Source organism: Ruditapes philippinarum, unplaced genomic scaffold (genome assembly GCF_026571515.1).
Source record: "Ruditapes philippinarum isolate M1 unplaced genomic scaffold, ASM2657151v2 ctg7876_1_1_1_1, whole genome shotgun sequence".
NCBI lineage: Eukaryota > Metazoa > Mollusca > Bivalvia > Venerida > Veneridae > Ruditapes > Ruditapes philippinarum.
The window spans coordinates 15,436-79,487 of record NW_026861709.1 but is presented as its reverse complement, the minus strand read 5'-3'; the positions used below and the strand labels follow the sequence as shown (position 1 = coordinate 79,487).

At 33.4% G+C, this 64,052-nt stretch overlaps 1 protein-coding gene across 6 annotated transcripts; it reads right to left on the bottom strand.

Moving 5' to 3' along the window:
• Positions 1-3,406: 3,406 nt before the first annotated feature.
• On the bottom strand, positions 3,407-58,601 carry LOC132716565 (sodium- and chloride-dependent glycine transporter 2-like). Of its 6 annotated transcripts, XM_060699866.1 has the most exons (14): positions 58,489-58,601; positions 54,434-54,570; positions 20,892-21,023; positions 16,513-16,855; positions 15,688-15,820; positions 15,111-15,245; positions 9,161-9,264; positions 8,270-8,394; positions 7,899-8,011; positions 7,110-7,241; positions 6,515-6,614; positions 5,812-5,912; positions 5,347-5,514; positions 3,407-4,083 (listed from the first exon to the last, which is right to left on the bottom strand). In XM_060699866.1, exons 2-14 carry the CDS (start codon positions 54,567-54,569, stop codon positions 3,862-3,864), a joined length of 1,944 nt encoding a protein of 647 aa, XP_060555849.1. In that variant the 5' UTR covers position 54,570; positions 58,489-58,601; the 3' UTR covers positions 3,407-3,861. The 6 variants fall into 6 exon arrangements, with proteins under 6 accessions (XP_060555849.1, XP_060555850.1, XP_060555851.1 ...); XM_060699867.1 differs by lacking the exons at positions 54,434-54,570; positions 58,489-58,601 and adding an exon at positions 46,022-46,058; XM_060699868.1 differs by lacking the exons at positions 54,434-54,570; positions 58,489-58,601 and adding an exon at positions 38,115-38,137.
• Positions 58,602-64,052: the final 5,451 nt, after the last annotated feature.

Genomic DNA, 64,052 nt, shown 5'->3' with positions numbered 1-64,052 from the left:
AAAATTCCACAGCCTTTTTTGTTGTTCTTAACGGAAAATTAGGCCCGTTTCTAGCCTCAGGGAAGCAATTAAGCTGACCAAAACCCATGGTGATAGACCTTTCTAGTAGTTCTTAATGGGAAATCAACAATCTGGAAACAAAGTGATCCCTCAGAAGCATTAATCACAACAAAATTACATGACAATTGCAGACTCGGTATAATTGAGTCTGTACATTAAGGATAAAGAATGAGTGCAAACCCGGTTGCAGCATCAGGGATACAGTCAAGCCTACCAAACCCACGATGGTGTGCCTTTTTAGTTCTTCATATCGGAAATTAAAACCCGGTTTAAGCCTCAGGGAATTCAGCCAAGATGACCACTCCACGGTTATAGGCCTTTCTTGTAGTTCTTAACGGAAACTCCAAATCAAGCTTTAGCCTCGGGGAATACAGTCAAGCTGACAAAACTCACGTGATAGACCTTTCTAGTAGTTCTTGACATAAAAGCCTAGCCTCAGGGAATACAGTTAAGCTGACAAATTCCACGGTGATAGACCTTTCTACATGTATTAGTTCTTAACGGAAATTCTACCCCCGATCTTGCCCCAGGGAATACAGTCAAGCTCACCAAATCCACGGTAAAACACCTTTCTAGTAATTCTTGACTTCAAATCAAGCCCGATTCTAGTCTCAGTGAATAAAGTAAAACCTAGGGCTATAGGCCTTTTAGAGGGTTCTAATCGCACTTAAACTCAAGGTGTTAGTCTCAGGGAATGCAGTTAACCTTACAAAACCCATGGTGATTGACCTTTTTGAGAGCTGTTGTGGCAAGTAAACCCACAGTGAAAGCCTGAAGTAAAGCCATGATAATAGGCCTTCCTTCTAGAGGAAATGCAGTAAAGCTAACACAGCCCACGGTGATATGCCTTTTTAGAGAGCTCTTATGACAAATAAGCCCATGGTGATAGCCCGACGAAATGCAGAAAAGCTCCACAACACATCCTTTTACACCATATTTTCCGAAATGAAAAAAAAAAAAAATTAAAAACTTTTATAAAATATATCGTAGCACATATAGGCTGTTACGTTGGTGATATACAATAAAAAGTTTGAAATCTTTACTGCTAGATGTGGGATGTTCAGACTCATCATGTGCATGATCAAACTGCCATACATATGCTCGAAACACGGAGTTTTAGTCGAGACGACGATTTAATTGGCACCCAAACCACCGCTCGGTTCTATAAAATTGATGGGATATCAGCTGCGTTTCCCTAAATTGATGTTGTTTTTTTTTACAATTATTGTGAAGAAAAACAGAGTTTAGTTAATATTTTCTTAATTTTTTATGCTCCCCGAAAATTTCGGGGGAGCATATAGTCGGCGCCCTGTCCGTCTGTCCGTCCGTCCGTCTGTCCGTCCGTTGTCTTGTCCGGAGCATAACTTGAAAACCCTTGGAGATAATTTATTGAAACTTCATACAGTGGTAGAGGGCATCAAGGGGGAGTGCAGTGTCAAAGAACCATAACTCTATTTTGCCCGGTTTTTGAATTATCTCCCCTTATAGAAAAATCTTGTCCGGGGCATTACTCTAAAACTATAAGAGATATCAACATGAAACTTTGTAGGTAAATAGATCTCAATGGGTAGATGTGCAGTGCATAAGAACAATAACTCTTTTCATCCTAATTTTGGAGTTATTGCCCTTTGTTAATTTTAATACTTTGAACTTTGTCCGGAACATAACTTGAAAACCCTTGGAGATAATTTATTGAAACTTCATACAGTGGTAGAGGGCATCAAGGGGGAGTGCAGTGTCAAAGAACCATAACTCTATTTTGCCCGGTTTTTGAATTATCTCCCCTTATAGAAAAATATTGTCCGGGGCATAACTCTAAAACTATAAGAGATATCAACATGAAACTTTGTAGGTAAATAGATCTCAATGGGTAGATGTGCAGTGCATAAGAAAAATAACTCTTTTCATCCTAATTTTGGAGTTATTGCCCTTTGTTAATTTTAATACTTTGAACTTTGTCCGGAACATAACTTGAAAACCCTTGGAGATAATTTGTTGAAACTTCATACAGTGGTAGAGGGCATCGAGGGGGAGTGCAGTGTCAAAGAACCATAACTCTATTGTGCCCGGTTTTTGAATTATTTCCCCTTATAGAAAAGTCTTGTCCGGGGCATAACTCTAAATCTATAAGAGATATCAACATGAAACTTTGTAGGTGAATAGATCTCAATGCGTAGATGTGCAGTGCATGAGAACAATAACTCTTTTTGTCCTAACTTTGGAGTTATTGCCCTTTGTTTATTTTAATACTTTGAACTTGAACTTTGTCCGGAACATAACTTAAAAACCCTTGGAGATAATTTGTTGAAACTTCATACAGTGGTAGAGGACAACGAGGGGGAGTGCAGTGTTAAAGAACCATAACTCTATTTTGCCTGGTTTTTGAATTATCTCCCCTTATAGAAAAATCTTGTCCGGGGCATAACTCTAAAACTATAAGAGATATCAACATGAAACATTGTAGGTAGATAGATCTCATTGAGTAGAGGTGCAGTGCAAAAGAACCATAACTCTGTTAAGCCTTATTTTTTAATAATCTCCCCTTTTAGAAAAATCTTGTCCAGGACATAGCTGTAAAACTATAAGAGATATCAACATGAAACTTTGTAGGTAGATAAATCTCAATGGGTAGATGTGCAGTGCACAAGAATCATAACTCTACCTTGCCTAATTCTGGAGTTATTGCCAAGTTTGTTTATTTTTACTTTTTGAATTGTCCAGGACATAACTCGGAAATCATAAGAGATATCATCGAGAAACTTTGTAGGTTGATAGATCACATTGATTAGAAGTGCAGTGCAAAGAACTGTAACTCTCCCTTGCCTTGTTTTGGAATTATTGCACTTTGAACTATTCCACGGACATAACTCTGAAACTACAAGAGGTTTACTTTCCTGTGCCCAAAACCTATTCGGGGAGCATCACCCGGCTCAGACCGGGCTCTTGTTTTTTAATGGAACGGGAATCACAGTTTTGTTTCTGTTAGAATTCAAGTAAATATTTAAGATTAGTACATGGCCCCCTAAGCACTTTGTTGAAATAATACAAGTACATGCATTCTGGTAATTCAAGTGCAAATATAAATCATCAGACCTTATTTTCTCAGTATTAACAAAATGTACTATGTTTCATTCTTAATTGACCAAGTAGTCATACATGATCATTTAACTGTGTTTTGGATTGGGTTTTGACATTATATAATTACATTCAACTCGTTAAATAAATTTGGTAATAAAACTACACTCATTCAATATATTCTATGCATGTGTACACAATATAAAATGGCTGTTCAAATGAAGATTTTCCGATTTACCGGTGCCATATGCTATATAATCATATAAGAATCTGACATTCGTTGACATTTTATTTAGATTTACAAAACCTTGTCACGGAATATGTGTTAAGCCTGCAGATGACACTTTCCTAGATTTTCATATACATTTGTCTCAATTTTAATGAAAATTTAGCACAATTCCATCGAGAGAAAAAAAAATGATTACGAAAATCAAATCGTAGACTGTATTTATTGAATGTGTCCATTAATGACTTTAGAAAGTGCAAGATCTGTAATGCCCCGAAGAATTGGCTTAAGCAATATTCAATTTCCAGTATTAAGCAGTATTCAGTTTCAAACACCAAAAGTAAACGAGTCAGTGATTTCGATTGACCAGAAGAAGTAAACCACTCAGTCTGCTGAAATGAATACTTATGTAAGATCTTACATATATCCCAAACAAACGGACATCTTGAGCGTTCAAATCGGTCATCTTGTTCAACACTTGAGCATTTAAATTATTATTTCTAAATCTGTACTCGCTCTCCATTTTTGTGCAAAACTTTAAGTTCCTGATTCAAAATATTACACATAGCAGAATTTGATGGATAGTCTCCAAAGAAATTAAAATATAATAAGTCCCTGAATGTTCTTTCGTTGTATTTAAATTTCTTTTCGTGAAATTCTTCTTCTTTGTCCACGTCACAAGGTCCCCATGTATCTAACGGCTTCATGTAGTGTTTCATTTTCTACAATTAGAAAGTATAATAAGTTGACAAATATTTTATTTTTAACTAGATAACTACATGTTTAAACAGGATCAAATGATTTTTCATACAAGACTTGAATTTTCTGACACGATCTGTTTAAGGAAATGACAAGCTATTATAAGTAAATTGTCCCGATTGGCCAATCTAGACCTTTTTTATTTTACCCTAGTCAGCAATTATACGATGATACGATGGTGAAAAATGGCACGATGGTGAATCGCAATGGAACGAAGTTGAATTAATAATAGCACGATTGTGAATTCACGATGTTACGATGATGTAATGCGATCGTGCGATATTGAAAACAGAGTATTTATTACATCACGTTTTAACCGTCGTACCATCACGGCATCATACTGTCGCAAGTTCGTGATCGGGTCCTCATACAATCGCGTTTTCACAATCGTGCATCGCGGGCTACGGAACATGGTTCTTAAAACTGCAACTTACCAAAAAATCGTACTTAACGTATTCAAAGCATACACATGAACAATATCCTATTTGTGCGATTTAATCTTTCAATTTTAAAGGAAATCAAATTATACAAAACTGCGCCTGAAATACACTATTTAAAATAACAAAAGACTATTCGAAATAAAGCTTGCCTTCTGTCATTAAAATAAAAGCATCATACTCTTTTAAGGTCGATTTTTATTTTTCAATTCAAAGATCTATATTATAAATATTCACAGCCACTGCCAAAAGAGTACTGAAGTATCATGCACTTTTGACTTTTTATATGCCCTTGTGCGTATGAAAGGTCTGTTATATATAAATAACTCTCGCCTAGCGCAAGGCTAGCGGATATTGTGAAAATAAATTATTACTCTTTCATTCCGGACCATAAACACATCATTGTTCTTTAAAATTAAAACCGGGATAACAAACATAGTCCTAACAAACGGAATGCTATAGAAATTCTGTTATACTCCGTTTTCGTTATACAGTTTCACCAAACAGTAAAAATTGGATCTATGGCACTATCATAATTTGTTTGTTTCATTTTACGCCTTTTCCAAAGAGTATTTCAATCATATAGGCGGGTAGTTTCCTAACCATCGTTCCTTGAGAGTAACAGCGGTACGACTACCTTCCTCCGCAATAAAATACCAAACCATCTCCCGGGGATCGAACCCACGCCAGAGAGGTTACTGGATTAGAATTCATCGACTCTAACCCCTCGACCACGGAAGCGGTTACAACATAATTATACAACATATACGGAAATGAATTCAGGTTTACCTTTACTATTGATGAACCCGGTTTTCTGAGTATATAAAGTGCTTGTGTCAATATAGGCATCATGATTAAGGCTACGATTAGCCAGCCAAGAATGCGTGCAGCTGTCGGGTACGAGTAGGAACCATATTTTGGAGGAATATATTCTACAATACTTGTACAAAATATAACCTGAAAAATATTACAATGTAAGAATAAATTATGTGAAAGAGATTACCGCAATAATTATTGGAGATATAAATTATGTGAAAGAGATAACCGCAATAATTATTGGAGATAAAAATTATGTGAAAGAGATTACCGCAATAATTATTGGAGATATAAATTATGTGAAAGAGATTACCGCAATAATTATTGGAGATATAAATTATGTGAAAGAGATTACCGCAATAATTATTGGAGATAAAAATATGTGAAAGATATTACCGCAATAATTATTGGAGATACAAATATTGTAAAAGATATTACCGCAATAATTATTGGAGATACAAATGCTGTTCCAACTCTCAGCAAAGCTGGTATGGGTCTTCCAATCATCATGATCACATCAGAGTTGAAACGGTCCATACCTAGAAATATATGTAATCTTAGGTTTTCTTTTCAATTTGCCAAGGAAAAAATACAAAAGAAAAATATCGTTTAAATATAAAAATTGCAGATTATGTAATAATGCACTTGCAATAAAAACTTTATGTAAACCACACTCAGTCAAAGCTGTATACAAACTACTACCATGTGAAGGAGGATTTGAATCCTTCCAGGGGCTTCGTATATATTCACTAAAATAGCTACGGAGCTAGCCTTTAAAATGACGGTGACCCTTCTTATGAAATAATGCCCAATGTATGGGGCGGTCTCTAAAAGTGTAAGTTTGGTGCATGGGTGAGTGCGCGTGGGTGTATTGGGGGATGTCTGTGACCTACATCTGTAAAATTGAACAGTTGCATTACAATTAACAACAACATTTGAACTAAAACAGTAAAAAATGTTCTTTAAGCTTTTGTTACAGGAATATCGCAAATGCACTTTTCTTTCGTGCATTAGCATCTGCAAAAGCCCATCGGACTTACTAAATCTATCGCTCTGCAATCTGGGGCTATAAATGCGACTTTCTGCTTCTGCAGAGCTCATTAACCCGCTATTGTATACAAGTAAAAACTTTCAACATTACCGTATATCCAGGCTACCACAACTACTTCAATGAATGCAACAATTGGTCCAACCCAAGCGCCACCATACCAGTCATTCCAGAGAAATATATACGCCCCAGCCTGTATTATAACAACTACGTCTTCGGTATACAGCAGTACAAAATTTATCAAAATCTATACAAAACCAGTTTCCAACTTCTTACTCGCATTTACATAAAGGAGAAAAAAATTCTTTCATTAAGATTTTGTGTATTGCTTTCGCTTTGTTTGAAGCATGGGCACAAGAACATCTTGGTAGATAAGTTAGGGCCTCAGTGAGTTGCTGACTTCAAATCAATGGCCTCTCAACTGATCTCCTTGAGTTTAAATCCCACTTGGGACTATTTATTCTTTCATGTTTGAGGGGGCTATTCATTTAGCTTACGTGCACGGGTGAGTGCGCGTGGATGTGTTTGGGATATCTGTGACCTACATCTGTAAAACTGAACAGTTGATTTTGTATATATTGATATTAAAATCCCATAAAGTTCGAACGAATCCATTATTTATACAAAACAGAGTGAATCCATTACTCAAATTTGGGTTACGCTTTATTTAAAATTGTAATAAGCTTACCCCATTACAAAGCAGTAGAGACACGAGAAATAAAACGAGGCTAACTCCAATCAATACGTAAAGTCGACTTCCGGCCCTGGCACGAGGATAGAGATCTCCAATCAGCTGCATTATCATGTCCAGTGGAATAAGCTAAAATATAAACCACATATAACCTATACCACATATATAACCCATAGATTAATTATGGGATCACGTCATTGCATGTCCGGATATAAAATACCACGTTGTAACAAATACGTGTACTGTGAGTGACAGCAATGAAATTCAATCAACCTTGCTTATTTAGAATTGCTATGCCTTACTTAAAATGACATTATGCCCACACAAGGGTATATGGTAAGTAAACAGGTGAAAGTCAGAACAAGTTTACATTTTGTCAGAATTCCTTGCATGATCACATGGCCCCCAAGAAATATTTAACTAAATATCTATCAGAATTTACCTAAAACGGTCAATTTATAAAAAGAGTGGGGCAGTCTTTTTATATTTAATAAAGGGTATATTTTCTATCCAAAACGTTTTGCAATATCGACTGTTGGTCAATCACCATTATCACAGTCAATCTTTCGAAATATGTTGTCAATTTAATTAAACTTTATAATGAAAATATGAGCATAATGTCACTTTAAAGCCTTACTTTGGTCATATTCATTAGCAAGATACCAAACGGAGTTTCTTCCTGATTGATTAATTGACTTTTTCTTAATAATTAGTTTCAAAATTGAAGTATGCATCAAGTTAGTCTTTTTATATAACATGATTAAAGAATATGTGTCAAAAACTTACTTGCGAATCAACACCAGTTAACAATATTGATATTAAGAATAAAGATGTCCATAATTGCGGAAGCGGAAATGACGTTAAAGCTGTAATATACGCAACCATCCCTGTCGCCATTCCTGAAAGGTTGTCAGATTTTAGATTGAACATCACTAAATACCTTTCTTCCATATTTCAACACAGAACGAACTTTAGTGATAAAATTTAGGTGATAGAGGTATACTTTCTTGCAACAAAAACAGCAGAAGACATTTTTATATGGATTATTTGTCAATGTATTTTCATTTCACTTACTGGTTTTAAAATTCATCCTTCAATTAAATAATTCAAAGCTAGAAAATGTCATTTTTGAATTTTCAAATGAAGAATATACGTACCAGCATTGATGACTTTTGTGACATGAACCCCATAAGTGTGTGCCATATTTCCGAGGACACAGAAACATACCATACCACTGAAAACTGCCATCAGCATATCTATTATTGGTAAAACGATTGCAGTCCTGAAATATATTAAAACTTTTCCTCACAATGGGGAAAATCTAAATAATTAAAATAATGAAAATCACAATCTCTACTTTTAAGAATTAAAATTAATTTATAGTCCTTTAGACGATACAATATTTCCATCGTAAGTCTGACTTTTTTCAGGGTTGATAATTAATCTCGATTTCTTATGTTATAAATGTTTTTGAATAGTATTTTTTATTAACTGTTTCAACAACAATTTTGTTGACCTCTTTAATTGGTAATATATTTATTTCCACATTTTCTTTTACAATTATTTCAATGTAAGGTCCGTGATCGTAAAGGTGTATTCTTTAATCATCTATCCATGTCCTTTTTAGGCAATCTTCACCACAAAGCTATAAAGGCATCTTTAGTATTTTTGTTAAAAGTTATTTTATATAATTTTCTACTTTTAACCTTTGACTTACTCAAAATTGTCTATGGATTTCTACTACATTTCTATATAAGGCGAAGCTCTTTTGCCCTACGCAGATTACGCATGCGCGGGAACATACTACTTTCCATCATTTTTTATATAAACGGACCGCGTCGTAAAAAGGTCTATACAGACAAAAAAGTACAACGATTAGTGGGTCCTTTGGCATCAGCATTAAGCAGTTATTAATGTTCAACAATAAAAGTATTTGGAAATCAATGAAAACTATGACAAAGAATGGGGTGAAGCAGTGTGAATAAGTATGCCATATTTCCGAGGACACAGATACACCCTTTATTTATTATGTAAATACATGTAGATACCTTAAACAGTTATCTTTAAAATCTGCATGAGAGCCTAATAAAAGATTAGCTCCCCAACCGAATGCCAAAGTGTAAAATGCCATGAGAGTAGCTTCAATCCACACCTGAAATACACAAAAAAGAGAATATTATAGTGCTGTAATAAAAACATTGAAAAACACTAATATACATGTAATATAACAACGCTGTACTAGAAACTGATATACACATATAATAATATAATATCGTGTTTTAAAAGAAAACTGAAATGCATAATAAAATACATCAGTCCGATGATAACAACCTTATTTACACAAAATCCGTTGAAATACGCAATATAATAAATTATGATAGTGTTATTATAAAAAATACAAATTTGAAATTACAGTAATACTATAAAAACATTAAATGCACATGATAATTAATAGGCTTGTAAAAAAAACTGAAATATGCATGAATAGTGTACATTTTTTAAGACGCTTGCGAAAAGAAATATTTCGTAACATCCAGACAAGTTGTTAACATAAATTATCATAGGCATACATACAGTTTTAACATAAAATGGCTCTGTGATTTAACGAGCATTTTTATGGGCAGTAAGATATACATATAGCTTAATACCATTAAAATATCAAAATAATAAAATACGCAGCGACCACCGCACGAAAATGTATCATTCAAATGTAAAACAAAGGCATCTTGGCATCTTAGTGAAATAGATATTTCTCAAACACAAAACTTTTTAAAATAAACCATAAGCTTGATAGTTCCTTTCAGGTAAAAAAACTGTAAATTTTAAGTTTAATACTAATGCAAATGAAGTTCAACACTTATACATGTACAATGAAAGTCAGCACTGATTCTATGAAGGTTAACACTGATACAATAAAAGGCAACACTGATATTACATGTATTATGAACGTCAATACTGATAAATTAAGGTAAAAATAAGAGAACAAAAGGTCAACATTGATACAATGAAGGTCAATACTGATACAATGAAGGTCAGTACTGACACAATTAAGGAAAGAAGAAGAAGGTCAACATTGATACAATGAACGTCAATACTGATACAATGAAGGTCAATACTGAAATAATGAAGGTAAATACTGATACAATGAAGGTCAATACTGATACAATGAAGGTCAACATTGATACAATGAACGTCAATAATGATAAAATGAAGTTCAATATTGATACAAGGAAGGTCAATACTGAAACAATGAAGGTCAATACTGATACAAAATGAAGGTCAATACTGATACAATGAAGGTAAATACTGGTACAATGAAGGTCAATGCTGATAAAAATTACGTTAACACTGATAAAAAAATATTATAGTGGTTCAATGAAGGTCAACACTGACCATTGAAGTCGATACTGATACAAGGTAGGTAAATATTGACAAAACACGCAGGTCAATATTGATATTTTAATGAAAATCAATACTAATAAAATGTATATGAATATTACTCGATACACTTTTTTTTATAAAACTAGGTTACTAGTACCTCTTAGTTTATTAAATTATCCAAGGTCGATAAGGTATTCCAACATAAATAGATAAATGTTAAACATTATCTGTCGACGAAGAAAAGAGGTGATTTTTTTTTAGTATAGATATAGAGAAAGAATGCATCAGCCACTTTTTACAATACCTAGCATTACTCGTGGGAATACCCGCGACGCTTGGGGGAGTGATTTATTACCAAGTCCGAAACACCTTAGATATCACGGTATAATACTTCTTTTTGTTCGTTTTCCTGGTAAGAAATTTTGAGTTCTTCTAGAGATCTAGTGATTTAAACCGAGAAACAAAAACAGCCGACCAAATGTTTATTATTATTATTATTGTTTAATTATTATTATTATTATTATCATTATTATTATTATTATTATTATTATTATGATTATTATGATTATTATTATTATTATTATTATTATTATTATTATTATTTAAAAGAGAGAATGACTAGGCAAAGTGTTAAAGTGGAGATAAATGATTGTCAAACCTTTACTTTATTGTAAAATACGTTGGAAAAAAAAACAGAAAAATCATAAGTCTACGCTTCTCCAAAGTTAAGTTATTTTGATAGCATTTTTAATTAAAAAACAATGATGATGATGGTAATGATGATGATGATGACGTCGGCGATGATGCCGAAGATGATGGTGAAGATGATGATGATGATTATGATGACGAAGACGACGCTGTTAATGATGATAATGATGAATAATAATTGTTTTCTGTCATATTCATTCACAAAAATCTTTTCATTTACATAGTTCTGATGCTACCCTCTCATGTGTAACACTTTCTACACCGTAGATATAAAGCGACATTCCGACAATCAAGAATGCGATAAAGAAAGACAGATATATTTTCCGGTGTTGAATTTGACTCGCTTGGAATTATCCTGTTTTTTCCATCAAGTCTGGAATATAATCCTGACCTCATTATGTAAAGACGAATGATAAAGTACATTGTAAGAACAGCTTACAAACGATAAAGTGCATTTTACGAACATTTTTCTAATGATGAATTACATTTATCGAACATTTTACAAACGATAAAGTACATTTTACAAACATTTTACTAATGACGAACTACGTTTAACGAACATTTTACAAACGATAAAGTACATTTTACGAACATTTTACAAAGGATGAACTACATTTAACGAACATTTTACAAACGATAAAGTACATTTTACGAACATTTTACAAATGCTCATTTACTTTTCGCGAACAGTTTGTAGTGATGAACTGCATTTTATGAACATTTCAGGAACGATGAAATTCATCTTTAAGCATTTTGTGAATGATGAACTTGAATTTAAGAAGTTTTTTTTCGAATAATGAACAACATTTTCAGAACATTAAACAATTGTTTAGCTACATTTAAATTTAACGAACATTTAACATTTTACAAACTAAAATTAAAGGACATGTAAAGAAAACTAAAGTTACATTTTACGAACGTTAAACGAACATTTTACAAATATATAACAAAACGACGATTTTACGAGTTATAAGCTACATTTTTCGGGTCACTTTAAGAATGTTGCACTACATTTTTCAACTGACAATCTACATTTTTTCGAATGCTAAACTACATTTTCCGAGTAATGGAATAATGAATTACGTTTAACGACCATTTTATGTGTCAATCATAATTTTTAAGAGCTCTTTACGTATAATGAGCTATATTTTCGCATTAGAAGAACGGCCATTTTATGAATGATTATCTACATTTTACAAAGCTATTTTTTACGAACATTTTACGAGTTATGAATCTAATTTTTCAACTGACAAAATACATTTTAAATGCATTTCACGAGCATTTTCTGAATGATGAACTAAATTTTACGAATGATAAACTACATTTTACGAACATTTTTATAATGATAAACAACATTTACGAACATTTTTGTAATGGTCAGCAACATTTAATGAACATTTTTATAATGATAAACTACATTTTACGAACATTTTTAGAATTATAAACTACATTTTACGAACATTTTTATAATGGTAAACTACATTTTAAGAACATTTTTAAGATGATAAACTTCATTTTAGAACATTTTTAGGATGATAAAGTACATTTTTAGAACCATTTTAGGATGATAAACTACATTTTTAGAACATTTTTATAATGATAAACAACATTTTACGAACTTTTTTAGAATGATAAAGTACATTTTAAGAACATTTTTAGGATGTAAAACTACATTTATAGGAGATTTTAAGGATGATAAACTACATTTTTAAAACATTTTGAGGATGATAAACTACATTTTTAGAACATTTTTATAATGATAAACTACATTTTACGAACTTTTTTATAATGGTAAACTACATTTTACGAACATTTTTAGAATTATAAACTACATTTTACGAACATTTTTATAATGGTAAACTACATTTTAAGAACATTTTTAGGATGATAAACTACATTTTTAAAACAATTTTAGGATGATAAACTACATTTTTAGAACATTTTTAGGATGATAAACTACATTTTTAAAACATTTTAAGGATGATAAACTACATTTTTAGAACATTTTTAGGATGATAAACTACATTTTACGAACTTTTTTATAATGGTAAAATACATTTTAAGAACATTTTTAGGATAATAAACTACATTTTTAGAACATTTTTTGGATGATAAACTATTTTTAAAGAACATTTTTAGTTAAACTACATTTCTAGAACACTTTTATAATGGTAAACTACATTTTTAGAAAAATTTCAGGATGAAAAACTACATTTTACGAACATTTTATAATGGTAAACTACATTTTAAGAACATTTTTAGGATGATAAACTACATTTTAAGAACATTTTTAGGATGAAAACAACATTTTACGAACTTTTTTATAATGGTAAACTACATTTTACGAACATTTTTAGAATGGTAAACTACATTTTACGAACATTTTTAGAATGATAAACTACATTTTACGAACTTTTTTATAATGAAAAATTACATTTTTAGAACATTTATATAATGATAAACTACATTTTACGAACATTTTTATAATGGTAAACTACATTTTACGAACATTTTTATAATGGTAAACTACATTTTACGAACATTTTTATAATGATAAACTACATTTTACGAACATTTTTATAATGATAAACTACATTTTACGAACATTTTTATAATGGTAAACTACATTTTACGAACATTTTTATAATGATAAACTACATTTTACGAACATTTTTAGAATGATAAACTACATTTTACGAACTTTTTTATAATGGTAAACTACATTTTACGAGCATTTTTATAATGGTAAACTACATTTTATGAACATTTTTAGAATGATAAAGTACATTTAACGAACATTTTTATAATTATAAACTACATTTTTAGAACATTTTTATAATGGTAAACTACATTTTAAGAACATTTTTAGGATGATAAACTACATTTACGAACATTTTTATAATGATAAAATACATTTAGCTAACATTTTTAGAATGATAAACTTCATTTTACGAACATTATTAGGATGAAAAACAACATTTTACGAACTTTTTTATAATGATAAACTACATTTTACGAACATTTTTAGAATGATAAACTACATTTTACGAACATTTTCATAATGGTAAACTATATTTTACGAACATTTTTATAATGGTAAACTACTTTTTACGAGCATTTTTAGAATGATGAACTACATTTTGCAACTAATAAACTATATTTCTGAATAGTAAACTACATTTTACAAACATTTTACCAATGTTGAACTACTACATTATAAAAATGATGCATTACATTTTACCATTATTATACGAATTAAATACCGTTTATGACCGTTATATCTGAAATTCTATATTATTAAGACATAGAAGTAGGTCGTAAGTGACATGTTGACACACTACTTGCCTAAGTTATGATATTTATTTTTTCTCGTCTCTCTCTTTTTTATTTTCTGATTAGACTTTATGTGACACAGTAAAGGTAATCTAGCTTTAGTGGGGTAAAAACTTTTTAAGAGCGCAGCTTGTATCTATGGAAGCTCTGGAGGGACATTTTCTGTTAATGAGTAGAACCGCGGATTTTAAGTAACATAATCTGAACGCTTCTTTACAAGAAATACAGTAATACAAAAATTTTAAGAAAAGTAAAAACATTCAAGATCCAAGTTATATTTTACATGCTAAATGCGGTTTAAGACTTATTTTGCAGTATTTTATTACTATAGTTGTACTGCGTTACTTGCGCAGTCAGGGCTAATTTTGCATATGTTGACACCTTTTTAGTAATTTTCTTGGATTGTAAGTGCCGATTGCAATATGTAAATTACTTTTGTTTGTTTTAACAATATTTTACTTTTAAACACATTTTTAAATTTTCATGAAAATTAACATGAAACTGGAGGCGTGCTGCTCTAAAGCGCAAATATATATAATCTATCCTGAAAACAATAACAAATTTCGACCAAGTTACCCTAGCTTTCAGTATTTTGTCGAATTCGGGATAGAAGAAATAGTAGATACCATCCGCTGAACCTGGCAACATCAGAGACCGGATAAATATAGCAACTGTCATTATAAAGGGTACCGTAGCCGTCACATAAATGACCTGAAATAAATAGAAACGTCCCATGTTTTATCACAATTAAATTGTCACATACATGTAGTTCATTTGATAATATTTTGTTATCAAACATATTCTGCATTTGCAATGAGAAATCAGATAGTTAAAAATAATTTCTTGTAAAAATGCAGCGTGACAGATTTCTTAAAAGAAGAGCGATGGTGTCTGCCATCTGATTTGACTGGTTTCCTTTGTTTTCCAGCACTGAAATAATAGCACGATTTTCGCGTCATCTCATTTGGAAAAAGACTGGTAGTCACTAGTAACCATGTAATCTCACAGTGGTCTCACATTGGAAATGAATTAGTTTCCATCCATGCTTTTTACGATTAAATCTCTTGATTCATATAGTAGTAGATGCGTATTGTTTTTATATGCATGAAGGGTCAATGGCCTAGTGGCCAAGCGTGGGAAAATAGCTACCTACTTTTTCAATAGATTTGATACTTTTCCAGCTACCTAGAAGAATCACAAGTCGGAACAGGAACATGTACAGGAAATATCGCAAAATCACGGGCGAGAAATCAGAAACACCTGACGACAGCTGTAGAACTTGGTACCTGCAGTTAATTTACACGAAAACCAATTACATTTCAATTAAAAGTGATCTTTCATTTACATAAAATAATCAAACTGTAAAGATGAAAAAGACAAATTTATACATTCTGTATGGTACAAGCATAAGCAGACGACCATCCGGGGTTGATATAAAATGACTGTGTTCAATAAAAGTGTCATACCATGATAACATTTTTTTTTCTGCTGTAATTATAGATACTATTACTTTTTAATTATAACAATAATAATGGTAAAAAATAATAACTTACTGTAGGATCTAAATGACAAAGGCATTAGAAACGGACAAACATGTATATTAAATTCAGTAATCGTCACTTATTGTATAAATGGCCTTTAGGTAATAAACCTTTGCTCTTGTGTAGAGCTAATAATTTTGTTAGATTTTAGGTAAATGTAGTGTAGCTGTGTAAAGGTGTTTTCATTAGCTAGAGCTACAAAGAATCAGTAACTCACGTGTTTCTGGAATATGTCTCATGGCCGCAGTAGTCAAAATATTTTGCTAATGGAATGATACGCATGTTTTAAATAAGCAAAACGGGGGAAAAGTACAAATACCGCTCTTCGAGGACATTTATTATCATTTAGACCCACATTTTGAGGACATTGTTAGAATAAATGAGAGCAGAATTTAATTGACAAGGCGAGAGAAAGAGAGACGGATAAAAACACTTACTGCCAAAATTCCTCAGCAGCCGACATCGGTGTCCCTGAAATACTTGTAGCAACTACTGAAACATTTGTAGTCACGTTTGTATAAGCTGTTGAAACATCTGTACTGTTACTATAAATACTTATATTGGAGAAGGTTGTCGACAACGATGTGTCTGATCCATTCGTCTCGGTGTTTACCAAAGCCGTATTGTCCTTACAAAATGGCGTATTCCATTCGTTGTTACAATGACTCCAGGGTATAGGCTCTCGGACGGCAAATACGATGAACTCAATAATCCAGCAACGGAAAATACTTGAGCCAATCATGTACAGTCCGTATGCTACGCTCACCGCCACACCAACACCTGTGTACACACAAAAATTCAAATTGGATAATTATAAAGTATATACCCGAATCAAATTTAATAACTTTAATAAAATTTTTAAGATAAACTTAAAGGTAAAAACTGCAAACACATTAATCGAATAATTTATCTGCTCTTCAACTGACTGGTTGAGGAATGAACCACGTGCTCCGTCTTTAAATTATAGAGGTGAATATCTGCCAAAAGTATATGTTTCTTGGTGACAAGTTTATATCACAATTTTACTTATACATGTATGTTGCAGGTCTCGACACTAACTTTTTCAGCAGGTGGTATGCCGGACCACTGGATCCAAAATTTAGGTGGTCCTTTCTGAACAAAGGTGGTCCATCTTTTTTTTACTCATTTGTTTTTTAAGGAAACTCCAGATTTAGAAGAACTACACTTAAAATTGGTGACAGAGACATATTTATTATTAGATTTATAACAACTGAAGAAAACATGTATAATTTCTATCTCAATTTTAGATCAGATAGTAAGTCATTGTAATCCTATTTAGTATTTATTATCTCAGTGAAAAATACATGACAGTACTCATACTTCGGTTAAGTGACTTCTTCCGCAACTCAAGTTAATGAATAGTGAAACCATTTGTGTATGACTAATTTCCTTACTGTTATTCAAATACTCATTGGTGTTTCCTGGTACATCTGATAAGAATAATTATTGCTTTTTATATATTAACATTTTTAATTAAACTATTAAGTTATTATTTTCTTGTCTTTGAAACAATGAAATATTATTGATAAACAGAAAAATTCCTTCATTATAATTGAGCTTATCTTCCTCACAGATTTATTATACATGCTTGTTTGTTGAAATTTATTTATTTTTGACAAAGTATTTATAACCTTTTAAAGTACTTTAAATAAGAAAAAATGGATCTCTGATTGTTTAAAAAAGTAGCCAAAGATTACTAGATATTTATTTTTTCCTTTGCCTTTGTTTGCACCATTATTCATGTGTTTATCGGATATCCCAGAGTGATACAATGTTATAAATTCAATGCAATACAAGAGACATTTGAATGAATTTTATACTTTAATTATTAAAATAATTTTCTACTTTTTTAACTACACTGTTAGCGAGTTAATAAAAGGTTATGGATGTCTTAAGATCTTTTTGAACTTATGAGATGAATGAACATATACCTGTTCATCGGAGAAATGGTTTAAAACGACAATTATAGAACACGTTTTTCGACCAAATAACCATTCTCCTAGATGAGCCCTGCACCATTTAGAAAATTCAAGTGGTCTAACGGACCAGTTGCCTGTAAAATTAGGTGGTCCTTGAAAAAATCAGGTGGTCTCGGACCAATGGACCACCGCTAATGTCGAGGCCTGTGTTGATTGTAATCTTATTCATACATATTATATTTTCTTTTATCTATGTATATTGATATACATATAAGAATGCAAAATTTCAAATGCAGGCATGTCAATATAAGGAATAGTAATGAAGATTGTTACTGCAAAAATTGTATCATTGCTTTTGATTTAAGTCTTGTGCAAAATGACAATTGTGTATTAAGAGGATTTTTTTTCGTTTAAGTGAAATATGGAATATATTTATACGAAACATGATAAAATGCCACATATTTTCACGAGCCGGGACCGGATAGTTCAGTCGGTACAGCCGCGATACGGTTTTCCGAGGGGGCCAGGTTCGAGTCCGGTTAGGCTGCACATTTCTCTCACCCTGTGACTTATAAACTTGATAGATCCTTACTTTGACCTTTGATTTGAATAACAATAAATTTACCCAGAAACATTGACATGTGCTCTTTTGTTAACAAATATGTTATGGTGAAATTCTTATTTTATCCACTAATCTGGGATCCATGCATAACGAACACGGCTTATTTTATTTTACTCTAAAGTCTATAGTAGTTATGATGGCGCGCGTAACGATATAATTTCGTGTTTAGTCTTTCATGCATAAAGTTCTTGTTCTTAAGTCCGTTCTTTATATAGTATTTATTTTAATATTTATTTGTATGTGTTTTTCACTAAACTTCGTGCCTTTGTTCCGTTTAATGGTACTTTTATATGTAGTTGTTGTGAAGGATTTTGTTACTCTGTTGTCTATCAGTGTTTATTATTCCATATTACCGGTATTTTATTTTATTGTCTATTTGTTATTTGCTGTTATTTTACCCATTTGCATTTTCCGCGAGTTCTTCTCATTTGTCGTGAATTGTTTGCTAGTTTTAGTGCCAATGTTTTCATTCAGCACCTTGCTATTTGTCCTGTGAGAAGATGTTGGACATTCCGTAACGTCTCTTTTATCTGTCTTTGTGTGGATTAGCGAGTATCTGTTCGATACCAACCTCTTGATTTGTACAAGTTTTTTTCTGTGTGTATTGCTTGTATATATTGTTATGTCTCTTATTTTCTCTTCCATTGTTGGACGTAGTCATTCTTTGTTTTCTGTTTTAGTTTACAGTAATTCGTTGTTGTCTGGTAACACTTTCCGCCTACCAATTAAGTCTTTTTTGTTTTTTGTAGCGTAGTTTGTGCTGTTATGTATGTTAGGACTGTTATACATGTATGTTCTTTCAAGTTCTTTACTCCGTTACGTCTTTGTATGTTTGCTGTGTGTATTTGTTAACATGTTCCGTAGCTTTTTTGTATGTTCCGTTTATTCCTTTTCTGTATGTATTTTTTAACATATTCCTTTAATTCTTCGATATCGGTCTGCTGTGTTATCGGTCCTTGTTTCACTTCTGTTATCGGCCCTAGTTGCCTGTTCACTTTCCATTCCCTTGTATTGCCGATGTCCCTGTGTCTGGTTCCATTAAGTCCCATTACTTTGTTCCGTTTCTTGCCATGCAAGTATATGTTTTTATTTTCCGTTTCCATCCGTTTTTGTAGAACGTTTGCTGTCTGTTGTGTCATGTCTCTTCTTCTTTTCCGTTCGTTGTTTTGAATTGAATTCTGGTCAGTTGAGTCTGTATCTGTTTGCTTTTGACCGATTCGTCTCTATTTGTATGTTTTGTCAGTCTCTAGAATTCCATATGTTCTGGTTTTGTCAGTCTTGTAGTCATTTCATTCTTTTACTGAAGTAGCGGGGGATCGAACTCACGACCCCTTGATTGGTAGGCTGATAGTGTTACCACTGCACCATAGCGCCCGCTCTGAATAATAGCTGTTTTTGAAAAACCTATATACACTATTACTTCAATGGCGAACAATAAAAATGTATTGCAATTAAATTTTAACACCTCTATTTAGGTAGCCAACCCACGTGACATTTTACGTCGAGGAGAAAATTTCTCGATTTAAGAAATATCTGTATAGATGACTTTGTTTACTTTAAGACACCTTGGAAATTTAGTTGGGGGTACAGATAATCCGAAAGTATATCAGATGGTGTAATAACCTTCTTGTAGAATTTTTAATAAAACTGAGACTGAATTCCGAAATTTTCAAGAGCTGCTATGGTAATGCAAGCACACGTATCAATTTCAGACATTCAATGCAAATAAACGGGTTAATTTGCATAACAAAATGTTTTAAGTTCCATTTGAAGCTTTTCATTGAATCCAATTTGATGATAAAAGAAAATGATATGATCGTTTACACTGCAATATAGATTAAAAAAATGTGCAATGAAGCAATATCATGTATTCGCAATTTGCAATGTTTTAATTTTATTTAATAAGGAGCAATGTGCAATAATATAGGAGTATACACACAGTTTGAAATATTCACAGTACAGTAAGCAAATCAATGAATAAGAATACAATCAACATACATGGATTTGTAACATTCAGATATAAACATGTCATCAAGATACATATAATTATGACGAACATTCCTCGTCATATTTTAGTCACGGTCGTTTTAACATTAAATTTTATATATTTTAGCACTAGCAAACATTCTGCATTGTCAAGCGATGTCACAAAGACCATCATATACATATGCATACAAGCCTTTGTGTCGGATGGGGGTAAACTTTATTCAAACTTGCACATACATTAATTTAGTGTATTAACAATATTGCTCACCTCTGAATAAAGGACTTATGTCCCAAAGTTGATATGCTCCCCTCCCAGAAAATTTTGAGATCGAGTATTCCAAGAAATACATCGGAATTCCGCAGACGACAATCATAATGACAAATGGTATTAGGAAAGCTCCTGAAAATATAAAACGTAGTAATACATAATCATTTAAAGTGTCCCTTCTAAACAGAATTTGGTTATATAGGTAAAACCAGCCCGGAAATGTTCAGATTAGTGGTTGTCTGGTTGGTTGAGTTTTGGCTTGTCCGACTGATTATTCTTTTGATTAGTGCAGTGCATTGGTTGGTTGGTTGGATTGATGCATGGATGGATGCATGCATGGATGAATGCAGGCATGGATGGATGCTTTGTGAGTGGTTAGCTGGCTGGCTGTCCCTTTTCTTCATATTTTAAATACATATAAATAAGTTGTACTGTAGGAATCTGGAAACAAAGTGATCCCTTTGGAAGCATTAATCACAGCAAAATTACAAGAGAATTGCAGACTCGGTTTGTTTGAGTCTGTACATGAGGGATAATGAATAAGTGCAACATCCCTTACGCCCCTTAGCACCGGCTCGACCGGTACTCACTGCTCAACACTTAATAGTGCTGGCACCAATGATCCCGAGGGACCAGAAAAGTATAACAACACTTAAATAAATTGCTTCAAATAAATTTAAAACGTACACTTTTACTACAAAGTATATGAATGAGCCTAATAAAGACCAATACAATCTCACAATATTAGGAGTTCTTTATGCACATAAGCACTAAGCTTTCCTCAATGGCGGAGCAATCACATTTTGTATATTTATTTCACTTCATTATCTTCAAAGTCTTTTAATTCGTATGTATAAATTTTTTAATGTATGTTACTAGTATGCTTCCATTACCTATTATTATTTCAATGGAAGCTCCTTTCTTGCAAGCGGCTTATTTAACAAGAATGACAAAGAATGTTGGCACGTAAAGTCGTCATGGAAACATTATGTCTGTTAGTATTTGTCACAGGTTCATTATGCACATGGCACCGCTTCAACACACTTTCCGACATAAATGTATTACAAAGTCATAAATAACCGTTCCTATAATTAACCATCACAACAAACATTATTATAATTTGCATACTGACAAAGTTGAGTGGCAGTTCAATTTGTAATGAAGAACTAATACATGAAGTAGTAAGACTTCAATTAAACTAAAGGGCAATAATCACATTTTCTGCACACGTGTTTAATGATGACTTGTTTGCTGAAAGTAAAACGTTATCAAGAAAATATGTCATATGATGTGCGCTTTGACAACTAATCTGCGATTCCCCCCACCTAAATTTACTCCTGTTCGTCCTCATTTTGCTTCCAGTAAACCTTTGTCTGTAAACAATCAACGGATAACAAACTAACTTAATACACCGGTTAACTTTATTGAACCTAACTGTCCTCAGACTCCTGAAAAGTTGTTATCATTTTTCATTTAAAATTCGATACTTTTTTGACATTAGAACATCAAAGCATGTGATAAAATACCGCACCACAGAACCGGCGTCAATGACAACATTTATGGGTCGTTTCACTCGTTTCCTTTTTCTCAAACAGAAACCTGAGAACACCATTCAGTGAGTATGCTCCAGGAAAGTAGTTCTATTTAGTTTAAATAATTACTACGCATACATGTATTATGTTTAATATCTAAAATGCTCAATTTAAAACTGTTATATTTAAGGAACATTAAAGGAATACTTGCGTACAAAAAGAAATCAACCATCATTTGTAACATTAATTTTTGGAGATGAGATGACAATAATAAGATGTTCTTATACACGACCTTTCATTATCCGTAACATTTATCGTTATCATTATCGCCTTTCCCTCTTGTCGTCTCGTCGCTAACGAAACGCACCAAACGGCGTGTTGTCGCACTGCCGTCTTGTCGCTAGCGAAGCACGCCAAACGGCGCGTTGTCGTGCGGCGCGTTGTCGCCTGTCGCAAATCCTTTGATTTGAGCCGAGCGACAATGTGACATCGCGACAACACGCCGCATGACAACGCATCGTTTGGCGTGCATCGTTAGTGACAGGACGACAGACGAAAGTCCGACAACGCGCCGTTTGGCGCTTTGTCGTGCTGTCGTTAGCGACCACACGACGCACAAAAGTGTTCCAAATCAGCCACAATACGAAAGTCTTATTACTACACTTTTCAGACATTTATCATTGATTTAAAAGGAAAAAAGCAAATATTTTACGCAATGAGGTGAGCTGACCATAAAGTGACATTTAGGCTGTCCATCTGAAGTTCAGTACTTTGAATTTGTCAAAAACATTATATCTATAAGAAGTAAACAATACCTCCGCCGTTCCTTTTGAGCAAGAATGGAAATCTCCAAATATCCGACATTCCAAGAGAATATCCGAGTAATGTCAAATAAGTGCTAAATGTAGACGAAAATTTATTTTCTGAATTTACCGCCATTTTTTTCCTTTCATCCTCCGGAGATGAAAACGTATCTTCTGGCATGTTTGTTTTTTCTTTAAGAGTCATTTGAATATATTTGATTTGTTATCTCATATAGCCAACCTTATTTAAGGCGACACTCGCGTATTCAATTGACAAAATTTATACAAAACATTATAAAATATAGCTCTAGAAATATTTCTAACATTTCCAATCTGACCACAACGAGTATTATTATTATATACAGCTCATTAATATAGGTTTAGTAGGACATACCTTATAAAAAGAAACAGATAAAAGTCACGACCTTTGTAAAAAATAGTAAAATTATACAATTGTCTCCCTAACTCGTTCATTTACATGAGTTATTCGGTCACTGATGATTCCGCAATCTGTCTGTATGACACCTGTCCACGCAGTTATTCACTTTTTATTGCTAAAGATGAACGTTTTATTTAATAATTTGTTTGTAAGAAAAAAAAAGATGAAAAAATAACTCACGGCGATAGAATTGCGTACACATCGCTTAAATTAATAAATTAATATCGAAATCTGTAAAATCTCACTGATCATAGTATAAAGTAATTACAATAATTAATAACAATGATGTTCAACAGTAAGATGTTGCGGAAAATTCGGATGCACTTTCTATATACGATGCTACGCATTAACAGGTATACACATTAACACGCATCATAATTTAGGATCACGCTTCAATAAGCTAAAAACTATCTCATTTCACAATAGTTAACTGAAAATTCACAATTGACAAATTGTATTTATTGACAAAATTTACACGACTTTAAAGCATAACCCCACCACCCCCGTCCCCCCGCCCCTCCCCCCTCCCCCAAAAAAGAGGTATACCATCCGGATTTAGATATGTGATCATTTTAATTGGTAAAACCATCACATCTTTATTTTTTTACCCTAGAAATATTAATAAAACTGCAAATTTATTTTAATTCAAAAAAATTAAACAGAAAATTATAATCTGACCAGACAAATACAAAGTAAAAAAATATACTGTAAACTAATTAAAAAAAAAACAACTTTGCCCTGAGTAGGGTTTGAACACACGCCCCATGGAAAATTTTGTTTTTTCACTGAAATTGAATACTTTTGAGAAAGGCAGATGTGCATAAGACATTTAGTACCTTAAAAATATATTATCATACAAACGATAGATGTAACTATTGTCGATTCGCGTTTCTGTTTGTACCTTTTTGCACTAAATATATTTATGTCAGTTTTGTAGTAGAACAAAAATACTTACCTGTCAAAGAATAACTGATAGCGCGTTACAATGGTTACAAGCTTTGCGTATTATACGTTCTCTTTTTGACATTAATTGCAAAGATTTCGCTGAAATGTTACAAACAAACTCATGCGCAGATCCCGAGGTTTTACTATTTTGTCAGAAAATATAACATCGAGTTTCGGATATTGAGTTAGTATATATTTAGAAATTTCCCCTTAAATGATAAATGATTTTGTCCAGTATCAATGAGATGGACAAGTCTTTTTAAAGTATTTAGCATATTCAGGGATAAAGAAAGACTTAACTATGAAGTGTGTATACTTGCATGGGGCTATGAAACGTATTTTTACACGTAGTATTACGTCAAGCATGACGTCAATAAACAAAATGACGTATGGTGAATTACTTCTCCGTTGAAATTAGTTTTACAATTAGCAATAGATTGATTTCAATAAAAATATTAGAATTATAGATATACTTTTCTTACATTACATTAATAATTATATAATATTTCATAAGCTTTTTAAGTACACGTTGTCTCTCATGCATATTGTTAAATCTGATTAAATCACGCACCTGAACCCGATCAAAATCTATTTCATAAATACGCAGAATATCAAAGCTTTGTTATTTTATGAGATTCATCTGCTTTCTTTTTCACCATCTGTTTAAAGCATTCAGGTCATGATTGTTTTTTCTATGGGGTCATATATTTTACAAATTCTAGATAATCAAGGAAGAAAAAGTGGAGAAGTATATCTTCATCTCAACATGGTGCCCAGGTAGGATATGATAAATAAAACGATGATTTGTTTGGCATTCAAGCAAATACTAGGCTACTGATGACAGTGCGCTTAAGAACGTACATTCTAGGAGAAACATTAATTTTTGGAATGCTTAGGAAGTGCACGTGTTTTGTCTCACTGAAATTGTCCCAATACACAAATTGGTTGACTTGAGTACCTTTCGTACCACTCCAATGCACTTAATTTAGACATTTTTCTAGGTGAAAATTTTGCTGTTTTATTAAAGGATCAAAGATAAATAATTAATGACCTATAGATTCAATTGTTGCTTTATTTTGGCCATCAATTTGTTAAGAGTGAAACAAATGACTGACTGACTGACTGACTGACGGACGGACGGACGGACTGATAGTTGGATTGATGGATCGACGGATTATTTACAAGCTGATCATTGGCCTATTGATTGATTAATTAATTAATAATTTGCTTATTAATGGCTTAATTGATTGCATTTAAGTGATTTGCTACATGGCTTGTTGTTTGCTTGATATATTATGTTATTGACATTGCTGATAAATAAGTTATGTACATTAGGTTTTTGATTAGTTAATTATGTTATTGTATGTTCAAAAGTTGATTGATTGATTGATTGATTGATTGATTGATTGTTGATTGATTATGTTAGTGATATGTTCAACGGCCGGTTGATAGATTAATTAATTAATTAATTATATTATTGATATGCTTATTGGCTTTTTATTGGTTAATTATGTTATTGAAAGGCTCAATGACTGATTGATTGATTGATTGAATATTTTATTGAAATGCTCATCGATTGACTGATTGATTGTTTGGTTAATTGATTGATTGTGTTTTTTGTATGCTCAATGGCTGCTTGATTGATTGATTGAATATGTTATTGAAATGCTCATCGATTGACTGATTGATTGATTGATTGGTTGGTTGGTTGATATATTGATTGACTGTGTTATCTGTATGCTCAATGGCTTATTGATTGATTAATAATGTCATCTCCTTGTTTATACAGCTCAAAATCATTTTTTATTCCTGTAAAGATTACTATTACCACGGAGTTTCTATGAACTTTCATATCCATATGTTTTGTACCGTAATATAATAATATATAATACTGCATGTGTTTAAAAGTTCAAACTGATGTTTAAAGTACCAGTTGGTTGAATTCTTTAAAGTACAAGGTTGTCATATTTTTATTAATAACGCAGACGCAGACACAAAAAGTCATGTTGCAGGTTATTGCGAAGAGATATTGAGTTGTACGGTATACTCTAAATATTCAATCTGAGAAAAAACACATTTGTATATTAATCAACATTAATTTATCAATATTTTGACATGCTATATGTGTCAATGTAAACGTTTGTAGTCTTATGTTATATAACCCAGACTGATATGTAAGTAATATATGGCAAACAACAGTTTATCAATGGGCATATAACCCGCAAAAATGTTTAACAGCGAACACATGATATTGTGCAAACGATTTTCTGAACCTAAATTAGATAAATATATATATGCTTATAAAGTATCCGTTGAATAAGCAAACTCTCCCCTCCCCATTGCTAATGCAGATTTGAAAAAAAATGTTTCACCCCCCGTATTATCTAGTACCACAAACATTTCAAGGTACCACAAAGCAGTTTTCGGGAGTCGGGGTATATCGAGTACACTTTCAAGGTAACCACCAAGGGGGGGGGCAGGGGGGCTGGGGGGCAACAAGTAGTACCCGAGAAGACAATAACCCCAAACAAACACATTATAAATTCATCTGTAAACTAAACAAGAGGGCCATGATGGCCCTAGATCGCTCACCTGACTTATCAAACTCATCCAAAACAATTACCTAGACAAGCATTCTGACCAAGTCTCATGACAGGTGAGTCAAAAATGTGACCACTACAGTATTAAAACAAGGATTATCCATATTTGAGCAGTGCGCCCTAGTTTTTTACCCTGGTGACACATATTCAAACTTGACCTAGAAATCATCAAAAACAAACTTTCAGACCAATTTCCAGGATACTTGGATCAAAACAGTAGCAACTAGAGTGTTAACAAGATTTATCTATTTTTAGCTCCGGTGACCTAGTTTCACATGCGATTTCGAACTTATCCAAGCAATTACCTAGACAAGCATCCTGACCAAGTTTGATGATAACTGAGTCGAAAATGTGACCACTAGAATGTTAACAAGGTTTTTTCCATATTTGGGCGGTGTGACCTAGTTTTTCATCCAACATGACCCATGTTCGATCTTGACTTAGAAATCATCAAAACAAACTTTCAGACCAATTAACAGAAAATTTGGATCACAACAGTAGCCACTAGAGTGTTAACAAGGTTTTTCTATTTTTAGCTCCGGTGACCTACTTTTTCGTCCGAGATGACCCATGTTCAAACTCATCCGAGCTGTCACCTAGACAAACATCTTGACAAAGTTTGATGATGACTGATGCAAAAATGTGACCACTAGAGTGTTAACAAGGTTTTTCTATTTCTAGCTCCGGTGACCTACTTTTTCATCCAAGATGACCCATGTTCAAACTCATCCGAGCTATCACCTAGACAAGCATCTTGACCAAGTTTGATGATGATTGATGCAAAAATGTGACCGCTAGAATGTTTACAAGGTTTTTCTATTTTTAGCTCAGGTGACCTACTTTTTCATCCGAGATGACCCATGTTCGAACTCATCTAAGCTATCAACTAGATAAGCATCCTGACCAAGTTTGATGACGATTGATGCAAAAATGTGACCGCTAGAGTCTTAACAAGGTTTTTCTATTTATAGCTCCGGTGACCTAGTTTTTCATCCGAGATGACCCATATTCGAACTCATCCGAGCTATTATCTAAACAAGCATCCTGACAAAGTTTGATGATGATTGGTTCAAAAATGTGACCACTAGAGTGTTCACAAGGTTTTTCTATTTTTAGCTCCTGTGACCTAGTTTTTCATCAGAGATGACCCATGTTCGAACTCATCCAAGCAATTGACTAGACAAGCAATCTGACCAAGTTTGATGAAGATTGGTTCAAAAATGTGACCACTAGAGTGTTCACAAGGTTTTTCTATTTATAGCTCCTGTGACCTAGTTTTTCATCCGAGATGAGCCATGTTCGAACTCATCCGAGCTTTCAACTAGATAAGCATCCTGACCAAGTTTGATGATGATTGAGGCAAAAATGCGACCGCTAGAGTGTTCACAAGCAATTGTGGACGTACGACGGACGACGGACGGACGGACGACGGACATTCACCGATCCTAAAAGCTCACCCTGAGCAAGCTCAGGTGAGCTAAAAACTAAAAAATATATTGTCAGGGGAAAATATGTATATATATCTACCTCCTCCATTTCTATAGAGTAGAAATGGAAATCTCCAGAAGTCTGCTATACCTATAGAATAGCCGAGTAATGTCAAGTATGTGCTACATGTAGAACTAAATTTATTGTCATTTTCTACAAGTTTCCTCACATTTTTATCTTTAGATGAATTCTCAAACTTTTCCGACATAGCAACCTTTGTTTCTATCATTTAATACAAAATATAGAATATATTATATTTAAAAGTCCGTTTTCTGTCACTAAGTCCACACACTACAGTTGCATTGCTAAAGAAGGTTTAATAACTACTTCAATAAATGTTTCACACACCTTTACACGGGCTTTACATATGTACATGTACTTTCTATGTCAGATGGCGAGGCTACGGGAGATCAGAAATCTCGTGCAATCTCGTGCTTTCCCTAACCTGACAGTAATTTATTTCAGATAATTAGTAGAACAAGAGACTGTCTTGAAAAAATGTACAAGAAAATAACATGAAATTCATTTCGCATACTGAAATGTGGCAGAGATATCGCTAGGTTTTCTTCTAGAATATTTACATAACCATGCTTTAACACAAACATCTCCCGTAAATTAACAGAAATATATGTATAAATAAGAGTTGGTAAAAAAAGAACTACCTAAAATAATATCAAAATATGATGCATGAATTAAACAAAACTTTGAAAATACACAAGAAAAAAATATATATCCGCGCCAAACACATCACGGGGAACGTAAGCATGCTTCCTGAAGGAGGTTTAAAGAGTTGTTTAAAAGAGGAAATAAAAGTAACAAAGATAAAATAAAATTAAAACCGGGGAGGTGAGGGGGGACAAGGGGTTTGGTAAAAAATCAGAAATTTGACAATGCCCTGTAGATGCTAAACTTTTTAAGAAAAAAAACAACATGTACACTGGTTGTAATTATTTCCTCTTAGTATATGGGATTCAAGTTTAATATTTTAAGTAAGGGAAAATATTTCAGATGCTAAAACGCCTTTCTCTATGTTCGGTCATGATTGTTAATAAGAGGTCATAGACAAAAACACTTAAATACCCTTTCTATACACATTTTAACAATTTAGACTAATAGAAGAACATGTTATGAAATGAAATTATTTTGGAAACATCTCTCATGTACATGACAGATAGAGTTAGATAATAAGAAATGCCTTGTAATTATTTAAAGAAAAACCTCTCAAGTACAACATAATGCATACATATATACCCTTATTAATGTACATTGTTTGATTAGCAAGTTGATTGTTTATCCGAAATTTTGTTTCAATGCCTCCATGCACAAGAAACCTACACAAAGAAAACTGAGAAGAAAAAAACCTGGATCATTGTTTACTCATTATTTATTTTCTCTTTTGTGATTATATCTGCGAGTTTTCATCAACTTTGACAGGTACGAAGATAACACAAGAAATAAATCAAATATCATAGGTACAATTTTACAGGATACCTGGACTGAATGAATGATGGTTTCACGGTACTACATTCGTTATTTGAATTGTTCTAGTAAGTGGGTCAGGACTAATTAATACACCGCCAATTTTCCCCAGACATAAACTCGATCAATACAATTAAAACTGACAGTAATAGCTAGATAATGAATAAAATATGTTAGATACAAAATATAAGAAGTGTCTACTGCTTATGAAATAACCTTATATCAAGATATTTTTATTAGTTATAAAGATTTTTGACTTGTTATATGACCCTATTTAAGCGATTGTCTTGAAATATAACCCGAGCCGCAAACAACCCTTTATATACGGCCACATGACCTGTCAGAAATATCTTTAACGAATTTATAATTCAGCAAACTTCCATTTTTTAGAGAAAAAAAGAGGTTTATTCATAAATTAACAGCAGTCGACTCGTGTATATAAAATTATATAATCATTAATTGACAGCAGTCGTATAAATAAAACTATATATATGTAAATTAAGCGTCACATTTATCCAATGAGAAATGACGTTACAAACGTGCACGTGCAGTATTATCAAAGACTCCTATCCTTGTTAGTATATTAAAGTATGCATCTGTATATCATATTTCACAGAACAATATGTGAAAAAGTAGATAGTAACGTCTTAGCAATGTGAGAGAGAAGCGATTAGTGAGTACTGTGCACTGTGTGAGTAGTGCGTGAGAAGTTTTCGGTAGGTTAAGTTCACTGTCTGAGAAGTAATCAATACGCTGTGTTCACTGTTTGTGAATAGTGATCAGTGAGTAATAATCATTGCGATGGTGGTGATTATTGAGTAATGACCACTTATTGAGCAGTGATCAGAAAGAAATGTTCATTATGTAAAATGTGATCATTGAGTATTGTACACAGTATTTGATTAGTTATCATTTAGAAAGGCCCATAATGAGAGAAGTGATCATTGAGTTATGTTCACAATGTGAGTTGTTATCATTGAGTAATATCCACTGTATTAGAGTAGTGATAATTGAGTAATGTTTCCTGTATTTGACTAGTTATCATTGAGTAATGTTCACTATGTGAGTAAAGGTCATTGAGTAATATTTACTGTATTTGAGTAGTTATCATTGAGTAATGTTCAGTATGTGAGTAATGATCATTGAGTAATGTTTCCTGTATTTGACAAGTTATCATTGAGTAATGTTCACTATGTCAATTATGAACATTAAGTAATGTTTACAGTATTTGAGAAGTTATCATTGAGTAATGTTTACTATATGAATAATGATCATTGAGTAATGTTTGCTGTATTTGACAAGTTATCATTGAGTAATGTTCACTATGTCAATTATGAACATTAAGTAATGTTTACAGTATTTGAGAAGTTATCATTGAGTAATGTTTACTATATGAATAATGATCATTGAGTAATGTTTGCTGTATTTGACAAGTTATCATTGAGTAATGTTCACTATGTCAATTATGAACATTAAGTAATGTTTACAGTATTTGAGAAGTTATCATTGAGTAATGTTCACTATGTGAGTTTTGATCATTGAGTAATGTTTCCTGTTCCAACAATGACCTTTACTCACATAGTGAACATTACTCAATGATAACTAGTCAAATACAGGAAACATTACTCAATTATCACTACTCTAATACAGTGGATATTACTCAATGATAACAACTCACATTGTGAACATAACTCAATGATCACTTCTCTCATTATGGGCCTTTCTAAATGATAACTAATGATGAACAAGTTATCATTTAGTAATGTTCACTAGTGAGTAATGATCATTGAGTAATGTTTACTGTATTTGAGAAGTTATCATTCAGTAATGCTCACTATGTGAGTAATTTTAAATGCGTTATGTTTACTGTATTTGACTATTAATTATCATTGCGTTATGTTCACTATGTGTGTAATGTTCATTGAGTTATATTCAATGTGTGAGTAGAGATCAGAGAGTAATGTTAAAGAAGTTTTCAGTAAGAATAGTTCACTGTTGGAGTAGTGTTCAGTAATATATGTTCACTGCGTGACAAGAGTTCATTCAATTCTTTATGACTATTTACAGTATACTTCAGCGCTTATCGAGAAGTATTTATTGTGTTAGTATAATTGACTCTGTGAGATTATTCGTATAGTAAGTAATGATCAGTAAGGGAGTATCTTATTGAGTATTGTGTACTGTGTGAGAAGTGTTCATAAAGAAATGTTTTGAGTAGTTATTTGTAATTACTGTACAAATTGATGAACATATGAGTAGAGTGCAGTGTATGATTAGTAAGTAGTAAGTCATGTTTTCAGTGAGTATTTCTCTTTTTTCGGGCAATATCTACTTTGCTAGTCTGAGTGCGTAGGTTTGACTGCAAGTAGTTTCACTAACTAACGGTGAGTCGTTTTATAGTGAGTTTTTTTTTTCAGTTTGCAAATTAAATTTAATGTGAGAGTAGTGCACAATGTGTGAGTAGTTATCAATGTGAGAGTGGTAATCAATGTGAGAAAAGTGATCAGTATGTGAATAGTGATCAGTGTGTGAGTACTTATCAGTATGTGAAAAGTGATCAATATGTGAGTAGTGATCAGCATGTGAATAGTCCACTTGTGCACCATTTTGAACATTGTTAAGGCGCGCAGTATTCAGGTCGCAAAAGGAGTCATTTAGACTGGTTTCCGCACGTGGGTTGCGCGCCATTCCACTTTTGCACATAACGCAAACAAATTAAAGGGTATATAAGCTTATATTTTTGTTGGGGTTCTTTGAGTTGAGTTGTTGTAGTTTATGTGTTTAATTGGCTTTTAGACTCTTGCAAGTGTATAATTATGATGCATAGTTTTATTTTCTTTTAATTGATTTAAATATCATGCTTTCACTTGGACTTAATCTATACAAGCATATTCTAAATGAAAGACATTTCCAGCGAAACCGTGTTTAAATAGATTTCTGGGTAATTTTCATTGAAAGGCCTCCCGTTACAATTTCAAACTGCTACATGTATGAAACTATGAAAAATACTTCAATACCGATGAAACTTGGCACAAATGTTAACTGGACCATAGCCTCTGTAACAGCATGCTCGATCTTATATTTCCTGTTACCATGGCAACGCAGGACGTCTCAAAATTGCCTAAAATCACTACTTTGCATTATATTTTTCCCCATCTAAACTGATTTCAAAGTGCTGCAACTTCTCAATGGATTGAGTAATTTGCTCTATCTCTTGCTTCGATGCCCTTTGATGCTTTGCATCAATGCTTTTCTTGTTATATCATGATATACCATTTGCCGCGAAATAGCAAAGGACATTTTGAAAGTAAAGTCAATGAATTGTTGTATTTTGACTTATTAACATATGGATTTTTATATTTCTTACCATGATAAGTTGTTGATATTTGTAGAAAATGAGTATTATTATAGGTAAAAAGAAAATGTACATGCTTCGATATATTTATCATCTTATGTTATTGACTACAATAGTGACGCAAACAGACACTGTTGCACTACAGTCATGTCACATTACATTTACAAGTCTTGTAAGTCTTGTTTGTATTCAATGGAATTACTTTCCTTACCAGTTAGGCATCAGTAAAAGCATTTTTTTTTAAATTAAATATCTGGCCCCTCTCTTATGGACACATCGTCGGATACCCACGATTGATAAACATATCATAACATGCAATCAACCGTGGGTAAAATGAATCGATTTGCGTCGATATACAGCAACAGGTGCGTAAAATATCTACCAATGACACCGCGATTAACAAATCTATATTCTTCAACAGCGGAGGTAAAAAACAATAAGAAACAAAATGGCAGCGCCCACGGTTATAAACTGTTGTACGTGTCTTGCTAAAATCAACGGCAAAAACTATCGCCAAATCAGTTCTTCTGCAAACAGAAAGGAAAACATCACACTTTAAAAGTAAATTATCTATACTTTCTTGCTGGAAATCGTTTAATTTTTCGATGTTGAACTTTAAACGTCGTCTATGGCTGTCGCAATATTGTCTGTAATACCGAACGTCGTACAGAACGAGCGTTTTGATTGGTTTTAATCGCCCCATGAAATCGTGAGGCAGCCAATGAAATAGCTGCCTTTGACACACTTCTAATCGACTGAATATCGGGCTGATAAATGTTAATGGTTCGGCCGTGGGTATCAACGATGTTATGGAAAGAACATGAATACGATAAGTATTATGATGCCAAAATTGATTTACAAAACATTCCGAAAAATGTACAAGAGTACTTAATCTGAATATAACATGACCTGTGCGTAGGAATGATTTGCTTAAGGCCCACCAAAAATAAATAAATAAATAAATAAAAATAATAAAAAGATAAAAACAAATATGAAAAAAATAAGGAGGTTTACCATCCAGAATTAGAAATGTGGTCATTTGAATTGGTAAATTCGTCATTTTTACACTCAGTATTTACACTAGAAATATTAATAAAACTGCAAATTTATCTAAATTCATAAAAATTGAAACAGAAAAAAACAACAAAATCTGACCAGACAAATACAAAGTGAAAATATATAAACTAATTACAAAAACAACTTTGCTTTCAGAACCCACGACTCCTGAAAAATTTGTTTTCCCACTGAAATTGAATGCTTTTCAGACAGGCGGTTCTACTTAAGGCATTTAATTCCTTATAATTTAGTCTTTAAAGAAAAGGAAACTTTTGTCATACAAACGATAAATGTAACTTTGTCGATTCGCGTTTCTGTCTTGTACCATTTTGCACTAAATATATTTATGTCAGTTTTGTAGTAGAATAAAACTTTCTACCTGTCAAAGAATAACTGATAGTGCGTTACAATGGTTACAAGCTTTGCGTTCTATACGTTCTCTTTTTTGACATAAATTGCAAAGATTTCTTTGTAATGTTACCAGCAAACTCATGCGCTGATCCCGAGGTTTGACTATTTTGTCATAAAATATAACACCCAGGTCCGGATATTGAGTCAGTACATATATCCATAATTTTCCCTGAAAGGATAAATAATTATGTCCAGATTGAATGAGGTGGACAAGTCCATTTAAAGTAATAAGCATATTAAGGGGTAAAGAAAGACTAAACGCCAAAGCTATGAAAGGTATTTTACACGTAGTATTACGTCACACGTGGCGTCAATAAACCAAATGACGTAATAGGGTGAATTACTTCTGCATTGAAATTAGTTTTACAATTAGCAATATATTCTTTTTAATAAACATATTAGAATAGAAAAATTGTTCTCACAATAATATATAGTATTTCCTAAGCTTTCTAATTAATCTCTCAGCCATATTATATTGCCTTCTGATTAAATAACGCATCTGAACCCGGCCGTGCAATAAACCATTATACCATTATGCACTCAGAATCAAAATCTATTTCATAAATACGCAGATTATCAACGCTTTGTTATATTATGAGATTCTGCTTTATTGTTCACCATCTGTTTAAATCATTCAGGTCATGATTGCTTTTTCTATGGGGTCATATATTTTACACATTCTAGATAATCAAGGTAGAAAAAGTGGAGAAGTATATCTTGATCTCATCATGGTGCCCAGGTAGGATATGATAAATACAACGATGGTTTGTTTGGCATTCAAGCAAATACTAGGCTACTGATGACAGTGCGCTTAAGAACATACATTCTAGGAGAAACATTAATTTTTGGAATGCTTAGGAAGTGCACGTGTTTTGTCTCACTGTTCTTGTCCCATTATACAAATTGGTTGACTTCAGTATCTTTGGTACCACTCCAATGCCTTTAATCTTGACATTTTTTCTAGGTGAAAAAAAATTAAACAGTTTTGCTGTCTTATTAAAGAATCAAAGATAAATAATTAATGATTTATTGATTCAATTGTTGCTTTATTTTGTCCATCGATTTGTCAAGAGTGAAAACAGTTGATTGACTGACGGACGGACGGACGGACGGATGGTTGGATTGATAGATTGACGGATTATTTACAAGCTGATCATTGGCATATAGATTAATAAAATAATTAATTAATGATTTGCTTATTGATGGCTTAATTGATTGTATTAGTGATTTGCTACTTGGCTTGTTGTTTGCTTGATATGTTATGTTATTGACATTGCTGATAAATAAGTTATGTACATTAGGTTTTTGATTAGTTAAATATGTTATTGTATGTTCAAAAGTTGATTGATTGATTGTTGATTGATTATGTTATTGATATGTTCAACGGCTGGTTGATATATTAATTAATTAATTATATTATTGATTTGCTTATTGGCTTTTTATTGGTTAATTATGTTATTGAAATGCTCAATGACTGATTGATTGATTGATTAATTGAATATGTTATTGAAATGCTCATCGATTGACTGATTGATTAATTGAATGATTGTGTTATTTGTATGCTTAATGGCTGCTTGATTGATTGATTGAAAATGTTATTGAAATGGTCATCGATTGACTGATTTATTGATTGATTGGTTAATTGAGTGATTGATTGATTGATTGTGTTATTTGTATGCTCAATGGCTGCTTGATTGATTAATAATGTCATCTCCTTGTTTATACAGCTCAAAATCATTTTTTATTCCTGTAAAGTAACATAGATAGAATAAAAGTCGTACATTGAACCCGACCGATACACCGTACAACTGTTCGGTGTTTTATCATTACCAATTACTATTACCAAGGAGTTTCTATGAACTTTCATATCCATATTTATGGTATCCTCATAATGATATAATACTGCATTTGTTTAAAAGTTCAATCTAATGTTTAAAGTACCAGTTGGCTGAATTCTTTAAAGTACAAGGTTGTCATATTTTTTATTAATAACGCAGACACAAAAAGTCATGATTGCATGTTATTTCGAAGTTTTGACTTGTACGGTATACTTTGAATATTCTATCTGAGAAAAAATACATTTGTATATTAATTAACATCAATTTATTAATATTTTGACATGCCATATGTGTCAATATAAACGTTTGTAAGCTTATTTTATATAACCCAGACTGATATGTAAGTAATATATGGCAAACAACAGTTTATAAAAGGTCACATAACCTGCCAAAGGTTTTGTTTAACAACTAACACATGATATTGTGCAAACGATTTTCTGTACCTAAATTAGATAAATATATATATGCTAATGAAGTATCCGTTAAACGTTAAATAAGCAAACTCTCCCCTCCCCATTGCTAACCATTGCCGGTCTGGCGTAAGTCCTAGGGTTGTAAAATTAGATTATATCTTTAAATATAATTTTGTTGTTTTTATTCCGATTCAATGCCTGTTTTTTACGATATTACGAGATTACAAAAATATAGGCACGATGCGCAAAATACTGAATTATAGCTAGAATTTGTGTTTATATTTGTTGAAAAAAATGTATGTACCACTATGCAGATTTGAAAAAAAAACTTTACCCCCCCCCTCCCGAATTGGGGTCTTTTATTTTAGTATGCCCTTGGTACCAAAAAACATAAAGCAGTTTTCGGCTGTCGTTGTAGATCGTGTACACTTTCAAGGTAACCAGGGGGGCCAACAAGTAGTACCCGAGACGACCATTACCCCAAACAGACGTACTATTATAAATTCAGCTGTAAACTAAAAAATATAATGTCAGGAAAAATATTTATATATCTACCTCCTCCATTTCTATAGAGTAGAAATGGAAATCTCCAGAAGTCTGCTATACCTATAGAATAGCCTAGTAATGTCAGATATGTGCTACATGTAGAACTAAATTTATTGTCATTTTCTACAAGTATCCTCACATTTTTATCTTTAGATGAATTATCAGATGTTTCCGACATAGCAGCTTTTGTTTCTATCATTTAATACAAAATATAGAATATATTATATTTAAAAGTCCGTTTTCTGTCACTTAGTCCACACACTACAGCTGCATTGCTATAGAAGGTTTAATAAGTACTTAAATAAATGTTTCACACACCTTTACACGAGCTTTACATGTGTACTGTCTATGTCAGATGGTGTGGCTACGAAGAGATCATAAATCTCGTGCAATCGCGTGCTTTCCCTAGCCTGACAGTAATTTATTTCAGATAATTAGTAGAACAAGAGACTGTCTTGAAAAAATGTACAAGCAAATAACATGAATTTCACTTCTCATACAGAAATGTGGCAGAGATATCACTCGTGTTTCTTCTAGAATATTTACATAACCATGCTTTCCTTTTTCTTATCTTATCTTAACATAAACATCTCCCGTAAATTAACAGAAATATATGTATATATAACAAAATTTATAAAATGAAAAAAACTCTCTAAAAATAATATTAAAATATGATTCGAATATTAAACAAACTTTGAAGATACACAAGAAAAAATATATATCCGCGACCAACTCATCACGGGGGACGTAAACATGAATGAAAAAAAAAATCGCAAAAAATCTTGCGTCAAAAATCGCAAGAAGGTTTAAAGAGTTGTTTAAAAGAGGACATAAAAGAAACAAAGATAAAATAAAATTAAAACCGGAGAGATGAGGGGGGACAAGGGGCTTGGAAAAAATCAGAAATTTGACAATGCCCTAAAGATGCTAAACTTTTTGAGGAAAAAACATGTACACTGATTGTAACTATTTCCTCTTAGTATATAAGATTCAAGTTTAATATATAGATTAGGGGAAAAAATTTAGGTGCTTATACTTTATATGGCACTTCACTTGAATTGAAAAGTTCAACCTCTCTTATTCCAAATTTCTCTCTTAGTCTTTGCAAAATTGTTTACTATGCGAATGGTAGAACATTTCTCATACACCCTTCCTGTGTTTTATTTAAGACCATCGATGGTCGACAGTCTCACATACCCCCAATATTTCTCACTATATATAATTATGTATGTTTGTTTGAAACTGTTTATACAGGATCATAGATGGTAGAAAATCTCTCAAAACCTCTCTCCGATAAGAAAAAACGCCTATCACGTTGTTCGGTCCAGATTGTTAATAAGAGGTCATAGACAAAAACACTTATAAGTTCCTGTTCCATTGAGACTAATAAGTACAATAAGTTATTGATGTGCACTTATTTTGAAAACACCTCTAATGTACATGAGAGACAGATAATGAGAAATGCCTTGTAATTATTTAAAAAAAAACTCTCAAGTACAACACAATGTATGCATATATACCCTAATTGATGTACAGATTTGATTGGCAAGTTGATTGTTTATCCGAACTTTTGTATCAATGACTCCATGCACAAGACATCTACACAAAGAAGAAAAAAAAAAAACAGATCATTGTTTACTCATTATTTATTTTCTCTTTTGTGATAATATCTGCGAGTTTTCATCAACTTTGACAGACAAGAAATAAATCAAATATCATAGGTACAATTTACAGGATACCTGGAGGTTTCACGGTACTACATTCGTTATTTGAATTGTTCTAGCAAGTGGGTCAGGACTAATTAATGGACCGCCAATTTTCCCCAGACATAAACTCGATCAATACAATTAAAACTGACAGTAATGCCAAGATAATGAATAAAATAGGTTAGAACCAAAATATAAAAAGTATCTACTACCTTTCTTATGCAATATCCTAAAAACAAAGATATTCTTTATAGTTATATAGATTTTTGACTTGTTATATGACCCTATTTAAACGATTGTCTTAAAATATAACCCCAGCCGCAAACAGCCCTTTATATACGGCCATATGACCTGTCAGGAATATCTTTAACGAATTTATAATTCAGCAAACTTCCATTACTTAGAGAAAAAAACAGAGCTTTCTTCATAAATTGACAGCAGTCGTGTAAATAAGTAATAGAAAGAGCACCGAAACACGAGGCTATCTGATTTGTACGAGGGGGCGTAGCCCCCGAGTATAAATCAGATTGCCGAGTGTTTTGGTGTTCTTTCTCTTTTGTATCATAGTCAAACATAAAAACACGTTCCCTGTTGTCACAATTTTAAACCCCGGGAAAAAGTAACCAATGATCGAGCATCTGAATATGATATTTCTGCCGCTTTCCCTTTCTCTGCCGTCAAAATATGTAAACCCCAGCAAAAATGAGCCAATCAACGGGCATGATCTGGAGTGCGGGTAACTGATACCTGCATTCCAGTTACCGCACTGTGCATGTATATGTATACGATTTAACTCTGACACTTTTTCAACAGAAAGGTCCCCAAACTATGATACAAAACTATTTATCGCATGGTTTGGAACTTTTCCTTTGTTCTTACTAACCCATTATACTCAGTACACTTCAATGAGAATTTGAAAACTGTATTGATACATAACAGTACAGTTTTTCATTGATTCATATAGGGAAAAAACTCGACTGTTATATATCGGTATAGGTTTTAGCTCGACTATTCGATAAGAATAAGTAGAGCTATTGTAGTCACCCGAGCGTCGGCGTCGGCGTCTGCTTCGGCGTAACCACTTATGTTAAAGTTTTTGTAATAGTTCAAATATTTTCAAAGTCCATTGACATATGGCTTTGAAACTTTTCACACTTGTTCACCATCATGACCCCAACCTGTAGACAGGAGGGGGTAACACTATCAAGCATTTTGACAGAATTGTGCCCCTTTTTCGACTAAGAATTTACGTTAAAGTTTTTGTAATAGTTCAAATATTTTCAAAGTCCATTGACATATGGCTTTGAAACTTTGCACACTTGTTCACCATCATGACCCCAACCTGTAGACAGGAGGAGGTAACTCTATCAAGCATTTTGACAGAATTGTGCCCCATTTTTCGACTTAGCATTTACGTTAAAGTTTTTGTAATAGTTCAAATATTTTCAAAGTCCATTGACATATGGCTTTGAAACTTTGCACACTTGTTCACCATCATGACCCCAACCTGTAGACAGGAGGAGGTAACTCTATCAAGCATTTTGACAGAATTATGCCCCTTTTTCGACTTAGAATTTACGTTAAAGTTTTTATAATAGTTCAAATATTTTCAAAGTCCTTTGACATATGGCTTTGAAACTTTGCACACTTGTTCACCATCATGACCCCAACCTGTAAACAGGAGGAGGTAACTGTATCAAGCATTTTTTTTACTATCAAGCACTAAGAATAGTCGAGCGTTGCTGTCCTACCGACAGCTCTTGTTTCGCACCTTGTATATATCAATGCAGTTTTTTTCATAGAGGCTCCAATGGCGCAGTGGTAACGACCATTCCCAGTAGCAAAAAAAATGGAATCAATAAAATTAAATAAATATATAACTACAATGAAAAATATAAACAAAGATAATTTATGAAATGAAATTTACTCTCATTTAATCAAAAGGTACATCTGCTGAATGAATTATTTCCACTGAAAAAAAGCCTTTTAACCTTGGATCAAACTTGGTAACAGTTTACAATCCGCCTCTAACATTGGATGTCTTTTGTTTATTTTTTGCGGCAGCTAAAACAACTTGAATCAACTGTCTTATGATAAATAACTGTAATATGTAGCTAACGATTTATTTATTTATTTATTTATTCATTTATTTATTTATTTATTTATTTATTTAATGATATATTTATTTACTTACTTATTTATTTATTTCTAATACAAAAAAAGAAAACATTATGCCATTGCGATAAAACAGTTATAGTATATGAAACTCGTTAGTTACGGGGGTATAACACTGGCCGGGGAGACATCTCGGGATGTTTCTGACAAAAAATTGTCTCGGCCTAACGGCCTCGAGAATTTTTAACAGAAACACCCCTTGATGTCGCCCCAGCCAGTGTTACATCCTCGTAACTATCTCGTTTCATGTACTATAACTATTACATATATGTAAATTAAGCGTCACATATTTATCCAATGAGAAACGACGTTACAAATGTGCACGTGCAGTCTTATCAAAGACTGCTATCCTTGTTAGTATATTAAAATATGAACCTGTATATCAAATTTCACAAAACGATACGTGAAAAAGTTGAAAGTTTTATCAGTGTGTGAGAGAAGCGATAAGTGAGTATTGTTCACTGTGTGAGAAGTGCGTGAGAAATTTTCGGTAGGTTAAGTTCACTGTCTGAGAAGTAATCAGTACGCTGTGTTCACTGTTTGTGAGTAGTGATCAGTGTGTAATGATCACTTATTGAGTAGTGATCATTAAGTAATGTACACTGTATTTGAGTAGTTATCATTTAGAAATGCAGGCCTATTATGAGAGAAGTGATCATTGAGTAATATCCACTGTATTAGAGTAGTGATAATTAAGTAATGTTCACTGTAATTGAGTTATTATCATTTAGTCATGTCCCCTATGTGAGTAATGATCATTAAGTAATGTTTACTGTTTTTGAGAAGTTATCATTGAATTATGTTCACTATGTGAGTAGTGATCATTGAGTAATGTTCATTATGTGAGTAATGATCATTGAATAATGTTCATTATGTGAGTAGAGATCAGAAAGTAATGTGAAAGAAGTTTTCAGTAAGAATAGTTCACTGTTGGAGTAGTGGTCAGTAATATAAGTTCACTGCGTGACAAGTGATCATTCAATTCTTCAGGACTATTTACAGTTTACTTAAGCGCTTAGTGATAAGTATTTATTGTGTCAGTATAGTTGGTGATTATTCGTATAGTAAGTAATGATCTGTAAGAGAGTATCTTATTGAGTAGTGTGTACTGTGTGAGAAGTGTTCATAAAGAAACGTTTTGAGTATTTATTTGTAAGTATTGTTCATTTTTTCTGTACCATTAGTAGTGATCCATGTGAAAAAAGTGATCAGTGTGTGAGTAGTGATCAATATGTGAGAGTAGTGATCAGTATGTGAGTAGTGATCAGTTTGTGAGTAGTGATCATTATGCGAAAGTAGTGATCAGTTGGTGAGAGTAGTGATCAGTAAGTGAGATTGGTGATCAATATGTGAATACTGATCAATATGTGAGAAGTGATCAGTATGTGAATAGTGATCAATATGTGAATAGTGATCAAGATGTGAGTAGTGATCAATATGAGAAAAGTGATCAGTATGTGAGAGAAGTGATCAATGTGAGAGTAGTGATCAGTTTGTGAGAATACTGATCAGTATATGTGAGTAGTGATCAGTATGTGAGTAGTGTTCAGAGATTAATATGTACCGTTTTTAAGTTTTCTGTCAATGTTCAAGACGAGGTACGGATGATGACAAGAAATAAAGCATTTTGAAGAAGTGTTATATTAAATTTGTTAATTACCAAAAGCTAAGAAACCAAGTATGTATGAAATGTGCACCGGTATTTCCCACAGCACAATTCTTTTTGTTTACAAATACTTCATATCAAACAATTGTCAACAAATTCCTAACTGATGTTGTAAATATGAAGCGGACGGAAACATTTTTATAACTTACCATAATAGTACATTCGAGTTTTATTTTCTCTTTTGAAGCTGGATTGTGATCAAGGTCAACAACCTTATCGATAAAAGTTTGAGTTTGCTTAGAACAAATAAATTCACAGAGCACAAATTAAATCATGGAAAAGATAAAAATCTCAATTTTCACGCGGACGGTAAAAATATATTTATTTCCGAAAAAAAATCTATAATATTATATACACATAGTAAAATATAAATTAAACATCATATAAATACGAGAAAAAATGTGCAAAGTACCACGAAATCTGAACTTATTTCTAAAAATCATTTTATAAAGAATGTTGTTTTTTTTAAGTCCTAAAGTCCTAATTTCCTCTTTGACTTTTATAAATAGATTACAAATGAAAATTAAAAATGGTAGGTTTACCATGACCGCGTATCTTAGTTTTGTTTGTTTTGTTGTTGTTGTTGTTGTGGTGGTGGTGTTTTTGTTGTTGTTGTTGTTTTCCCGTTTAGTCCCCATTAATCTCACCTATTCACACGAATAAGAAAAACTTGTTCTTGCTAGGGAACACGTGGTGAAACGAACAGAAATGCATACATGTATATATAATTTACGGAACCTAGCTGCATGGTGCCATACTTTTATAATTTTGTATAGGTAAGAAGGTAATCTAAAATGACAGTTATACGAGGAACACTATATGTTAATTGACATCACATTACAGTCTCAAGTTTGAGTAATGGTCCAATAAAGTCTGAATATGTATAATTTCATTTTACCCATTCTGTTATACTTGAATATACTTTTATGTATAAAGCTATAAATCTGCTGTCTGTAGTTTGCAAAAGTTTTGATCTATTTTTGACAAAGAATAGTATAAAAAAATTTTTTTTGAATATTTCCTACTTGCAAAACGGGAAAACCCTATTAAAATAGCAGCATAATATTTAATTCCGGAACGTTTTATTCTGTTTACGTACAATATTCATGGGTGTGAAATAACAGAAAAAAGTAACATCTCTTTCAAAAATCTACTTGATTTTACAGATTAAAATTTACAAATTAAACTATGTATAATTATATAATAATTTTATAATTATAATAATGTAATAATTTAGAATTAATCATGAGATCTAGCTGGTCACATGGACACTGTAAAGGTCATACGGAAAGTTTGCTGCTACACTGGCCGTGAATAATTTAGCAGACGACAAAGTTGAAACACTCAATGACCTTCCGTATATTTGCTGGATGTTGGAATCCGAACCCTGAGAGGTGAAGGGGCGAATAATTTGTCAATCTTAACCACTCGGCTACAATTTTCAAAGAAAAATCTTGGCACCATTTAGCAGACGACAAATTTGAAACACTCAATGACCTCCCGTATGTTTGGTGGATGCAACTTCCTGTCCTGTCGGAATCCGAACCCTGAAAGGTGGGGTTGGGGGGGGGGGGGTTTAATTCGAAGTTTGCAAAAACACACTCGGCTACATCAATATTTTCAAAGATATAGCTTGCTCGATTAACTGTCATCAATTTAATACGGAAAACTTATGGTTCATAAATAGAAAAATTCACACACCGAAAAAGTAATATAAGGAAAAAGGGTTGTTATTAATGAATACTTTTCTTCTCTTTTTTTCTTTTCTCTCAAATTAAACGTGTAAAAATTCCAATGGGTTTAAATTTTCGACAAAAGCAAAGTACGCTTTATGTATCTGATATTATATTTGTTGATGGGTATAGAAATATTAAATCTACTCGCCAACAAAGTGTTAGTAAGTTGCCTTAAATTTTCTCTAATCTTCACTTTACCAAGATATTACAGCAACAAATGCAAACAAACCAAATAAAAATTAAAAATTTTTATAATTTAATACAGACAACATTTCTATTCTGATGTTCATGATGTTTTGTTGTTGTTGTTGATAATGATGATGATGATGTCGTAAAGCAAACAAACCTATCCTGTACATGCACACATGGTAGTAGTCTTTCAAATGTAGTGATTACAGGACTAGAGCTAACTTATTTAAATGTTTTTTGGGGGAAAATGATATTTCAATTATCAACGAATTACTTGACTACATTCAACCGCGTTAGTACGATGATGAAAACTCAGTATAATTCCGCGTTTTCACCATCTCGACATCGCGATTTGCCATCGTACAATCGTGTTTACACCATCGTACCATCGTGTTTTCATCATCGCACCATCGTGTTTTCATCATCGCACCATCGTGTTTTCATCATCGTGTCATCGTACCTTCGTGCTTCGCAGGTAAGGACGAAATAAAAAATCACGATTTTCTAAAAATTAACTTCGTACAAATCAATGAAACAATATCATTTTGCAATACGAGGGAATATATGAAGGGCGGTCAGGAAATATTCGGATTTTTCATGCTCCTGTCTTTCCAAGCGCACAGGTTAAAAATATAAATACATTATTTTCCGCAAGTAAGTATATGAGCAACAAACTTCTTTGCTTTTTATATTTCACTTATAAAATCATTACTGAATTAGGAGTACCCATAATGATATATATTAAGTACTCACCTCCTCCATTTCTCTGAACCATTAGAGGAAACCTCCAAATATCGGATACACCTGTACTGTATCCTAACAATATTATGTAAGTACCAAAAATTGATGAAAATTGAAACACCTTCTCTCTTTTTACAGTTTCTATCATTTTGTTATGAGATACCTGACATTAAAATCGAGGATTAAACCCGGGCCCCTTTTCATTGGAATCCACTACTAATACATAGAGCGGCGAACCCAATGACATGTTTTGGCTACTTTGGGCAACAGGCCGGGCCAGATTTCATGTGTAAAATGGCTTATTTGATTTGTTTTTATAGCAGATTTTCTTTAAAAGTTTTGGGATTTTTGTCTTGATAGTTTATCGAAATGTACGCATACTAATAGAAGAATATAATGGCTTTCGAAAGCACCAATTACTAGTACCTGAATTAAACGTCAAGGACTTGAATGAAGGCAGAGTTGTAGAGACCCTAGTCAGTTTGTAGAAGTAGATTTCTGCTGAGTCACTCGACATTTTCCTTAATTCTGACAAATCTACATTTAACAGAAACATCAAACTGCCAATATATGATAAATACTTTTTACAAAATCATTTTTGCAGAATATTTTGTTTTGCTAGCATGTAGTTGAATGATCTATGCACTTTTGGGGTTTATTTTCTTCCCATCAAACATAACAACATTTGAAACATATATAGACGGAACTGTTTGGTACATGTATTTTACAGTATTTGGAGGATCGTATTCGATAGTTAAAGATATCCCTTGTGGTAACCTCTGCATCTTGGTATATCCCCTTATAAATTCAAGGAAATGTTCTCCGAAACGGCGTCTTACTTCCCAGGACTACAAAATAGCGGGCAACACTGTGCAATCTTAACGCATCTGTGAAAAGTTTGTATGAAATAGAATCAGTAAAGTACTTGTCAGAATGAAGAAGTTCCAGATGTGTTTTAAAAGATTGTTGTAACACACTTTTCAATGCTTGTGTGCTTTGTTAACGCTTTGTCAAATGATTACTTTTGTCCTTTGGTTAATCGCTGCGGTATACCGTACCCCGGATATTGCTCGATATTATGAGGACTTTCATCCCATTTCGCGACTTTGAACGGAGAACGAAGGTAAGTTCAACGACGATATTTTCCAAACTAATGCTTATTTCATTTATTTCAACGGGTTTTATATATCTAGAGGTATTTTTGTGGCTCTAAAAGGCGTAAAAGTATTACAGGTATTTGTAAAATTGATTAAACTACCTCTAAACGATCTGCTGCTCACTAGGAAATACTGACGCGATACTGTAGAATCGTTAGAAATTATTATAATACCAATATAAAAAAAATTGAATCGAGCAATTTTTTTATTCACAATCTAAGTATGCTTTGTCCAAATTTCAGGCAAAAAGTGTGAAAGTACATAAAGATACAGGCCAAAAAAGATACAAGAAGGTGTACCGAGTATTGATTTTAAGTGTACAGAGTATTGCAAAATAGCCCAACTTTAGTGTACAGTGTATTGCAAAACAAAATGAGCACATTAGTATGGAAAATCGATATTTTTGTCTAATTTTCACGTCTGTTTAGCGATTTCATTACATTCTGCTGATAATGTACTGTTTATATGATATTTATTCAAATATTCAGATTCAACAATGCATTTTCAGTGTTATTACTGTTCTTTTCCTACGGGCAAATACAGAGATTTAATTTCCCATTTGATTAAAAATCACACTATGGATGAAATAAAGTGTGTGCAGGGTCGGAAGCAGGGTCGGGAGCAGGGTAGAACCATCAAAATTGACGATAAAAATCTTTAAATGCATGTCTCAAGAGAGACCCATCTCTTAAAAGTAGGAGAAGAAAAAAACATATTTAGATGACATTAATAATAGGTTTTTACAGAAGAAACATATCGACACACTATTGGCCCGAGGGTTTATGCCGTCCAAGCATGCCGATATCGTCTTAACCTTTTACTGCATGAGCATATTGCGAAAAAAGCCTGTTTTCATTGATTTAAGCCTCTTTTACAAGTTCAAACTGATATGAAACTATAAAAAATGCTTCAATACTGATCAAACTGGGCACAAATGTTGGCTGGACCATAGCCTGTGGAACACCATGCTCAATTTTAAATTTCCAGTTACCATGACAACGGGGCGACGTCTCAAAATTGCCAAAAATCTCTTTTTTGCGTTGTTTTTTCGCCCATCAAAACTGATTTCAAGATGCAGCAACTTCTCAATTGATTGAGATAAAGTCTAAGATTTTCGGCGTTGATTACATGGTACGTTTAAATCGACCTGAGGCCATTTTAGCCCCCCCCCAAAGTCCCAAATCTTCTCGGCGATAAGAGGGGCTACTGTCCAACTTCAAACCCCCAAACAGAAGGGGGCAGCCCCCCTTGATGTACCTTTTTAATGGGGGGGGGCTGCGCCGAAAAAGTGATCACTCTTTTGAACAACATTTCTCAAATTCAAAATTTCTAAATAGCGCATGTTTTACACTATTTAAGGCCTCAAAGGGGGTGGGGTGTAAAGCCTTCAAATATGATAAACAAGAAAAGGAAAGGAAAGGCGGCGTTCAATGAACGCAACCCTCCTACGACCTAGCAACACGAACCAGTGGCAAGGAGCCCAGACTGACCCCAAACAAAAACAGGACAGCACAAGGCAGCCCTAAAACACGCCTTTATGAGGTAAAAGGTAATAAAGAACATAACCTTCTTATTGCATCTGCTGCACTTTATCATAATCTTATCAAAATCCATTATTCGATTTTTTGAGCTGTTCATACGGTAACTCATTGCTAATGACGTAACACATTTCATGTGCAGACGGTCTGCCGTTGCTAGAGTGCAGGTACAAAATGTCCGAAAGTTACCTTTATATGGATTTTTGTCATAGTAGGAAGTCGGTTGATAATAGATACATGTATTGGCACACTTGCTCAATACCATTTAGTAGGCAGCATTAATGCACTTTGGATGCTTTTTTTACACTTTAAAGTAAGATATACAATAATTATTAACAAATTCTGGAAAGGTTGATCCTTCGATAGCAACGAGAACTTTCACTGCGGTATACCGTACCCCGAATATTGCTCGATATTATGAGGACTTTCATCCAATTTCGCGACTTTGAACGAGGAAAGAAGGTAAGTTCAGTAACGATATTTAGTCATTTTGAATTGGTTTGATATAAATTTTATAGAAAAACAAATACTTCGATAATTTCTCTAGTTACTGAAAACCCAAAAATGTTGAGAAATAGCTTTAAAATGTAATTAGGTGGTAAAATTCGTCTCTTAATTTGCTCACGTGATAAATGAGCTCGGATCAGTCAAATTTGATGTTTTTGTGCATGAACTTCCTTAAAAGAAAAACTTAAATCGAGTGAAATGTGAAAATTATGATAATGTTTATGTTGTTAATATTCAATCAACAATAGAACCTCAGATGACAGTGAATTTTGAGAATAAATACACATATCAGTGTACCGAGTATTGCGTTGGAGTTGCCCGCCGGTGTCACGAGTATTGCTTTTTAGTGTAACGAGTATTGGTTATCAATATAGAGTAAATGCAAGTAGTAAACACAGAGTATTTTATACATTTGATTTTAAATATTTCTTATTCTGTATACTTATTTACACTATATGTGCAGAATATGCAGAGTTTGGAGGAACTTTACTGGAAACATCTGCGAATAATCAAGATTTTCATTCCTGCTCATGAAAAATCTCAGTCGAACGAACTCAGCAATTTTCTGTGATTAAAAAGATCTCGTTGCTATCGAAGGATCAACCTTTCCAGAATTTGTTAATAATTATTGCATATCTTACTCTAAATAGTAAAAGAATGCATCCAAAGTCATTAATGCTGCCTCAAGATTGTCAATATTAGACGGTATTGAGCAATTGTGCAACCGACTTCTTACTAAGCCAAAAATCCATACAAAGGTAACTTTCGGTCATTTTGCACCTGCACTCTAGCAAAAGCAGACCGTCTGCACGTGAAATTTGTTACGTCATTAGCAATGAGTAGCCGTATGACTGCCGAGCGGGCACAGCTCAAAAAACCGAATAATGGGTTTTGATAAGATTATGATAAAGGGCAGCAGATGCAATAAAAAGGTTATGTTCCTTGCGTGTTTTGAAGGCTTTACACCCCACCCCTTTTGAGGCCTCAAATAGTGTAAAACATGCGCTATTTACTAGTAGGCCCAAAACAGTTTTTTCGTTTGAGAAATGTTGTTCAATAGAGTGATCACTTTTTAGGCACCAGCCACATTAAAAAGGTACATCAAGTGGGTGCCACAGGGGGATGTCCCCCCCCCTTCTGTTTGGGTTTTTGAAGTAGGACAGTAGCCCCTCTAATCGCCGAGAAGATATGGGACTTGTGGGGGGGGGGGCTAAAATGGCCTCAGGTCGATTTAATGGTACCGTGTAATCAACGCCAAAAACCTTAGACTTTAAACAATCAATTGAGAATTTGCTGCACCTAGAAATCAGTTTTGATGGCAACGCAAAATAGAGATTTTTGGCAATTTTAAGACGTGCCCCGTTGCCATGGTAACTGGAAATTTAAAATTGAGCATGCTATTCCACAGACTATGGTCCAGCCAACATTTGTGCTCAGTTTGATAAATATTGAAGCAATTTTTTTATAGTTTCATAGCAGTTTGAACTATTAACAAGAGGCTTAAAAACATTTTTCGCAATGCTCATGCAGTTAAAGGTTAAGATGATACCGGCATGCTTGGACAGCATTAGCACTCGGGCCAATATTTTACTAAGTGTGTCGATATGTTTCTTAAGACAAACCTGCCCTGTAAAAACCTATTATTTATGTCATCTAAATATGTTTTGTTATTCTTCTTCTTTTCAGAGATGGGTCTCCTTGATCACAGTTTCTTGAGACATGAAATATTTGAATAAATATCATATAAACAGTATATTAACAGCAAAATGAAATGGAATCGATTACTACTTGCATTTACTCTATATTGATAACCAATACTCGTTACACTTAAAAGCAATACTCGTGTCACCGGCGGGCAACTCCAACGCAATACTCGGTACACTGACATGTGTATTTATTCTCAAAATGCACTGTCATCTGGGGTTCTATTGTTGATTGAACATTTACAACATAAACATTATCATCATTATCACATTTAACTCGATTCAAGTTTTTCTTTTAAGGAAATATATGCACAAAAACATCAAATTTGACTGATCCTAGCTCATTTATCACGTACATTTCAAAGCTATTTCTCAACATATTTGGGGTTTCAGCAACTAGAGAAATTATCGAAGTATTTGTTTTTCTATAAAATTTATATCAAACCAATTTGAAATGACTAAATATCGTCACTGAACTTACCTCCTTCCTCGTTCAAAGTCGCGAAATGGGATGAAAGTCCTCATAATATCGAGCAATATCCGGGGTACGGTATACCGCAGTGTTAATCAGTGCCGTCAGTGTCCGCTTTTCATTTACTTATGAGTACGGACCCATGAAAATAAAAATGCCACTGTAACCATGAAAAAAAACTTCAAGTATAAACCACCCGTAAGTAAACCAATGGCAATGTAATTTTTAAGCATTTAGATTTTTTATGGCAACAAATGTTCAACATTTAATATATATATGGCCTTTTAATTGTCTGGGTTAATTATACATTAGCATAAATAAAGGAAAAATGTGTGTTCCTCATCATCAACAAATTTGAAGGCTGAACAGCTCTGCCATTTTTTTATGTTTAGTTTTGGTGCTTACGAAAGTCAATATTTTCTTCGATTAGTTATGTGTAAAGGTCATTTCGATAAACCATCATGAAAAATTATACTTACAACAACAACAACAACAACAACAAAACAAGAATCCGCGATAAAATACAATCCAAAATCTGCATACATGAAATCTGTCGCCAAAAGCCTGTCACATAATAATATTTTCTAAAATAGTAATATCTAAATTGAACTACTTTAACAAGGGGTCACGTGATGTTTGGACGGTTTAATGACTTGTCTGAAGACAGGAAGGGAATATCCGCCAGTTCATGACATCATGCAATTTAATTTTCCAATATACACGTTTTTAAGTACTGCAATTTCCTATCTAAATGTAAATATACATTCTTTCTTGTCGTGTTCAACACTTGGTATAATATTAATTTATTTTGTTATATCAATAAACAATTTTACAAATGTAATCATCAAATAAAAGGGTTGGACCAATATGATTTACAACATTTTCGAGGAAATTATTTCTTTTTAAGGCTTAAAGGCACATTTTGCCTCAGAAATCAATATTTGTATAATTCTTAAGAAAGATCAGATATGTGTTCAATATTATTTTGATAATGAATAAAGAGCATAAAACTACAGAAAGTAGCATTGGCTGTGCAGTAATGTGATGTAAAATGTAAAACGTAGTATTTTGACTTCCACACAAAATGATTAACTCATTATAATTATACCACTTGTCAAAGAGCAAAATACAAGAGAAGCGAGAGAGTATTTCATCTTTATCACACACCCGTGCCGATTTTGCGACTCCGTAAATATGGTATTGCACGGCCGTGCATATATTTTGACGTGACGTCATTAGCGTTATACAAACATTGTGTAAAGACGCGCTATATGTTAGCGTTATACTATAGACGCGTCAATGAAAAATGAATCTTATTTCACTTTAAACGGTCTTTATTTTGGGTATGTGATAAATAGAATATTAAATTCGTGTAAGTTCATTACTGAATTTATTGCACTCGTTGAATAAAATAATATTATGCTCGCCAGAGGCTCGCATAATATAATTTTATTCAACTCGTGCAATAAATTCAGTATTGAACTTACACTCATCCAATATCCTCTATATAAGGCCAATGAGTTATTGTTTGAAAAAATGTAATAAAGACACCAAAATAAAAATGATGGCTTAATGGGTCTTTAATGAGGTTATAAATTGGTTAAGATTGGAACAGGAAACAAAGAATATATATATATATATGTATGTATAGAAAAACATTATATATGATAAAGATAATAAAAATTGAATAATCTGAAGAAATATCTATCTATAAAAATGCATGTACAATAGATAGAATACATGAAGTTAATTATGATATTATCTATACACATACAAAATAATTAAACATTGAAGCCGCGTCATGACAAAACCAACATAGTGCGTTTGCGACCAGCACGGATCCAGACCATCCGCGCCGTCTGATCAGGATCCATGCTGTTCGCTATCAGTTTCTCTACTTGTTATAGGGTTTGTATGCGGATGCGCAGGCAGGTCTGGATCCATGCTGGTCGCAAACGCACTATGTTGATTTTGTCGTGACGCGGCTCATTTGTTTAAAAGAAATCTGACATGTTTGAATTTAATTTATTCATATTGCAACACTGGCAAAATAAATGCATCACTACAGTGCAATTGATGCTGCTACAAATATAAAGTGACATATATATTCACTTCTTTTATGAACCTTGATACACATTACGAAAGTACTCGTATATAAAAATCATATTCAGGTGCGATATGTTGGCTTCAGTCTTATACGGGAACAAATTTTAGCTTAAGGGTTGAGTATCAGTTAAATTACGTATTTAAGAACAAATCATTTCGTCTCTCTTGTACTCACTCTTAAATATTTGAAATAATAATTTATCCGTGTCACGACAAAACCAACATAGTGGGTTTGCGGCCAGCATGTCGTGACGCGGCTCAATTATATGTGTACAGTCTGTACCAGAAGCACAGGTTCAGATAGATTCAACAGATCTTCCCGTACAGGGAAAACCATCAATAACAACAAAAAAATCATGTTTTAAATATGGAAACGGACATAGAAGGTTTCGGTTGGGATGTAACGGACATTTTACCCCACAAACAAACAAACAAACAAATTCGACTAAATGTCAACAGGTTGGCATTAATTTTTGTACTTTCGGTTTCTTCAACCATGATAATAAGTAAAGAAATAATGTATTGTTTGCTTTTACATCTTTGTATTTGCTTATTTTAGGTGGACTTTTACTTGATATATTGGGAAAAAACTTGTCAACAACTCTTACTACTTGTTTACATGTTTAGTTTCTAAGCGTAGGTTATTCCGTTCTGTGTATTCGAGGCCCTTGTCCGAAGACTGACGGAAAGGGCCGAAAAGTTGCAATTGACGAATCACTTGACTATTATCACTGTTTCAACGAAATCCGCCCTCGCCTTTTATATTTCACCACTAAAACTATTTAATTACAAACACCTATTAATATGGATATCATGCACTCATCCCCCCCCCATTTCGGGGGAAGGGGTTCTGAAGCCCTCACTCATAACACTTGTTATGATACTATATCGACATGAATCAATTGAAATAGATACGTAGTATGTAAATAATAAGCACTCACCCCCTCCATTTCTATTCACCAGCAATGGAAACCTCCAAATATCAGATGCGGCTACACTAAATCCTAGCAGTGTCAGGTAGGTACTTAATTTGGATGAAAATTGGAACACTTTCTTTCGTTTTACAGTTTCTTCCATTCTGCAATAATAATAATAATAATAATAATAATAATAATAATAATAATAATAATAATAATAATAATAATAATCATCATAATAATAATAATAATAATTATAATAATAATAATAATAATAATAATAATAATAATATGATGATGATGATGATGATGATGCAATTATTCTAATCATTATTAAGAATTTATTTTGTTAACTTTCTCGTTTTAGCTATGTGCTAAACGTTTTATCTATATGCTTAAAATGACATTAAGAAACTTCTTATTCCTGTTTTCAAAAAAAAGTCATTTGCATGACACTTAAGTCGTTGCAGTTACATGTTGTCAAGCAAAACTCGTTTCTTGCGCTAAAATAAAGGAGAATAACTGGTAAAAATAATAAACGCTCCCTATACCGGTGTCGACCCTAGTTTATACGAAGAAAATAAGTCCGCAAAACCTAAGAGATATGATCAGGAGTCAATGTCGGATTTACAGGAGTAAATTAAACAATAGATCTGTTCCATTTAATAATATTTTTTTGCAACTTTTCTTTACATAAATTAGTATAAATATACATGTTAGGCAACATGAATAATTCAAAACAAATATTCACAAAAAATATGGGATACTAGTTAGAACAACATTAACAACAAGTCTCCCTATAAAGTCAATGTTTTGTTTATGTTATATTTATTCCGATTTGTGTCATTGAACATAAATTAGGTGAATTGCATTATTTTATAGACAATATTAGAGAAACTATTTGAGAGAGATATAAAGTTCATTCATTGGTTAATAATATAGGCATTGTCTAAATATTCGATGAAAACACACAGGAAAAAGTCCTGTCAAGAGGAAATGGGAAAATATTTGTCTCCCACTGTGAAAGGAAAGCAAAAGAAGCAAACAAAATAATAGCAAAATATAGATGATAAAGGGTCATATCTTTTCAACATACTTACGAGAACTTAAGTCAGTGCTTTCAGCGCTTTGATCTTCATTGCAAAGTGTTAACGATCATATCATTTTATTTTATCATAAAATTAAATTCAATAAACGTTTCGAAACATGGAACTTAAAACATTTCATTATGCAAAATAGCCAGTTTCTTTGCTTTAAATCTGTGAAATCGTGAGATTTGTACGCCTGCTTGCGATTCCATAGCAGCTCTTGAAAATTTCGGAATTAGTCTCGGTTTCAGGAAAATTCTACAAGAAAATTTATCACTCTATCTGATATACCTAAGAATTTGGGTACCCTTCACTAAATTTCCAGAACAGCAAAGTTATCTATAAAAATATTAGTACTTAAATCGAGTTATATTCTCATTGACGATATATAAGAAGTCACGGGGGTTGGCTACCAAATAAAGGTGTTAAAATTTAATTGTTGACCATTGTAGTACATTGTAATGTATATAGGACTTTCAAAAACAGTTACTATCCAGAGCTGGCGCTGTGGTTTAGTGGTAACACTGTCTGCCTACCAATCAAGGGGTCGTGAGTTCGATCCCCCGCTACTCCACTAAAAGATCTAATCCGACCAAAAGTCTATTCAAAAGATCTAAGAGACACAACGGAGCAGACAGCAGAAGGCATGCAGAGAGGGAACAGACATACAAAGAGGACACATACAGCAACAGACATACGGAGAGGGCACAGAGAGTAACAGACGTACAAATCGGACAAATACAGCAACAGACATACAGAGAGAGCACAGACAGCAACAGATATACAGAGCGGGCACAGACAGCAACAAACATACAGAGTGGGCACAGATAGCAACATACAAACAGAGAGGGCACATACAGCAACAGCCATACAGAGTGGGCACAGACATACAGAGTGGGCACATACAGCAACAGACATACACAGTGGGCACATACAGCAACAGCTATACAGAGTGGGCACAGACAGCAACAGACATACAGAGACAGCAGTAGGCATGCAGAGAGGGAACAGACATACAAAGAGGACACATACAGCAACAGACATACGGAGAGGGCACAGAGAGTAACAGACGTACAAAGCGGACAAATACAGCAACAGACATACAGAGAGAGCACAGTCAGCAACAGATATACAGAGCGGGCACAGACAGCAACAAACATACAGAGAGGGCACAGATAGCAACATACAAACAGAGAGGGCACATACAGCAACAGCCATACAGAGTGGGCACAGACATACAGAGAGGGCACCGACAGCAACTAACATACAGAGACGGTACCGACAGCAACAGACATACAGAGTGGGCACATACAGCAACAGCCATACAGAGTGTGCACAGACAGCAACAGACATATAGAGAGGGCACAGACAGCAACAGCCATACAGGGTGGGCACAGACAGCAACAGACATACGGAGAGGGCACAGACAGCAACATACATACAAAGCGGGCACAGACAGCAACAAACATACACAGTGAGCACATACAGCAACAGCCATACAGAGACGGCACAGACAGCAACAGACATGCGGAGAGGGCACAGACAGCAACAGACATACAGATAGGGCACATACAGCAACAGCACAGACAGCAACAGACATGCGGAGAGGGCACAGACAGCAACAGACATAATAGGGCACAGATATACAGAGTGGGCACATACAGCAACAGACATACAGAGAGGGCAACGACAGCAACAAATATTCAAAAAGGGCACAGACAGCAACAGACATGGAGCGTTCTATAAGACACTGAAGACACTGGGTGAAACTGATGAAATGAAACGGAACGGACAGAAGAGACTAAATGAACAAGACACATGGACAACCACGATACAGACAAGAGAATACTTAACAGGAAACGTGGACCGGTAACAGGAGAACTAACGAAATACAGTTAACAAACACAGACAGCAAATGACATCAACATGCAAAACAGACCTTACGTAGGAAAATGATAAAACAAATATAACGGAGCACTCCACAGACGACTAAATTCGGAACGAAAAACACAAAACAGTAAAATACACGATACTTTACAACAACAAATAAATGTAAGCAAACAAGAAAAAACTAGAACATAAAACAAAAGACAGAAGGGAAAATAGATAAAAAAAAATAGGTCTACGCATAAGTCTACTAAGTCGTTTAAAAATGACTTAAAGAAACGTACAAAAAGGGAATAAACAACAAACTTAGAAAACAGACAAAACTGGGCCAGACTTAAGGAAACAAGACACGAAACGGAACAGACAAAAGAGACACAAAGACATCAACGCTACCGATAAACTTAACAGAACTAACAATAAAAAACTTAAGATAACAAGATACATAAAACAGAAATAGAACAGAAAACGGGGACTGATAACAGAAGAACTAACGGAATATGCAACAAAACTACATTTCAGGACAGACAACAAGAACTTAATAGAACAGCAAATATATATGTTAACAAATACAGGCAGCAAAATAACCGACAAAAACACGTACAAATAATTTAAACTTAAATAAAAACGGTTTCATTAAATAATCGGTACATACTAGGCAAAGCAGGAGAATTTCAATACACGTGAAATTGTTACTTGATGTTAGCAGACGAAAAGAAAAGAAGAGGTATGCGAAACATAATCTTTCATAAATTAAAATCATCAAACCATAACCTACTGGAACCGGAAGTCGATAGTCCAGCCTGTGCGTACGTGCACTCTAACTAGGCTCTATACTGTCGGTTCCTGTTTTTATATGTGGTTGTTATATTAAAACTGAAATCCTTAAAAATTCAAATGGATTATTTCATAATTCAAAACTCAAATTCGCCAGGCTAAACTTTAAAAAAAAAAACACTTGAATTTTACACCTGAAACCACTTTCGCTCGGATCCCTTTGGAAAATAATTTGATTTAAAAATTTTTCTGCCAATGCGCAGCAATAATTAAACAAAAAACAATATCTATTTATCTATTTATTATTTAATAAAAAGAAATTAAATTTACCTCTAAGTCCACTGTTTGTCCTACGTACATCTGTCTTATGAATCTTGTTCACGCTATTACAAGTTTATCTTTATGCTATTAAAGTGAAAACTTGCTAACGTAGTTAATATAACACATACGACAAAAGAAGATTGACAGTGTAAAAAGCTATTATAAACTGTGATCAGTCGTATGCGACTATATAATTATATATACATGTATATACTTTCTTCTTTTACAAAGACGCATCCTTGCAAACAGTCTAATGTATGTAATAAATCTTCTTTACAGATCTATTAACGCATGGTACGGTGATTTTTGATGTTCCTCAATATCAAGCTTTATTGACAATAACGCACAGTTCGATAGCTCAGATAACGCACACTTCTTTGGAAAATGGTGCGATATTTAAAATTAAGTATAGGATAGATCATGAGTACCAGTTGGATGTGAGATTTATCAACGATCGAAGCGAGTTGATAAATCTCACATCCAACTGGTACGAGCGATCTATCTGACTTAGACCACAGGTAGTTTTCTCTGTTTATGGTGAAGATTAAACATGCATTAACGTTCTTTTCTCCTACAATCACATAGGGATATCCAAATAGTTCTTATTCAGTCTATTTGGCCTTATTGTAGGCAAAAAATGCACGAGAAAATAGCATTATTCATGTTTTTTTATAAGTTACTGAATACACACTCTTTTGAATGATAGATTTCACATTCCATTTTAGATTTCTATCATAAAAGGTGCAGTCAGGAAGAATTTAACATTTCTGAATGTGATAACATTACGATTTCACACCTTGAGTGATTTTGTTGTTATTCCTGTTGATTCCTCATTTAAATGATTTAATGACATATCACCGTACACAGTGCTTGAATAAGAAGTCAAGAAGCAAGACTGCTTACCGAAAAATGCTCTTAGACAGAAGTCATGGACGATGGCTTGTTAACAAGAGTGGGCTCGTTGGAGACACTGGCAGGTAACTTTCATTTAATATTTACCTTAATGCTTAAAGAACCCTACGGCTCAGGATATTTATTGGTTGTTTGGCTGAAGTTGAAAATATTTAACTTGACTTGTAGATTTTTTTATTTATTGTATGCTTTATATACATCCTGCATTGACTTTTTACCTCATTCATGAACTCAAAAAATATTACAAACGTCCCTCTGAAGCCTTTAAGCATAGCATTTCCCGCAGCCCAGTCACCATTCGGAAACTCTTTGCCCACCAGTGGAATCCCCTCTTCCAAAACCAGTAAATGAATGTACATCTACAGTGTCTGCTGTTAAGAGTGAGCCGGGCATAATTCAGGATGCGATTATTGAAATCACAGTACTTGAAAATATTAGCACAAAAGCGGTAGTAAAATTTAGATACAAATATAGATTTAAATAGATTGATAAACGCATTTCACTTCATTATTGATAGCTTTTTCTTATTTACAAATACAGTAACTATTCTTGTAAAATAATGAAATGTCGAAATAAATTGGTCAATGGACTTTTGCTATCTGTTTGTTTTTTAAGAAGGGAACTACACTATTTATTTTACAATATAAATAGAATTTCCCCCCTCATAAAGCGTGCACATTACAGGGTTTTCCTTTCAGTTGAATACAAACATGATAGTTATATCAAACACTTTACTGTGATGTGTGGGATATATCACACACTTTTTAGCCTCTCTGATTGGCCGAGAGAAAACAGCTGTGGTCTAAGCACAGTTATGCACTTGTGTATTGCCTTCCCTTTATTGAAATACCCCACTCGGACTCTTGGTTACTTTTATGGTACATGTCAATGAGTACACTAGTGTACAGTAGTACACTTGGTTCATGTAAAACTGTGACAGTAGACAAACTGTACCAAAATTTAGGCTGAAAGAAAACACGGATTTATTCAGATTGGGGAAAGGTAATGGGGTACTGGAAATATGACTTGAAGTTTAGAAAAGTTTTGTCTCATGTGTCTGGTGCATGAGCGTACAGTTTGTTAATAAACCTTTTAACCCTTTTCCCTGAAAGTAATTTGGTGCTAGGAGGCTCTGTCTCTATAAATCGTACCCGATAGATAAATATAAAAATCCATCTTTTGACATGTCATTAAAAATTCTTTAAATGCTAAGCGTAATACCAGCGCAGCAATATTTACATCCAACAAATCAGAAACACCCACCTTACTTCTGTGAGGTTTTTCATTGACATGTACCATAGAAGTAACCAAGAGTCCGAGTGGGGTATTTCAATAAAGGGAAGGCAATCAAAATATTAATTGAAATTTTATGTCTAGTCACTGGACGATATTGTGCGCGGTGACGAGCATGGTCGAAATTCGGTCCCCACTCCCTAGCGTTCAAGGAAGGCTCCATCAAAGTGCTTGTGGTGTGACCGGGCCTTTATGTCTTGTAGGATTTGAATTTACGAACTTCCGCATACAAAACAAGCACCATAACCACTAAACAGGCCAGATAATATTCTTTCAAATGTTTTGCTGGTGGTGTTTTTTCGTATATGGCTTTTTCCTGCTACCCCTGTGTACCTCAAAATTTAAGATTTCCCATTCTCGATCATACTTCGTAACGGTAAATCAGCAGTATACCTTCACGCGGTATTTAATTTTATGGGACAAACGAAAATTTTACATAATATTGTCTATATTTAGAAAAGATATTTTCATCGTTTGTAACGTATGTTTGTACCCGTATTGCGCAACTTTGCAACAATATTTTATAATGCTATTGCGGTAAACCGCTTTAGTTATAACAACTTCTGGAGAGACTGGTCATTTTGAGCGAAAAAAAAGGCTAATTACTAACTCTGATTTGCTGCAGCGCAGTACAAAATAGTTCTCAAAATGTAACAAACAATTACCAATGGTTCGAAGATTTTTCATGTGCTTTGCAATTATATCATAATGTAATTTTATATGATTTTGATTACTCGAAAGAGATTGTGAGAATAAACATTTTTGAAAATATTAACATATGCTTGTATAAGTAAGCTACTTATATGTTACCTTGCTGAATTCCGTGAACAAAATCCTCGAATAAGGTGTGACTTTACGTTTTTCAGTTTATCAATTGCATTGTTATTGTATGTTTAAGATTATGCAATGCTGTTTAAGCGGTATCTGAATGAATTTAGCTTCAACGATCACTGCCTTGTACGAGACCTACTTTCGCTTCGTTGGTTTACATGAAGGATAAAGGATGTTTGATATTGTTTACATATCAGTATAATCATGGCGTATGTCCTTTCACGTGTAGGGAATGGTCGTTTATGCCTGTGAGGGACATAAAACATACGCCTTGATAAATAAATAAATAAATAAGACAAGTTTGCTTCTTTAAAAAGAAGCATGCGAGAGGTCTTTTTGCTGCTGTGGAAGATTTGTTAAATTCGAAAATTTCCATAAAAGGCACAATGAATGGTTATAAATTACAATTATTTTATTATATATACATGTATATAGTTATGTTTTAGTCATCGTCGGATACCCACGATTGATAAACATGTCACATAACATGCAATCAACCGTGGGTAAAATGAATCGATTTGCGTCGATATACAGCAACAGGTGCGTAAAATATCTACCAATGGCATCGCGTTTAACAAATCTATATTCTTCAACAGCGGAGGTAAAAAACAATAAGAAACAAAATGGCAGCGCCCACGGTTAAAAACTGTTGGACGTGTCTTGCTAAAATCAATGGCAAAAACTATCGCCAAATCAGTTCTTCTGCAAGCAGATATCAATCAGAAAGGAAAACATCACGCTGTAAAAGTAAATTATCTATACTTTCTTGCTGGAAATCGTTTAATTTTTCGATGTTGAACTTTTTCACGTCGTCTATGGTTGTCGCAATATTGTCTGTAATACCGAACGTCGTACAGAACGAGCGTTTTGATTGGTTTTAATCGCCTCATGAAATCGTGAGGCAGCCAATAAAATAGCTGCCTTTGACACACCTCTAATCGACCGAATATCGGCAAAAAATCCCACGGCTGATAAATGTTAATGGTTTGGCCGTGGGTATCCGACGATGTGTTTTAGTATCATTATGAAAGTTTCTTTTATACTTCATTTTTTTATGTTTTGAAAGATTATATACCGGAGAAATGGATATTTTTTTCTTGGCGCATTAGTGATACTTTTTCTAAAAAGGGAGCAATTTATGTTATGCAAGCAAAACTAAAAAAATAAATGATCATCATGTCAAAAAACCTCAGTGGAGTCCCTTTAATCAAACAATTTTAAGTCCAACATTTACATAAAAAATATTTATGTCATTTGATTGGAATAAACTGTATGTAAAGCTGAATGCCTCCAACCACGATATTTGAAGGAAATCAAACTTGAGTAAAATTTGTGCCATTTGCGCCAAAAAATCTCCGTTGCGTTATTTAGTCATACCGGTTCAAAAGTTAAAGGAGCAGCAAAAGTTCGGTACGCGGTTCACTCGGTCATGTAATAGTGCATGGTGATATTGTAGCTATAATGTTCACTGTTACTATTTATTGGAACATGAAATAGTAAAACGTTATTCAGAAAACAATACGGTACAGTTTAAAAGATTAAAACGGAATGAAACATCTACGTAGCGCAAAGTAACGTAAACGATAATTTCCGATTTTTCTATGTACCGATTATGTTATTTTTCGATGTTATTTTTTCGTCTAAGTTAAGTCGTATTTTGAAGCATAACAATTTTTGTAGACTGCTCCTAATGATTTTACGCTTAAAAAGAGATTCATTCACTACAATCGGATACGCAAAAATGGATGCTGCCAGCAATCAGTCTGAACACTGTGGAGAGGTTCAATTGCAAACCAAGAGAAAAAATTATATCAAAGTGCGCATGCGTGAGATGGTTTTTCCGGGAAGTTTGTAAAAACTGATGCCCGGCATGCAAATTATGGCGAAATGAATTATAACAAATTAGTTGTTATAATGAGATGATGAAATGAAATGATATAGAAATGATATGGGATTATGGATTGTATATCGGAATGTAGAGAAATATAGATAACAGACAAATACATGAAATATATATATATCATCTGTTCCGGTTCCGGTTATGGTGGCAACACATGGTTTTCAAAGTCGATTAAAAAATTGGCATTTCTACCCAAACCCCCTCTTCCCACATTATTGTACCCAGTCCCTCAACTCAACTAGAACTGGTGGTATACTAAGGAAACATTTTGAATTGAAATTCTGCATATTTTAAAGACTTTTTTGAGAACTGAAATCCGACCAAGATGCCCTTCAATAAACCTTCACAAAACTCAAGAAATAAACAGAAAGATACTGATAATATGTCTGTATTAAGTGATTCAGAGCATAATTATAGTCAAAGGGCAAGCTGTGCAGCATGTCATGAATTGCTTGAAAATGATGATGATGGAGTTCAGTGTGACTTGTGTGATAAATGGTTTTGTATTGATGAAAGGTGTTCTGGAATGACCGAATCATTTCATGACCAATTGCATGATTTAGGACTTGTTGAAAAATTTCCTTTGGTATTGTACAGGCTGTAGAGAAGCTATTCCAAGTGTGAAGAAAGTACTCAG

What these genes read in the sequence shown, in the direction of transcription:
- LOC132716565 (XM_060699863.1), bottom strand. Translation starts at nt 23,431, where the DNA reads ATGACTCTTAAAGAAAAAACAAACATGCCAGAAGATACGTTTTCATCT. An exon ending in CATAAGTCCTTTATTCAGAG is followed by an intron (nt 16,856 to 20,891) that starts GTGAGCAATATT and finishes GTGTGTACACAG; the next exon opens with GTGTTGGTGTGGCGGTGAGC. An exon ending in TATCTCCAATAATTATTGCG is followed by an intron (nt 5,515 to 5,811) that starts GTAATATCTTTT and finishes AATATTTTTCAG; the next exon opens with GTTATATTTTGTACAAGTAT.